We start from the raw sequence: 60948 nt of genomic DNA, 5'->3' as shown, positions 1-60948 counted from the left end.
CACCTATGCTATATATGTATTGTATTGTTATATACCCTGAAATTAAATAGATCAAGTTAGAGTTTGAAATATCCATCCATGTGTTGTCTTCTTTTGCAATGTAGTCGTGTTATTTTTTTGAAATGCCTGCTGGGATATGATGGCATGCTGATTCCTTATCTCTACAAGCTGCCCACTCCCATGCAGATAGTATATACTGTAAGACATCTGGTAAAGCCAGAAGTTGTAAAGTGAACCGAGTGAAAACATTACTGCAGCGGCCATATCTTAATGCACACTGACCCCTAGTGGAAAATCTGCAGAAGTACCGCTGTGCTATGAACATATGTAAAATGTACTGTAAATATAAGCTACATCAGTAGTAGGGGTGGCAGTAGCTCAGTCTGAAGGGAGTTGGGTGCCAGTTCATCTCCTCCTCTTGAGCAAGGCACCGAACTAGGGCTGCAACTAACGATTATTTTCATAGTCGATTAATCCGTTGATTTTTTTTTTTCTCGATTAATCGATTGGTTTGGTCTCTAAAATGTCAGAAAACGGTGAAAAATGTGGATCAGTGTTTCCCAAAAGCCTAAGATGAGGTCCTCCAATGTCTTGCTTTTGTCCACAACTCAAAAGATACTCAGTTTACGGTCACAGAGAAGAGAAGAAACTGAAAAATATTCACATTTAAAGGGGTGATAGAATGATTATATAGGGTATTTCACACTGTTCCTTATGGTCTCCTAATGGGGTATGTAACATTGGTTGGGCTGAAAATGGCCTGGTTGATATTTTATTGGCCCTTATGCATCCCTGTGTTTTGGCCCTATTTGTAACAAGAGCTTTTCTTCCAAATATGGTATGGTCATGAATATTTAGATGAGCTGCGCGCTGATTGGTTGAGCGACTTGCCATACGCCGACATTAGAGACGCCGCTGATTGGTTGAGCGAATCCCCAATACACATACTAGAGAAGCGACAGAATCTAATATTCCAGACACTGCAATGTTTCATTACCAAATTCACTTCTGAGACTTTTTAAGCGAGAAATCAACTATATAAAGCTGAAATATGGGCCGTTTTACAAAAATTGATGGCTAATTGCAAATTTGGTAAGACGTGTCGGACCTTAGGAGCTCCACACAGTCTGACGAAAGCGGCAGCCTGCTGGGCTCCATACCCAGGGCAAAGTCACCCTTTGTGGATACTCGGCACTACGGGCCCGCTCCGCCGCCGGCCCCATAACTATAATATATTTACGGTTTGAATTTCGTTCACCACTTATATAACATCATTCCCCAATGTCTTATAAAGCTAACCGTTGTCCGTTTGGATTTTAAGGCATTTTTACGGACGCTGGTACGCCTCTTTGTAGGACGAGCAGCTGCTTATTGCTATATGTCCCATTCATTACAATGGGGAAATACCGCAGCTAGCTAGCTACACTGTCGCCATAACTAAATTATATTTACAGTTTGAATTTTGTCACGCCACTTATACAACATCATTCCCCAATGTCTTATAAAGCTAACCGTTGTGTCCGATTTGATTTTAAGGCATTTTTACGGACGCGAGGCGTCTTTGTAGGAAAGCAGCTGCTTGCTATATGTCCCATTCATTACAATGGGGAAATACCGCAGCTAGCTAGCTACACTGTCGCCATAACTAAATTATATTTACAGTTTGAATTTCGTCACGCCACTTATATAACATCATTCCCCAATGTCTTATAAAGCTAAACGTTGTGTCCGATTTGATTTTAAGGCATTTTTATGAACGCGGCAGTCTTTTGTGCGTGGAGCAGCTGCTTGCATATGTCCCATTCATTACAATGGGGAAATATCGGAGCGCTTGCTCACTTCGCATAACTAAAGTATATTTACAGTTTGAATTTCGTCACGGCATGAATATTACAGGTTCCTCAAGGTCTTACAAAGCTTAGCTAACACTTGTCCGATTTCGGATTTCAATTGAATGTATTTTTGTGAATGTCAGAGTTAGGAGGAGGCTAGCTAGCTCTCATTGATGGACTCCATCTCACCGCGGCTCTATCAATGAGACTCGCGGACAAGAGGCGTTTATTCCCCCGATTGTTTCTTTAAATAACTCAACACACATACCCATTAGAAGATTAACTGGAACCTGCGGGCTGCGGTAAAAGATTGCGGGAGTAACAAGCTCGCTGACACTGCGGTCAGGGTGGCGATGTAGCAACCCAGGCAGCACCAACACCGGCACTAAACTCCGACACACAGTCGGAGAAAATTTGCAATTAGCCATCCTTTTTCGTAAAGCGGCCCATATTTGAGCTTTATATGGTTGATTTCGCCCACAAAAAGTTTCAGAAGTGAATTTTGTAATGGAATAGCAGAGAATCCGTTGACCTAGCTAGATTCAGAAGACTACCTGATCTCAGGTCAGTTGTGTAGCCTATGTAAATGTTGGCGTGACCGTTCTCTTAATACACCCATGGGCTGACAAAGGTTCCGGTTTTTGGGAGGTTCACGTCAACTTCCAGCTTTGTTGGGATTCGCCCGTTTTCAGCGGCAGTTTCAAAATATGAGATTTTCATAGTAAAGGGGTGTCAGTGGGACTTTGAGCTTCTATGTATGTCCTATTTACCCACCGAACTGTCGTTATTCAACTATGACAGGGTAAAATCGGTTTTGCATTCTATCACCCCTTTAAGAAGCTGGAATCAAAGAATTTTTACTTTGGTCTTTAAAAAAATGACTCAAAACATTGTAATTTCCCTTGCGGGATTAATGAAGTATACATTATTATTATTATTATTATTATTATTATTATTATTATCAGAAGGACTAATGTTATGGGTTAGGGCAGTGTTTCTCAACGGGGGCACTTCAGGGCGTTCAGAAGATATGGGGGCGTTGGAAGCAATATTTGAAAGGGGGCGTTGAGGTGCCCTTGGGGGCGTTGTTTGAAAGCAGTTTGAACCAAAGATTCACAATAACAATACATGTTTACATAAACTACTTGCAAAAACAGTTTTCTGCAACATTAAAACCTGCAAGTTCACGGCACTGCAACTGGACGAGACGGTGGATCATTGTTCGGCGCAGCTCCGTGCTACCTTCAAGGAAACGGGAGTCAGAGCATCGTCTTAAATGAGCTCCGTATTCAGCGTGAAGCTGCGTAATTAGCAATCGCCGCCGGGTGGTGCGACGTCCTGATGTATTCTTTAATCCCCCAATGTAGCACAAGTAGACTTTATATTTTACAGTAACAGTTTTTCGTCAGATCTTTTATAGAACCCAACGTTTCCTACTGTACCTGAAGGCAGCTTAATTTCACGAAGAAAAAGAGAAAAGAGACGAGCGAGAGATTTTTATTTTTTTACGAGCGAGAGATATCGACTGTGCTTTGTTGTTTGGCAAACATTTAGCTGTCCCCAAACTCTCGGGCAATTCAGGGCTTGTGTTTGCTGTTTTAAAACTTTCTGTTGAAGCGATAGAGGAAGAGATGTCGCTGTTTACTGTACGGGACTCCACCTCCTCAAAACGCAGCGCGATGTGGGGTTGCGCTTCTCCAAACGTTTTTTCTGCTATTTACTCGCAAGACAGGCGATAGCAAAACCTAGACTTTCAAACCTAGACTCTTCAAACCTAGACTCTTCAATCCTAGACTCTTCAATCCTAGACTCTTCTAACCTAGACTCTTCTAACTTATACTCTCTTAAGCATCAACAAAGGGCTCTCACTAACTTTCAAAGGTTGTAAACTTATTTCCATTCGGCAGTAGGTGTCGTTCTTTCAAGTCGTTTGTCATCACCAAAATGAAAACCTTGTTTCTGTGTGTGTGTGTGTGTGTGTGTGTGTGTGTGTGCGTGCGTGCGTGCGTGCGTGCGTGTAATCCTGCTTTTACCCCATGATAAGTGCAAGCTTGTTTTCCGTTGGAACAATTTGAATGAAAAATAGATTTGAATGTTAAATTGCTAGCTGTTTCTGATTGGCTACTGTTAGTGTTTGTAATAATAATAATAATAATAATAATACATTTTATTTAAAGCGCCTTTCATGACACCCAAGGTCACTTCACAACCAAATTGGCTGCTGTTATTTAATTTGAATGTCAAATGGTTGCATTTAAAAAAAAAAACTGTAAATATTTCTATTCACATGGCGTTTTTGATACCTGGGAAACTAATACATGTGCCGTTTGTCATTCAATGATTTGATTTATTGATTATTTTTAATAACAATAGTAACGATAATAATAGGCCTATATTAGGGCGTAATCATTAATATCCAGGGCAATTAGCCTACATAATATTTGATGGGGGGCGTTAGGGACCTGGATAATGGATAGGGGGGTGCTGGCACAAAAAAGGTTGAGAACCACTGGGTTAGGGTAAAGAGACAGGATTCCACACGCTGTTCTCCTGTAACTCCAGCAGCAAAATGAAAGTTAAAAGTAAAGTCAAAGAAAATGTGAACAAACACTAAGCACTGTACAGCCACGCAAAACAAAGGTGTATGGGGACTGCCGCATTTATTTTGTTTTTTCCACATACATGAAATCATATGTGCACCGTAGCCCAAAATGCTTGTATTTACAAAAAGAAGAAAAGAAATCGATACACACGAAATAATTATAATACAACAAAAGTGGAAATCCTTCAGTAATCCTTACAACAACAGAGCAAGTACGAACAAAATGATTTTGACCCCTTGTAAAGTTTTTTTGTGCAGATATTCTTTTTGATTCTTACAAGGAGTTAAAAGTGTTTGTATATTACAAAACTCAGATGCACGTCAAATATGCAAGCTGCGGCCCACATTCTCCGGGTGTAGGAGGGTAAAAAAAAAAACAGACAAGCTTTCTGACCGATTCATCAATGAAACCTCGTTTTACACACTACACCATGAAAACCTTCAGTGCATTAATAAATTCAGCTATTAAACACTAATTACAAATGTAACTTAGGCATATCATGTCATCTTTGCTCACTCTTCTGGTGAGCAAACGCATGGATTGGGATTTCAAATTTAAGTCGGGTCATTTAACTCTATCAACAAAGGATGAATCCAAACTCTTGTAGTGTATTGGACTGACGTGCGTTATCGCCGAAAGATTCGAGGCGGATATTTCACAGAGCGTCTCGGAACAAAGATGCTGATGTAGAACTAGTGACGGCATCCTCCTGAAAACGCAGTTAACGGCGCATCTAACTGGAACAACCGATGCGGGGGAACAGAGTCAACCAAATGTTCAAATCCTCGTCTCGGTGAGATATACAGTATCGGAGCAGCAAATTCAGTTTCAGCACCCGCAGTTCTCCTGCAGCTTCTGCAGAGATCGTTTCGAACACGGCAGGCTTGAGAATGGGTCTCCACTGACAGAGAAGTGATGGTATTCAGATACGCTAGAATTCCCTTAGCCAATTTCTGTCAAACAATGACATTTTAAAGTAAATCATTATTAATGAGAACAAAGATTTGACTGAAAAAGAATGATCCTTTTAGTTGCTATTGTTTTGACATTTTAGGAAGAATTAGTAAAAGTAGTTGAAAAAAAAAAGAAGCATCATTTGGATTCAGCCAGGCAATCATTTCTGGAGTAAAGGCCAGATTTTAAAGGGATAGAGATGGGCAGCACTGCTTTAATAAGAGCAATGGATTGAGATTAATTCAGCCTGTGTGTGTGTGTGTGTGTGTGTGTATATATTTATTAGGTATAATACATATCTGACATGTCTGAAATAATTTGAAAACTACACAGTTATAACTGCCCATCTATATAGCTTCTAAATATTGACCTTACACATGCCTAGAGGTGTTTATTTAATGTGGTTAGCCGGAAAACTGAAAGTAAAAAGTTGTGTCTACTACGCCAATATGGCTTTTGGGGATTTGTAACCAACATTAACGGTCACTAACAGTGATTTTATGATGCTAACGCTAGTGTTCTCCTCAAAGTACACTGCCAAGGAATAGGGGGAGTGGGGGCAGTGGTACTCCTGTCGACGACTCCAGACTGCTGAAACTGCTTACTGACACTGAGTTCAATAGCCTGGTACTGCCTCATCAGTGAATTCACTGTTACAGAACAGAACAAGTGTATAACTAATATGTTGAAAACATAAAAAAAAACAAAAAAAACATGCAAAACCTATGTCCCAAATGATATCCATAAAAAGCTCAGAGCTTGTATATTCAGAGAGTGTTAAGAGTCTGATGGTAAACACTGGAGCCAGACTGTCACCAGTGGGACCAGTTCACTGTTGTTGCGCAAAAACATTTTCTCCCACATTCAAGGAACATCTGGATTGTTGTCAGGGACCTGCAACAATGTATGACCATCTGAACAATAGAGACTTTGCTGCTTGACAAATATGGCAATTTGTTAACATTTTGGTTCTGTAGACACCAGAGTTGTTCACCTTAAATCGATTTCAGAGCAAAAGGCGGGGGGGGGGGAGGGGTTGGATATCATTAAAAAAATACTTTTTGCCAATAGCAGCTAGTTTGATGATCAGTCTTTGTGTATAAATTATATTCAAAATCTAAATCAAACTCTCCCTCCAGGCTGGAAGAAATGGTAAAATAAATTATTTTGATGCGTGACATGAATATTCTTGCATATGTAGTGTGTGTGTGTGTGTGTGTGTGTGTGTGTGTGTCTGCTGAGTCTCCGGGCTGAGCCAGTCCTCTATCCCAGCAGCAGGCCAGACAGGGCGTTCAGGTCTCTCATGTATGGGTTGTCGCTGAGGATGCGGTCGATCCGTTGCTTCTGGTCGGGGAAGATGTCGTACAGCTTCCTCTTCAGCTCCGACGTTTCCCCCAGCGACCGCTGGGGAGGGGGCGAGGGCGAGGGGGATGGGGAACGGCGGGGCGGGTGCCACTCGGGTGGACCCGAGTGGGGCCAGTGCGCAGCGGAGTGGGGCATCAGGGAGGTAGGGGGCGGGGGCGCGGGGGTCCGGGGAGCCGAATGGAGGGCCTGGACGTAAACCGGCTGCTGCTGCTGGGAGGACAGCCGGAAGTCTGGGGGTCTCAGAGGGAGGGGAGTGGCTGGAGCCATCCTGAGAGGAAGAAATAGAGTGGGGACAGTGTGAAAAGGTCAGCCATGTACGGCAACATTCGTTCTTTTAAAGACACAGTTCTTCTTTAAATCTAAACTCAAAACTTATTTATTTAGAATGGCTTTTTAATACATATTATACCATGGTTGATTTTGATTGGCTGCAGGGTGAAACGGATTGTTTACCGTTTTAAATGAATGCCCGACATTAAAAGAAAAAGGAAATGTGAATCGGTTATTTCCAACAGTGTGGTGCTTCAGTGCCTCGTCCTCTTAACACCACAGGATGGCGCTAACGCACAAGTTGCACTAACTGTCTTACGCACGTACCTGGTTACGCCTGAGGGTGTGACTAATACCTGGAACAATCATTCCAATCCCATAAGGTTCTTATGCAATGGTTTTATATCTACTGTCCTGTTACACTTTTTAATGGACACCGTGCAGCCAATCAGAATCATGGATTGACCCAGACCATGGGTTTTATTCTTGGTCCTTGATGTAAAGCACTTTGGATACCTGCTGGTTGCTGTAAACCGCTATATAAATAAATGCAGATTGATTGATTGATTGAGCACAAGCGCCAACCATAGCTCAACATTTATTAAGACACCATACGTATTCACTAGGGTTTAATATTTTTCCCGAAAATGAGATGACTCAGATCCCGGGAAATAGACAGCCCATATTCTGGGAATCCCGGGAAATGGCTGTGTTTTTTTGGTTTGTTTTTAGCCCAAGTAATGTATCGATATCATTCAAATATGCGTTCCCAAAATCCCAAACTGACATTTTTTATATTATTTGTAAGTAATTTGTAAGTAATTTATTTGATATAGCACCTTTCCCAGACATAGTCACAAAGTGCTTCACACAAAAGACATTTGATTAAAAAAACAAAAAAAACATTAAAATCCAAAACAGAAAATAAACAAGCAACAATAAATGCAGTTTGAGTGAGGGTTCAAAAAACCCCAAATTTACAAACATGAGACAAAAGCCATTTGGAACAAGTATGTTTTCAAATGCTTTCTAAAAGTGTCAACCGAGATTGCAGAACGTAAGTTAACAGGAAGAGCGTTCCACAAGGTCGGAGCTACCACTTCGAAAGAACGGTCACCTTTAGTCTTTAAACGAGTGCGAGGGACCACCAGTAGTCCCTGGTTAGAGGACCTGAGTGACCTGGTAGTGATGTACGGCTGGAGCAGGTCAGAGATATAAGCAGGCGCCTGACCATGCAATGCTTTATATGTCAGAACTAGAACCTTAAATTGGATCCTGAACTTTATTGGAAGCCAATGTAACATGGATAACACAGGAGTGATGTGTGACATTCTGTTAGACCTGGTCAACAGCCTAGCAGCTGAATTTTGCACTAGTTGCAGATGTTCCTGGGATGACTTGCTAAGACAGGTGAAAATAGAGTTACAGTAATCAAGTCGAGATGAAACAAAACCATGAATGATCATCTCAAGTTCCCCTTGTGATACCATGGTCCTGAGTTTAGCAATGTTTCTCAATTGGAAGAAACAAGAAACATCGGACAGAGACCTGACATGTTGTTCAAGAAACATATTCTGATCAAATATAACACCAAGGTTTCTAAGATTGGACTGTACCACTGAAGAAAGGGACCCCAGAAGATTAATAACTTTGGAGGCTGTAATATCCGGAGCGACAATAAGGACTTCGGTCTTAGCCTCATTAAGCTGCAAGAAATTGTTTGCCAACCAATCCTTAATGGAGGACAAGCAATTAAGCAATGCAGTCACTTTGTTGATTTCCTCCGGCTTAAAAGAGACATACAGCTGGATGTCATCAGCGTAGAAATGATAACTTATATCTCCAAATTGCCTAATTAAGTGGCCTAGGGGAAGCATATACAATGTAAATAAAATTGGACCCAACACAGAGCCCTGTGGCACCCCACAGGATAGAGCCGCGTTTTCAGAGGAATAGGGGCCTAGTGACACTGAATAGGTTCTATCTGTGAGATAGGAGGTGAACCAGTCCAAGGCGCTCGCAGAGATCCCAACCCAGTGTATCATTTTTAGGACTAAAGAACACAGTTTATGTCCATCATCAACACAGTTTGCAATGATCAATTCTGCTGCGTGATCAAGTGCATCATATATTGGAATATATCTGCCAGTTTGTTTTTTTGTTCATTAGCTAACCCTCTAACCTGTTGGGAGATTTCAGAGGGATTCTTGGGAAGAATATGTCCGTCTCTCTTCAGTGCTGATCTGAGGTAGTCGCATTTTGCCATACTATTTAATGTAAATCCATCAAAAGCTGCCATCTCCGCCAGTATTTCACCGAGCGACTTGCTAGCTTTGCGAAAGTAGCTAGCTTTGCGAAAGTAGCTAGCTAGCCTTCTCGGACGTTTTGAAACTTTCGGTGGGTTTTCTTCGGGAAATTTCTCATGCTGAGATTCTAAATGTCTGCGCAATCCGGTTGTCGACCCCCCGGAACACCTTATAAACCGGTCACACAACTTGCACTGAGCTGTTTCATTGCCCACTCTTTCAAAATGCTCCCAAACAAAGCTGGCCGCAGACATCATTAGCGGAGCTAGGTAGCCCAGCTGTGTAGTGCGTACTGCGTAATGAACTTCTTCTTCTTCTTTAATGAATGAATGTATTGAGCCTGTGTAATGATTTAGGGAGCCTGTATTACCGTAGCTACCGTCGCCTGCATCAACGTTTTGTTACTGTATGAGAACAATAGACACAGACGTTTCCCATCATAACCTTTCCCGGGAAACTGGAAATGGTTCTGATCAGATTTCCCGGGAATCCCGTTTCCCGGGATGAAACCCTAGTATACACACACACACACACACACACACACACACACACACACACACACACACACACACACACACACACACACACACACACACACACACACACACACACACACACACCTGTTGTCTTTACGCAGGAAGAGGTCTAGATGAGGTCCGTTTTTCCCCAGAGGGTCATCAGGGATCATGAAGTGGTCCTCCACAAATGTAAACTGAAGCAACCTATTAGTGAAAAGGAAAGAAATATGACTATTTTATAAAGTAAAATGAAAGCTCAGATGGGCCAATCTGGAATCTTGCTCCTTATGAGGTCATAAGGGGAAAGGTTACCTCCCCTTTCTCTGCTTTGCCCGCCCAGAGAATTTGGCCCACCCATGAGAAAGAGAGAGAGAGAGAGAGAGAGAGAGACATCATGGCTTGCAAACAAGCAAAGTGACAGTTGGTCAAGGCCACACCCCCACCCTCCACTTTGCCCCCCCCTCTCTCCTCCTCAATAGCTACAGACACAGAAATGGCACATCCTAAGGAAAGCTCATTGTGGGACTGGCTCTAGTGGCTGTAATTCTGCACCAAGGCTGAATTTCGGTCATTGTACAGTATATAGAGCTGTACTCTCCCTGACCTGGCTTCATTTAGGACATAAAAGTCCCTCAAAGACATTCAATAACCAAATATCAACTGATACAGGAATGATTAACTACCAAATTAAAACCACTGCGCTAAGAGTACTGCATGCAAGCGTTGAACCTACACTGTCCAGTTTTAGTGGCTTTTTTTTTTTTTTTAAACATAGGATTAAAACTTCATGTAAAGCATTTATCTCATCGATGAGTTACTACACATTGTGATTACTGCATTCTACAGTTGCAATTTTAAACATGATCCCTATTTAGAGCAAAATAATGTACTGTACAGTACCATAACCTGTAAATCGCGTTTTGTAAATGTTTTTTTTTTAAAAGCTTTCGGGGTTGCAACAATCACACAAAAACACCATGAGATCCTGGTGGACTGCACGTTTGACAGCGAGGTGTCCCAGTGGTCTGCAGTTGACGCACATTGTCCAAGCTGGCTTCCCTCTTTCAGAGGTTGTTGAACACAGAAACACAAACTAATCAGCCTGAAGTAGTCAGGACTAGTCTAGTCTAACCAGCAATTAACCTGTGTCAGCAGCGTCACCTAGCGCGACACGTTTCGCGCACAGGTTGACCCAGTGGACCTGGTCTCCTGTAGTTCCGCAAATCAACTCCGAGAGAGTTGCTGTAATTGCGCTAGCAATATTACCATTCTCAGATCAAAATGAACCTGCAAACAATTATAGTTGTAATTTGTGATCTTGAAAAGGCAAGATATTTTTGTAGGTTTTTGTTGTATTTTATTTGAACTCAAACAAACATCAATCTTCTTTCGATTAGCATTAGGTGTGTACATCAGAAGTCAAACATTACTTCTGACCCCCCCCTTGAATGTTACTTTGCTCTTGAGGCTCTGTTTGTTCTTCTTTTTTTAAAGAATGTTGTTAAATTGAATAAACTGGCAGTAAATAAACACTACACCCTTAACATCTGTCATCCATAAGGTTGGGCATCGTTTGGATTTTAACAACTCTGATTCCAATTGCCATTCTTCCTTTCGATTCCGGTTCTTATTAGGGCTTTGACTCCGAACTTCGTTATTCCAATATCATTCAAATATTTAAAAAAATTATGATATTCGAACGAATATTAGGCAGCCCTTCGCGGCGACGCACGTCTCTCGGCCGTGGCTCGGTAGTGTTGCATTCCCCCCCCGAATTCTCAAAGAAGGCTGGCTCGCCCAGGGCCAGGCCAGCTCAGCGGCGTCTTTCTCCCGTCGCATGCCACTGTCTCTCCTACGTACACCGCCCCCCCCTTCTCCCCTTTCTACTAATACTGGGGACTTTTTTTTTTTACAGAAAGTCGATTTGCCGACACACACACACACACACATTAACATCAGACCACTTACGTAGGCTACGGTGAAAGCTCCAAACTTGGAAAGTATAGTGTTTGTGTTTAATCCAGGGTCTGACTTGTAATTTAAAAAATAAAAAAAACTTAAGTTTGATAAGGCATTTAATGGTCAATTAATTAATTAATGTTATTAATAAATATTTGAATATATTTGAATATTAATATTAATAAACAAACGAACTTCAAATATGATTTTTGGGCAAAAGTCAAAGCCCTAGTTCTTATCGATTCTCGATTCCGATTCTTTGAGGGGCTGAGTTGAAACGGGTCACATGCTTTCACAAATAAGAGGAATGTTTTATTTTGATTCAAAGGTGGGTTGCAGTTTGACTGGGCTTTTTTCCAACGTAAAATAAAGCCACACTAGAGCGCCGCTTACTGTGCTCCAAGGCTGCAACACAACAAGCGCCTGGCCGCTACGGAAACCCAAACTTGCGCATGTTAAATTTGGAACCCATGATCAGATTTGAGACCAAATCCTCCAAACGATTCCAATAAAGAAATGATTCCAGTGGAATCGTAGTATTTTAAACGATTCCAAGTAGGAATCGGTTCTCGATGCCCAGTCCTAGTCATCCAGCTGGCCTCCATGGTAGGGCTGCTCGATTATGGAAAAAATAATAATCACGATTATTTTGGTCAATATTGAAATCACGATTATTTAACACGATTACTCATTAACATTTGGATATAATGGATAGTGTCCAGGGTATAATCTGTTAGTGTCCTTTATCTCACAGAAAGAGTCTTTGGATCAGAATAAAATCAGTTTTACTACTGTGGGTTCAGCTTTACAGATATCACACATAACGTTACACAGCTAATGAACAGTTCCACAGACATAACACAATGTGCATCTCACATCACATGTTCACTCACTATGACAACTACTACTGGCATTACAAACCAGTGTGCCAAAATATCAACAATGTCGCCGTCAGTGGGCTTATTAGCTAACCTTAGGAAAAATCCAGCACGTAGACGGTACCTTAGAGTAACGTTACGTGAAACAGGTGATTTAACGTCCCTGCTCATTTACATACAGTTTAACAAAACTAAATGATGAGGGAACATTACTATGATTTTTCATGTTGTTTTTGAGCAGTATGCCTATGCACCCCCACTAAGATGGAAAAAGTTTTAAACAGTAAGTGAATACAGCGTGTCGGGGGAATACAACGTCTATAGACAGTAAACTACAGAGGGGGGGCTAAGGCAGAGGGACCGCAGGGTTAGCTAACGTTAGCTGTTCCCAGACAACTGAGTTGGTTTTGCCTTTTTTTGCTCACCAAACGCTGCTGCCATCTTTACTCGCGCTAAGTTTTTTAATTCCAGCGGATGATATGCAGACGACTTGCCTCCCTGACTGGCTTCGGGAGGGGCGGATGTGCGCGTGCGGATGTCATTCAGAACACAAGACAAAATAAGAGTTTGTTCTTGCAAAACAGAACATGGCAAAATAATCGTTTTTTCTCCATTATACTATTTTGGTGATCGTTGGGAGCCAAAATCGAAATTGAAATCGAAATTCAATTAATTGCACAGCCCTACTCCATGGGACTTTCCTCTATCGTGTTGGGTAATGGAACATATACTAAGTGAATGACTGACTGAGCTGTGTATACGTAACACACAATCACCTCTCTTGAATGATCTTGCGCCAGGTGTCCGAGGTATTGACAAAGTCCCTCAGGTTGTCATTGGTTACGATGATCCCGTCTGTTTTTTCTGCTAGGTGGAGCAGGAACCTAACACACACACACAGAGAGAGAGAGAGAGAGAGAGAGAGAGAGAGAGAGAGAGAGAGAGAGAGAGAGAGAGAGAGAGAGAGAGAGAGAGAGAATATGGATTAGACACTGCGGATTTTCCCTGCGTTTAAAAGGTCAGATTAAAGTGATGGTTCGGAGTAATTTCACCCTAGGGTCCTTTGCACCACGACCTTGAGCCAAACAACCCCCCAGAAGCTTTTTTCACCTGGGTCGAACATTGGGAGAGTTAGCGTTATCAGCTGAATAGCTTGTATTTCTTTTCGGTGTTGTAATTTGTAGACGTCCTTAAGCACTCGTCTTACTGCCGGTAGCAGTAGCAGCAGAGAGCAGAAGCCAGCAGGCAAGTGTTATTTAAATAAACTCCTGGTGTACTTACAAACTTTCCAATCCATCGTTTTATGAGTACATAACCTATATTTGTATTACTGTAGAAGTTGGGTATCATTTTGGGTATAATTAGTCGGGTAACTTACGAAATACACAGTTGGATCCATTAGCGCCTGCACTAAGCTATTCAGCTGATAACACTACTAATCTAATAAAAACTAATCTATCTGTGAGAACGGATATATAGTTGCTGGTCAATCTTAAGTTGCTGAGAGATGTGGCTTTCAAAACTCACTTCATCTGGCCTAAACACCAAAACAGAGCAGTTCTTGCAGTATTTGAAATCATTATAGAACACTTTTTTTCTAGACATCTGTTGAAGCGGTCCTCTAGTGAGGCTACATTTACATTGCTACGTTTTGGTTTAAAAAGCCAATATCTTTTGCTACGTTTACACCTCGCATCCACACTGCTCTGGCATTTCAGAACCCCAAAAAACGGAGGCATCTGAAAAAAACGTCTGACCCCGTTTTGGTTTGGAATCTTCGGGGTTGTGTTGCAGTCTCAACGGCCGCAAACGGAGACCTTTGGCTACACTGACGCCAACGTTTCGCTGTCTGACTGGGTCTCGTTCTCAGAGACTAAGCTACTGAACGTTACCACGGCAACCAAGAGCAACGGGCGGAGTATACATGCCGCCTCCTATTTGCCCGGCACACACATTCCCAGTATACGAGAATGTTGATGAGACGTGCGGTTTGGGCGTGTTAGTGTTAACAGAGATTAGTTCTTCTACGGGAGCTAAAAACACTTGAATGAAAATGTAGCCTTAGTGAGCTTACTCATCTCTATTATGAAAATACAGTATGACTGTAGTTGGAGATGGGTGCGGTGAGCTTAAGTGTCTAAAATGTTAGATATTTGCGTAGGAGGAGAAAAGTTGGTAACAGAACTGAAATGCACAGAGATAACAGAGTTCCAACACTGCTCTACAACTCAATCTCTTGTGTCTAAACAACTCTGTCTGAGTGGTTTTCAGTCAAGAAATAAAGAATTCAAGATTGGTAGACTCTCTCCTCAAAGATGTCTGGTAAAGTTTAAGACTTTGTGTGTGTGTGTGTGTGTGTGTGTGTGTACCTGTCGTCGTGTGAGGATATCCTCTGGCCACACACTTCTCTGGAGGGAGTGAAGGAGAGCAGTCTCAGGTCTTCTAGCTGGTTTAAAAAATGTTGTTCTACAATAAAAAAAAAATCAATTGTCTTAATATTACATGATAATAAAATAGAAAAGCAAAGCAAAAAAAAATAAAAAATACGCACACACCTACTCTTCAGGTCCTGCATGCTCAAACATGCACATATATAGATTGTTTGAAAAGTTGATTGAATGGTTTAAAATGGTCTTGTATTTATTACCAGAGGCCTAATTGAAAACAATTAATTATATTGTTACTTTCAACTAGATACAGTAACATGTAAAAAAAACAACCTATTAGGACAGTTTGGCTCTGAAACTGAACATGGTTATAAAAAAAAAAAAGTCAGTAACCTTTTTAAAACCCTTAAAGCTGAAAGTCAGCACTTTAACCTCATTAGAAATACAATGCGAGAGCAAAGAACCAAAATAATGAGAAACCTATCGCTGTTCAATTACTTGACTGCCCTGTATACACGTGCACACACAAGCACCTGTTGTGAGTCGGTCTCTCTTCTGACGCCACTGGGGGACAAATACGGTGATCTCCCTGTGGCCCCGCCTCCAAAAGGTCTCCACAGCCAGCGCTATTCCTCGACAGGAGAAGAACCGATGAAGACCGTGACTGGAGAGATGGGGAGGAAAAGAAGAGGGACATAGTGAGATCAAGGAGCATGTGGAGAAATCAGTGATCTGTTTCAGTTTGCAATGTCTGAACCACGACTGGTCCACGACTGATGAGCAGCGTCTCCAGTGATAGGACTTGGCATGGTAAAAGGTTTATCAGTAAGGAGAAACGAGGCTGCCGGGGTAGGCACTAGGACTGCAACGATACATAGATCTGGATCAATATATCGCTTCAATGATCAAGAATATTTTGACAGGACAGCTAGGTGAGAAATGGGAGAGAGAGGTGGAAGACATGCAGGAAATCGCCACTGGTCGGAATCGAACCCTAGAACTCTGCATCGAGGCAGAAACCTCTCAGTATATGTGCGCCGGCCGTACCCACTGAGCCAACCCGGCAACAAAAAGATGCACTTTTATTTTGAAATTGCCACTTTATATTTATTCTTTTTATTAAAAAAGAAAAAGTGTATTTTTCATTTAAATGTCTGGAAGAGCTCAGTAATAAAATTGTCAAATCATATTTCATAATAATAATAATCATATTCACAATTAGTTTTTTGGTGAGCTGATATAAATGTAACTGACTGTGTTGTAGGGGTATTAATGATATCGTCTCATATTGATCACAGGCCCCTGAATGAAATTGAATCCAAATCATGTCGTGGCATTTTGAGCCGCGGCGGAAGACAACGAGTAATAATGAACCGGAGCAAAAAAACAACAGGGTTCTACCCCTTCAGGGTTTGAACTATGTTTCTACATTTGCACAAACGTGGCACACCGGATCAGTATGGGTACCAATACTGACCCTATCAAGCAGCTTGGGTATCGGCCATGATGTGACTGAGCCACATTAAAAACGGTTTCTTTGTCAATGTTGCTATAGAAATTCAGTGCTTCTGCTATCAGTAGGCCAAGTCAGTTTGTAGTGCCACGGCAATCACTGGCCTTATACTACTCCAAAAATCCAATGAGTTCCACGCAATGAATGAGATATACAGATTTTAAATGTGGGTAAAAAGGAAGTACTGGAATCATATTGGTACTCGTATCGGCTGATAGCATGAGTTGAGTTGGGAAAGAAAAAGTTGGATCAGTCCATCCCTACATAGTACATCACCACAAGTCAACGCGTCAATAGTGCCTCTGCGTATCAGAATAGGACAGTCCCTTCAGAAAAACGCGATTATACGATCGCATAATTCAATGCATAATCAGTCAAAGTCTGCATATTTATACGGGGGCCGCATTTTTTCAAATACGCCGCCCTTTCGCCGCATAAATTGTCAATTTCCGCGCAAAATATGTGGGGGTTGCATGATTTCATAATCCCCGCATTTTCGTTGCAAAAAAGTCACATAATATATCTTAGCAGAAAGTTGAAAAATGTTGCGTTTACTTCACACAAGAGCAGCCATTTTCCCCTGTTGCCATGGGAACGTTATGAAGTGACGTAATTACGCGACATGAACATCATTTTTTTCTCTTTTTCATCAAACCGCAGTTTTTGCAAGTTCCCGCAATTTCAGTGCATAAAATTGCATAAATATCCCGCATATTCCATCGCATTTTTTAAGAAAACGTGCCGCATAATCAAGGATTTTTGCCTGCAACAATCACAAAAAAACTCATTTTTTTCAAAGCATTTTTCTGGAAGGACTGATAAGAAAAAAAAACACATTTGGAAATAAACTACAGAATAAGGCAGGGATGCAAGTACTGAAATCTATTTAATTGTGTCTCATTGATGCGACCAAGTGATAAAAGTTATAGTTAAGTTAAGAATATTTAACATTCTAGCAGGACAGCACTGAACGTTCAACTGGTTTCAATGGTCTCCCTGGCAACAGAAGTGATGACAAACCTGGCAGATATTTTGGTAGTACTTAAAGCGTAACTCTCGCCAAAATGCAACCTAGGGTCTTTTTGTGAATGTACCCGAGTCAAACTTTTGTTTAAAAGCACAATTAGGATGGAAACGCCACTTTTAAGAATTTATTCTGTAAGGTATTTTTGTTTGAGTTTTAGGGGCAATACTATGATCACATCAAAATCATTATTTTAACACTAAGAAGGCTCGACGCAACATGAAACTTTGCTCCAAGTATCACCGGGGGCTCTACACATGAACTCAGCATCGAGAACATTGTGTTCACAGACACTTTTTGACTGGCAAGATGGCAGCGAGCAGAAAAACCAACTGCTAAAGTGAGTTGTTCAAACCTTTCTTTTAGTAAACTCTGTGAACATAAACAATGTTCTCAATGCTGAGTTCATGCGTAGAGCCCCTGGTGATACTTCATGTTGTGTGGAGCCTTCTTAGGGTTTTAAAAATAGTGATTTTGATGCGATCATAGTAATGCCCCTAGCACTCCCATTCAAAAGGCCATTTGACCACACACACACAATCAGCTGACCCAGATTGTTGGTGGTGACGTGCCAAGTCTGTACACGCACGTCAGACAGCTGTAATACAACAAATGGGTCGCTAGGACAGAAAACCACAAAAAAACACAAACGACAACAAACATGAGAAACTCCCTGAGAGCAGCCCGTCTCACCGAGCAGGAAGCTGGCTGCAAGCCACACTCAAAACACTAGAATGATTTATTTTCTGAGTATTTATTCTTTATTTGATGGTCTCACGGTGTGTGTGTGTGTGTGTGCGTGTGTGTTAAAGGAAATTCTGCCTCATTACTACGCTTCAAAGCCATTGATCATCACCTAATACAGTGGCACTCATAAGTTTATGAACCCATTCTAAAGTTGAAGTACCCCGTGCCAATCTCTAGGTATGGTGAAGGGTATGTGATGATGTGGGGCCATTTTAATTCCAAAGACCAAGGGAACTTTATCAGGATGCATAGTATCCTGGATCCATGAAATAACTGGCCTTTAAAAATAGAAATCTGCCTCTATGGGAATTTAACATAGGGGTGTACTTACTTATGCCCCCTGTATTTTAAGGAAGAACATTCATTTATTTACGATACATTATTCATTCACAAAGAAAATTGGTGTCCTTAAAGTTTGGATTTTTCCAAATTTTTTTAATTAAGGCATTAAGATCAATTTCCAAAAGATGATTTTTTTTTTATTCCTCTTTTTAGTCAACTTTAGCATGGGTGTATTCACTTATGAGTCCCACTGTAAATCAATAGAGCAGACATTCAACCTTTTTTATGTTCGACTCGGTGTCAAATTTGAAGTTACAGTTGCGAAGAGTTTTGTAACCATTTAGCAGCAGAAAAACATGGCTGTCACAATACCCTGTGTTCTTCAACAGTTTCACATTTTGACACAACCCGAAACTGAATGAGTGGGACTGACGAGACTCATGATGCCTTATAAATGGAGCTTCTGTTCACTCTTCTTTTTTGCTTGTCACGTGCATTTCTGTCTCTACTGGTAACTTCCCTGTGCACTGGGTTACTATGTTGATCATCAATGTGGCCTCACCATGAGCTGTGGTGAAGCACAGACGCACAGCAACAGTCTGTGTTACACACAAAAAAAATGACTAAAAATATTTAGCAGGTCTCCAGCAAAGTGACGTAGGTCTGGCCATAAAAAAAAAAGTGATAACACTTCACCATCAGTGATACTGATATAAATAGCAGCACATTTGGGATGTATGCAAATTTACTATGTTTTTACTATGTAAAAATTTGTATATTGGGGGGGGAGGGGAGATGAATTGGTGATGGAGCAGTCAGGCTTGGGAGTGCGGTGTGTATGTGTGAATGTATTTTGTGTTTTTGTATTTACCCCTTCGAAAATGAGATGATTCATCTCAAGGGGTTATCCTACTAATAAAATACTTCTATAATGCCATGTCACAAACACAAGGGAGAGAGCACACACACAACACACACACACACACACACACACACACACACACACACACACACACACACACACACACACACACACACACACACACACACACACACACACACACACACACACACACACACACACACACACACACACAACTTTCAGCTTGCAGTCAGAGCTGAAAAAAGGGGAAGTTCCCCCGATTGCTGAAAGAGAAGGTGATGAAGGACTCCACAGCAGGAAGAGATTATGCATGCAGTGCAATCACCTAGGTGTAACCTGACAAGTGAAAACATCTTGGAACTCGTTAGGATAAAACAAATAATGAGGACATCGTTTTGTTCAATCCTGTATGACAGATGTCGAGTCAGAGGTGACCTGTGCTTTTAGGGTTTAGGCATACTTCTGGAAAGGAGTGAGGAAGGACGTAAAGGGAAGAGGGAGGGAGAATCGGAGTGACACAAAACATGGAAGGAAGTGGTTGCAAAAATGAGTTCATCCGGGATGAAGACTGTGACGACACATCATCACAAAGTGAGGGAGAAAAAAATAAATAAAAAGTTGCACTCTACCCTTCCTTTGTTGCACAATAACTGGATAAAACAGAAACTATAGACACAGATTTTTTACGAGAAAAGGCCTTTCTTCCCCAAAACACCCCCGTAGTGTTCCCCCACTAATAAATCGTGTTGTTACAACTGCTTTCGCTCTGCCGGGTTCTCTCACACACACACATACACACACACATACACACACACACACACACAAAGGTGATCAGTAACAACACCGTGTGTATGCGTGGGCTACGTTTTGGTGCACCTACACAATAAGAGTTGAAGCTGCGACCCACGCATTGAACATAGGTAGTTCATTTAGATTGAGAGTATGACTGAGAGTGTGTGTGTGTGTATGTGTGAATGTGTGACATTAACTGATAAATGATGGCGATGTTGATGGGAAGGGTGATGGTGATGAGTAAAAGGAAAAAAACATTGTGCCTATACCACAGGTGTGGTATTAGAATTATCATCACCCTTATACCAGTAAGAGATGCTGCATCAGAGTAGGAAGATATAGATATATGTGCTCCGATATTTACTCATGCACTTTTAGCACCTTTTACCAGGTATTTTATCTTTATAATGTTCAGAGGAACGGAGGGGTGATTCACATAAAAACATCTCTTTAAAAAATGTAATCATCCCAGACACAATGAGGCCACTGGTAATAGTTATAGCCTTGTGATTAACCTGTCCTCGGGTCAAGTCTGACCCCTTTTCAAAAGTTATCTATATCAGAAATGTGGATTTCTTTCAACAAAATTGCCCAAAAATAACATGGATGGTTCAACACAGCGCTCACCGCAATTAAAATGTTTAAAAAAAAAAAAACCCGTCAAAGAATATTGACATAAAAGTGACAAACGCGCCAAAAACAATGAAAAAAGCGACTAAAGGCATTGAAAGCCCAGAAGACAGCAGAATAAAGCTTTGAAAAAAGCGTCAAACAAGGCACTAACAAAGTTTTAAAAAAGCAACAAAAACTTTAAAAGGTCCAGTGTATAACGCGTTTAGTTTTTCATTATCAAATCGGTGTTAGCCGTTCACAAACTTATCCTTTTTCATGAATATTTACCACCACCATCAATTCCAAGTATTCCTTTTGGCTTGAAATTTTACACTTGCGTTCGCACGAACTGGGGTAGACGCTCCATATTCATGCTCCATCTTGAAATATGTTAGCCAGTAAGGGACATACAGGACATACTGCTCCGCCTTTCACGTTTTCACTTTCACATGATAAACTCACAGGTGCTGCTAATGCTGCTAACTGGTATCGTAGCTTCCCGGCCCCCGGCAAATTTGAAGAAGGAAACATGGAGGACCGCACGTATTCAAAATCCAAATTTCAGAAAAAGAAAAAGGATATTTAAAAGAGCAAAGAGACCGGCTTTTTGAAGCGTGAAGGCTACCGTAGCTGTAATACGTACTTTGAACTGCGTGGTTCGAGATATTTGATTGCGATATATGATCTCAACGCTAGATGGGAGAAATTCCTACACATTAGACCTTTAATAATAATTGAAAAATGAATAAATAAAAAAACGTCAAATTTTGAAAAAAGCATCGAAATATGTGTCAAAAAAAAAGTGTGCCGCCCACCTAGGTGGAGCGCTACCCCTGACATTGCGCACCGTTGGGAATTGCTGCGCTCAAAGTTAAAATTATTTTTTGACCTCATTGCAGCGCAACTCCAGAAGCGATCATGACGTGTACGTGCACTGCGCCTCTCTGCGCCCTATCTCGCAGTTTTTAGTCTCAAATACCAGAAGCGAAACCAATATCCTCGGAGCTGAACTGATATTATGTGCACTGCAGACACTCAAACAAAAACAAAAAAATCCCCTGACCAAAACCCACAATGCTGTCAGACTGACACACGGCCAAGAAGTGTGATAGGTGCCCAAGCAATAGACGAGAGAGATTTTAACAGATCAAACTCCAGGACGACAGAGCACTTTGCTCTCTCTGAGCTTTCGAGTCTCTCAAATCATAGAGACATTATTTGCGTTAGCTGGGAAATAAAAAAAAAACCCTGTAGGCTTGGTTCTTAGTTGTTGAATCTGAAGGACTGCTTTGGTTGAAGCCTTATTTCTGCATCTTGGAATCCACAGCAAAAGGTTCCGATTTTTCTGCCACAGGAAAGTTTATCATTGGTGTGCAACTTCCATGACACGCACATTTAATACATTTGATTAAATCATTTCTTAACAATGTTTTGTGTGGATAGTCCTGTCTGATGTAAAAAAGGCCAGATTTTTTTAAACTTAAATTTCCATTGAGGACTAACCCTGCTTTATCAGTGTTTCCTCTATGTTGATTTTGTAGTGGCGGCCCACCATGGCAAACTTTCTGCCACCACGGTATCAGAAATAGAGATGTACAAAAAAATGTAGTCGCGGTTGCCTTTTAAATTATCCTGTGGCTGCCGCTCACACTGCAATTTAACAACAAATAGAACTATTCAGAGATTATTGGGCCCGTCCAGTTTAACTCCACATACTGTGTCGATGTAGTTTATTGTCAAAACGCTCGGACAGACCTGCCCCCACTGCTAAAAAAAAATCCTAAAGGACACACTGTTTATGTTAGTGCATTATTTCTGGGCAAAGACAGCTTGTATCGAGGCGACTTTTAGCTCACCCAGTAGAGTGCGCACCCCATGTAGGGCCGAGTCCTTGGCCGCGGGTTCGAATCCGAACCACGGCCCTTTGCTGTTTCATCCCCCCTCTCTCTCCCCTTTCCTGTCGTCAAGCTGTGCTGTCAATAAAGGCCATGAAAGCAGTTTTCCTTGGATTAGAGTGGCACCTAAATCATGGTTGCAGCTGTCGCCGTGGTACTGCTCAGCGCCCTGCTACACCCTGCTACGGTCTGCAGTGCCCTGCTACACCATACTACACCCTGCTACGGTCTGCAGTGCCCTGCTACACCATACTACACCCTGCTACGGTCTGCAGTGCCCTGCTACACCATACTACACCCTGCTACGGTCTGCAGTGCCCTGCAACACCCTGCTACACTGCTATGTCCTACTATGTCCTGCTACACCCTGCTACGGTCTGCAGCGCCCTGCTACACTGCTATGCCCTACTATGTCCTGCTATGCCCTGCAGTGCCCTGCTACGCCATGAACTACAACAACTACTATTTCTAGTCATAGTTCCATTATCTTTATTGTGACTATTACTGCCACTGTTCATCACACCCCCAACCGGCACCGTCAGACACCGCCTACCAAGAGCCTGGGTCTGTCCGAGGTTGCTCCCTAAAAGGAAGTTTTCCTTACCACCCGAGGTTTCTGCCTAAAAAGGGTTTTTTCCTCGCCAAATGCTTGCTCTTGGGGGAATTACTGGAATTGTTGGGTCTTTGTAAATTATAGAGTGTGGTCTAGACCTACTCTATCTGTAAAGTGTCTTGAGATAACTCTTGTTCTGCTTTGATACTATAAATAAAATTGAAGACAGCTTATATTTGTTTATCTGTGTGTGTTTGTCTGTGTGTGTTGTGTGTGTGTGTGTGTGTGTGTGTGTGTGTGTGTGTGTGTGTGGTGCAGACTCACGCCATCGCCACGTTGCTGCCATCTATGATGATGTGTCTGAGCTCCTGACGTCCCGGCTCGTTTGGCAGCTTCAGAGTGTAGGGAGTCCTCAGCGACTGATGGAAACGAGCAAAGCCAGTCACCGGGGGCACTGGGGGGTCGTTTGCAGGGGGAGCCCTGGCTCCGACGCCATGAAACCCCGTGTGGCCGATGGTCTGATAGGGAGAGGCTGAGGGCCGGGCGATAGGCTGAGCTGACTGAGGAGGAAAAAAAAATAATAATAATAAATGGACAGAAAGACAAGGAAGTGATTCATGACATGAATCAGGAAAACAACCATCTCTCCAAGTCTCCGCCTTGAGTCCGCACGTTTAAGACCTTTTTCCCAGCTCTGTGATGCAATATCTGTGTTGGGAAGATCTTTGTGATATGGTAAAAAAAAAAAAAAAGCATCTTAATATTTAAAAAAATAAAATAAAATCAGAAAATATACATGAATGAACATGTAGTTTTCATTTTAGTGCCCCACATGTATGTATAGTTTAAGTATCAAGGTTGGGCAACCAAATAAAAACATATGGAACAGAATAAAAAATATATTGATATATTTATGACAGGTCAGGTTTATTTATGACAAGTCGAGGGAAATCCATTGATTAATACTGGGATTCCTTTGAGGCATTTTGTGCCGTCCACTAGCTCAGCTCTTTGTCTAATTTTGTTTCATTATTCATCGGATTCATCCGAAAGTAAAACTTTTTTTAAGCATCTAGTCAACAACCAGAAATGATTCAGCAGTAGGAATCAAAGCTGAAACTGACTAACTGAAGTAATTATCTGACTAATGCTTTGTTAAATTCCCTGACTTTTCCTGGACAAAAAAAGAAAAAAAAAGATGAAATTCCAGTCCAGCAGGCTCCTTGGAAACTACCACCTTAAAAAGGAGAATTACGGTCGATTTCATCACGTAGCTCTGTTGTTTGTAAATTTGGAGTGCTGTCTGTAGCGAGAAAAACAAAAACAATCGGTGTTTCCTACACCGTGTCATCCTCCTGCTACAGTTAGCACCCAGGAGGCTGAAACCGGGCAACGTGCTTTTAGCCTCTTAACATGTTCAAAACGTCATTACAAGTGCCTACCCATGTGAAGTGATTCCTCCCGAGTGAACACAGTGAATCTGACTGCAGTAGATGTGAAAGAAATCCATAAAAGTTGTGCTAATTCAGTTCTGTGTAGTTCCGGTGTTGAGACGGCAAGACGAGTGCTTTGGGACCGTCTACAAACTACAACACCGAAAAGAGATACAAAAATATTTTCAAAAATAGGCATATGCTTAAGTGCTGTAGTACAACTAGCAGGAGACAAGTTACAATTGAGGTAAGTTTGGAGACACTACCTTATTTAATCATTAAATTAATAAATATTTTTGTTGTATCTCTTTTCGGTGTTGTAGTTTGTAGACGGTCCCTAAGTCTTGCTGTCTCAACACCGGAACTAAACAGAGCTGAATTAGCGAAACTTTTATGAATTTCTTTCACACATTTCTTTTCGGTTTTCTCGCTACTGACAGCACTCCAAATTTACAAACAACAGAGCTACGTGTTGAAATCGACCGGAATTCTCCTTTAACACTTCTCCATCATGCAAAAAAACAATATATTATAGATCCCCTCCAGACATATTTTAGGAAATATAAACTGTCACTCTGAATAATATTGCGTTTGATGCGTTAAAAAAAAAAGTTAATTATCTTTTTTATAAAATTCTCAAAACTACATCTACTCCCCTCTCATTTAAAAATCCAAAATCAATGAATATGCAAATATCTTTTTCATTTTTAAGTTTTTTTCACAAGATATCCCCTACTTCTTTCTTCAGCACATTAATGTGAAAACAGTCTTCCAGTGTCAAGCTTGGCACATGTCATCATTCTGCACAATTAATGTCAAACATCCAAGACAAGTAACAAAAGACAGAACCCATTGCTGAGTGGATGGGGGGACTTTAAGGTAATACCTACACTGGGGGTCGAAGCTAAGGACGTGGTGGTGGCGGTCAGCCATTGAGGCGTGCTGCGCAGCGCTGTCACAGTCTCTACCTTCACTGATCCTCCCAGAGTCTGAGTCCCACCCCGCGACAAGTAGTCCCGCTGTCCCCCTCCCCGCGCCAGGTAGTCCGTTCTGGATCCTGACTGGGTGTCCAGGTGTGGCACCGTCATCATCCGGGACGTCCTACTGTCCGCCGTTTTCGTCATGGGGATGACGTCATCGTCATCGTCAATGGTAATAACCTCGTAGCTTCCTGCTCCCCCATGAGCACTGGCGCTCCTCTTGATAGTGATGGCCTGAAATGAGATTTGATATGATTTCTTGATTTCTTGGCCCAATGTTAATATAAAAGTAAATTCCATTTAAATATCTCTCATTAAGCAAGTGTTGAAACAAATTAGTCAACGTCATCAATTGACAATTATATTTTTCATGGCATACATTTCTTAGCAGATATCATCGATATGATGACTTCATGATTATGTTGTCAAGCCATCAGTGTGAAGTTAGATACATTTGAAGGCAGCTTGATGAGCTGAAATCAGGTGACAGTATCTGGCGTGATAACAAAAACAACACTGAGTCATAAGATATGAAGCACGCTATTGGAACGGATTTGAGATGAAAAGATAAGATGAAAATGGGGGGCGAAGGCGGTTTTAAAGAAAACTTAAATGTGTCACGGGAGTTAAGATATGAGATGTAAAAGTGATGCGGGGCGATAGATTAAATGTGGATTTCAGTGGTGAGATGAAGTAAAAAGAAAGTAAAAGCACCTCATGTTATATTAGCTGCAACGTATCACGCAAAGAAGCAACTTAGTCTACATCTGTATTGCTCTGTGATTTCAAACCTTCAAACTTAAGCCAGGAAGATAAAAAAAAAAAAAATGGCGATTTGGTCTTTCCCTCATCGCATGGTCCAAGGGGTTAGAAAAGAGATCTTAAACAGGGGGTCCGTGACCCCTAGGGGGTCCTCAAAGTTAGTGCAGAAGGGCCACCAAATTTTGTTGAAAAAAAACAACCTTTTTTCAAAAACTAATATTATGTCTGAAAATAAACATTAATGAATCCAACATAAATAGCAAAGATAAATTTGTTTAAAAAAAAAAAAAAAAAAACTTACACAAAGAAGCTTACTATAGGTAAGTAAGCCACTATGGTAACCATACAGTTAAGCTTAAGGATTCACTGGGCCTTCCACATGTATGTTTAACGTTAAACCATGATGCATTAATAATAATATTTATTTTTATCCATTCAGCCCAGTTTCATATGCAACTTAATTGTATACAATATATGCAGTAGGGGGTCCCGACTCTGTCTCTCTTTCAGCTAAGGGGTCCCTGGCCTAAAAGACGTTGAAGACGCCTGGGTTAGAATAAATTTGGGTGTTTTATCAAATGAAAAATAGTGTTGAAGTGAGAGGGGGGTGTACCGTACCTGCTGCGTGCTGGTCTCGCTGCCGCTGCACTGCCTCCGGTGCCCCAGGCCGTTGCTACTGCCTCCATGCTGATTGGGCTTAATGTTCTCTTTGGACCTGGCCGGGTCTACCAGCGCTCGGCTCAGCTCGCGCTCCTTCTCTCGGAATCGAGAGACCACAGACGAGGAGGAGGACGAGGACGAGGGAGCGTCTGGGGAGCGCACAGAGTTCAATTGTCTCTCTTTCCCCCCTCCTGTTGACCCCTCTTCACAACGCTTGGTTTCCTCAACGATTTTCTCCAGAACGAGGAAGGTGTCTTCCGTCTGTCCCGTCTCCTTGACGACACGCTCCACCACTTCCTGCTGGTAACCCATGGTTCTAAAGAAAATCGATTTCAACAATGATTTGGCAGTAAGAGAGGTGTGGCAGAGTTAAAGGATAGGTTCCCCTTTTTTTTTTTAAAGCTGTCTTAAAACAATACTCACATGCCCACACTATACTGTATGTACAAGCGTTATTGGTGGATGTTAATGTTCCACTTGTACATACTGGTTTTGAAGAAATATCTTCCTAACACAATTCCAATGTATGGGTGTTTTTTACACCTATAGTTCATTTGCTACGGTCCACATCAGTTGAGGAGCCATTTCCCCCTTGGTTCAGCTCCGTTTCACGGAGAGAAAAATCCAAGCGTCCCAAAACGCGTCATTACAAACCACGCAAGAACGCTGACTCCGTTTATTGGTCACACATTGGTCTGGGGCAGGAGCGGGAAAGTAAATACATATTTCTTCCATGGTCAAACCAGCTCATTTTATTTAAAATAATCGCGACGTTATTTTCGCGAGCGACGTTGCTACATCTGCTCTGCTCACCGAGACATCGCTCTGCTCTGCTGGCGTCTTTGTCTCAGACTTCAGCGGCGGCTGGTTTGACCACGGAAATGCGAGTGACAGCGAGCTTGATCGCAGTCTATTTCTGTACTGTACGAGAAACGCTGCAAGCTGCTTCGGTTTGATGCCCTGCTGCATTGCAGACTGCAAAGCACACCCGACTACAGGAGACATTAGCTCAGACTCGCAGACTATACATAAAGTAGTCGGGGAGGTTCGAGGTCGGATCACTTTCTCACCCCAAACAAACTGCTCGAGAGTTCGATTAAAAGCGTACCGACACGTGGCCGTGTTAGCTCAGTTGGTAGAGCAGGCGCACATTTATAGGAGGTGTAATACCTTGACGCAGAAGGTCCAGGGTTCGTGTCCAGCCGGAGATGATTTCTTGCATGTCATCCCCATCTCTCTCCCCTTTCATATCTAGCTGTTCTTTCCATTAAAAGGTTGAAAAGCCCCCCCAAAAAAGGTCTCGGTACACTTGTTTCGTCCACTTTTGGTGCGCAGCCGAGTGCGATTGCCGCATTCACACCTGCCCAAGTGAACCGCATCAAGGGGGAAAACAAACTCTAGTGCCATTCAACCCAACTAAATGAAGCAGGTGTGAAAGCCCCCCCTTTCACAGTTTCATAGTCCTTATTTTGTGCAAAACCATGCTCTAATTTTCAACAAATGCCAACATGGAGGTTTAAAAAGCCTGAGTTAGACCAACCAGGTGAGTATTTTCCAAAGTTATAGTCTTGTTAGTATTTCACTATCCCACCACTGCTGCTCAGCAAAGAAACACAAGGAAACGTCACACTACAAAAACAACATAGGAAGAGGGCAACTTGATATGAACTCAGTCTCTTAAAGGCTCATATTAGCTTCAGCTGAACATTAGAATGCGTTTTTGTACAGAAAGAGAACTGTGGCTTTTGACCCCCCCCCTGTTTAGTCTTTATATGTACATATGTGGTTTAAAGTGCTCATATTATGTTCATTTTCAGGTTCATAATTGTATTTAGAGGTTGTACCAGAATAGGTTTACGTGGTTTAATTTTCAGAAAACAACATATATTTATTGTACTGCACATTGCTGCAGCTCCTCTTTTCACCCTGTGTGTTGAGCTCTCCATTTTAGGTACAGAGTGAGACATCTCACTTCTGTGCCATCTTCGTTGGGAGTCACACATGCGCAGTAAGTACTGCTAGCTAGTCAGTTGCAGAGTATGAGGGCGTGCCACGCTAGCAGCATTATAACATGCGTTACAAAGGGACGCATGTTTGTCTCTGAAGTAAAGGCTGGACTACAACAGAGCTGTTTGGAGCAGTTTGTGAACAGTGTTTTCTGTTGGAGATGGTAAGGCCCTTTGGGGTGGACTTTTTCACTTTGTAAACCTATAACTTGCACAAAAAAGATATATAACACAATAAAGGAAAGGGGAAAAGCCAAAAAGCATAATATGAGCACTTTAAGCATTGTTTTAATACTGACTCATCCTACACAAGAAAAAAATATGAACAATAAGTTATCTAAAACCTTGTACAGCCTGATACAAAGAAGAAAATATGAAATTGAAATACCAAGTCAAACTCCCCAGGTCCACCAACTACATATATGGTTAGCAAGTAATTCCCCTAATAGCCCTTATGTAGTGATTCATTCCTTTGAAAACATTTTAAACTATTATGACCTTTACCTGAAGAAATTGACCAAGCAGCGGAGGTTGGTTTCGGGGCTTACCGCCTCCCCGTCATCTGAGAGTTCACTGGAGTCAAACATGATCGCACCGCCTACTGTGTTCGCTTTGCCTGAGGAGGAGGAGGAGAGGGATGACGAGGCGGAGGGGGTTTTGGATCTACAGCTGCTACTGCCCCCCCGGCCTTCTCTGTCCCTCTGTCGCTCCCTCTCTCTCGCTCTCTCCGGCGACTCGTCCCTCCGCTCCAGAGAGTACTGTCTCTTTGTGTCGCGAGTCTCGCTCTCGGACGAGCGCCGCTTGTGCGAGGGCCGCGTGCCGTTGAGCAGGACGGCCTCCGGTCCGAAGCCGATCGCTCCGCCTGCTTTACCACCGCCGCCAATCGCTGCTGCCGCCGCTGCCCCTTTCTCCTCGAAGCTGGTGCCCAGGATGCGGTTGGAGAGTTCAGTCACAGGGGTGCTGCTCTGTGAGCGGTCCTGGTCCACCTCTGCCATGCCGAGATGCAGCGTCTGGTTGAGCTGAACCTGGCAGAGGAAACACAACATCACATCAGCGCGGTTAAGAAAGTACAGTAAGTAAGTAAGTAGTTTATTTAAGTCAAACTAAAGTGAAATACAATAAATAAAAGACTACAATACAGCAAAAGGTTCCCTCAAACACTCGCCATGGTCATGACTAGGGCTGAAACGCAGTTAGATACAGTGTGTCATGTTTGATCATAAGCTACTCAGTGAGCTTGACGACTTTGACAATATCATCGTCGGTGTTATCTCTGAACTTTCCTAAAGTCAATCTTGAAGATCTGCTGTAGGAGAGCATCAGCTGCCAGTTAATTCGGACGACTTCCTTCTGGAAAATCAGCAAGTGCCTCCAAAAAATCCGATCCAGCAGCATCAGCTTCTTACGGTCTGATCCAGATGTAATTTTCCAACCTTTCCACCTCCAGACATTGTTTGTTGGGATGCATTTGTTGCCGTCTGTTGTGAGAGTTGCTGTGCACATAAACGGCACGTTTGAATGTCTGTCTTAAAATGACCTGCAACCCCCACCCTATTTCCTGACACAACACATGTGGCCACATTTTTACATGCAGCAATGGTCCAGACAGGAATAGAACACTTCACCTTTTAAAACCTAAAAGCTCAAAGGCTAGTGAGAAACCATACACGGCATTAGGGCTGCACGATATGAGGAAAATATCTAATTGCAATAATTTTGACTGATATTGCGATAGGATTCACGATATTGGAGGGAATGATTGTTTTTGTATCATTATTCTCAGTTTCATTGAAAATTATTAACACTGAAAGAAATTAAAATGATCATAGTGTGATTTTTGCTAGGATCTGTACCAAACAAAGATGTTTTCTGTAGTCTGTAGGATAGGATTTGTAGGCCGGGACGTCTCTGCAGCACCACAATACTTCATTCAGAATGGTTTGACACATACATTATTTTGGTCATTAACTAATATTGCGCTATCCCCCCTGCGATTTGGATGCACTAGTCCATATTGCGATTTCGATACAACTGCGATTAAGTGTGCAGCCCTACACAGTATGAGGTCATAATCCCAACAACACAGTAGATACATTTGACTGTCTTTCTAACTTTGCCGCGGTTATCCAAAGGGAATTCAAGTTTTAGCTCCACAAAGTGGTTATGCTGTAGTAATGAATTACATTAAAAAGGATATACACTGACCAGGTAGGATGTGTTTGTGGTAGTGGGGCTATGAGCCAGTCCCAGTAACTCTTCCTTCAGGGCACTGGGCAGCAAAAGAAGCTCCATAGTGTACTTATCATCCCTTTCCTCCACAAAGGACTTGAACGCTCGTTTCACTGCCGGCTCTCTGTCGCTCGGTAGACTTCGCTTTTCCTGGATAAATCAACACACACACACACACACACACACACACACACACACACACACACACACACACACACACACACACACACACACACACACACACACACACACACACACACACACACACACACACACACACACACACACACACACACACACACACACACACACAGATTTTCAATAGGATTAGGACGATTGCTGTAAAGCCTACTTCAACTACAAGATTTACTGACAAAATACATATTGCATTGCAGGTGCTATTCTTCCTGAGGTCCTTACAACTCACTTAAAAATGTGGCAATGCAATAATCATCCATCTACGAGACTTACCTTATGTATAGTATAATAATGTGTGAGATCACATATCATATATTACATATCGTCTTCCTCCTCCCTTACTCTCTCTTTGTTTCTTTCTTTCTCAACACTCAAACTGTTGTGTGATGGACAATCATTTTAATATAAAACGTGTAAAAAATAAATGTGTTGCTGCTTTTTCTCTAATGCACTTCGCACTTTAAGTATATGTATTATGGTATGTGGCATTGTGCGTATTTATTATATATTTTTTTGTACTTGTCAGAACTACTCATCGTGCTTTTAAATTGCCCCCAAGGGACAAATAAAGTTATTTGAACTGAATTGAATGGGTAACCCTACCTGGAATAGTGCTACAAATTGCTGAACTCTGCTCTGGGCCATCACTACGGGTTCGGCCCGGCCCAACAACCGCAGGCGGCCCGGCTCAGGCACCACAACTTCAGCACTTGTGTCCCGTATGAGCCTGTCCAGGAAGAGGCCCCGGGCACCAGCAAAGATACAGTGCATGTCCACTGGGTACCTCTCTTCTTTCTGCAGCTCTGGGTCACAGAGTCCTCGGACATATTCCTGCAAGGAATATGACAAGGCGAAGAAAAAAACTGTTATGGGACTATAATTACTATATAGGACGGTGCTTTTGCAGCTTGACAAAAAGAAAAAAAGCACACATTATCTAATATAAACAATCTGGTAAAACCTACAGAAGCCAAACAGGGATCTACGGTACAAAAATATTAGTGACATGCTGCCTAAAGTGTATCTGTAATTTCTGCAAATTTCAGAATGAAGCACAACAAGCAAAATTAAATATTTACATTTCGTTTAAGCGGGCTGGTGCCAAATTGCTTGTATGTGCTCCCCTTTACCACTGTGGAAAAAAACACTGATCTATTTCCCACTAACTGTCCTAGTACATGTAACTGATTAGTTAACTTGTTGTCTGTTAACACACACACACACACACACACACACACACACACACACACACACACACACACACACACACACACACACACACACACACACACACACACACACACACACACACACACACACACACACACACCTTGCCGTAGAGCTAACACGTGCTGAAACTAAACACTTGTCACTGATTCAGGGAATCTCCTGGCTATGGGAAATGTTCGGATGAATCAGCTGCAGGTGGGTGCGGTAACTTCCTCATAGATACTGTGTCACATTTCTTTAGCGTTAATGTGTAAAATTTTTTTACTGAGAATGTAAAATGACTCAACAGTGACGCAGTGGGACAGAAAGAAAGAAAGGACGTCAGACTTGAAAGAGTATTGAAATATTTGGGTGTGGCTTTGAAAATCAAACAACCAATACAATTCGTTGGTAGGCAAGGCCCTCTGCAATCACCAAATGGACTGACATAGTGTAGCTGCTGGTACTATAACTAGAAATACAATTCAAATAAAAATCTGGTTTTTAGATTGGTTTACATTTTTGTTTTCATTTAGTAAATCTACTTAGTTTTCTGACTTTTAAGCATACGGTATGATTATGTATGCAATGGTTAAATAACCTTTAAGCATACCAAACAACTGTCACCATTTATTCCAAATGATATTAAACAGAAGTACACATAGCCAGGCAGTCACATCTGCCCATTACACATGAAGTGCTAGAGCAATAAAAAAAAAAAAAAAACTGCATTCTGGGTTGATATTTGTCTTTTGGCAGTTAGGGACTGTTAAAATGTACACAACACCGATCAAACAGGAGGTAAGTCGCTCTAGCAATCACATTGGTCACACATGGTCAGAAACTTTATGGCTATAGAGGAGAACGGAGTGGCTGTATTTTTTTGCTTTATTTGGAGTTATGCAAGACTAGCACTGCTATCTCCACAGCGCTGGAGTATGGTTTGGCTACACCACCAAGCTATTCTGGGATAGGGGGAAAAAAACAATCTGGCTTGTTTGTATTTCTTTAAACCAATCACAAACGCCCTGGGCAGCGCTTAGCCCCCGATGGCAGAAATAGCGAGAGGGGAGGGAGACGCGTCGGATGTCAGGCTTTATCCCGGCAATGCACATCCGTTGAGCCAGACTAGAGTTATGTTTTAAAAGTGATGTGACTGATTGGACAGAAAACTAATCTGAAAACAAACTTTTCCTTTCAGTAATGTCATGTTTACCACAGGGGCCTCTGAGTCTGAGACCTAAAAGCTACTTGCATCAGTCTCCGCCAATTTAGTCAAAGCCAAAATACACTACGAAGCAAAATATGACATTCAGATATAAGAAGCAAATACTTGGCTGCCAGACATCGAATTTTTTTCTCTCAATTAAACTAAATACAGTCAGTCAAAAACAGTCAAAAGCAGCTTCAGAACTGTGGTGGATTGTTGAAAGAGAAAATAAATCAGGAATATTTATTTTCAATCATGTGCTGCATTTTTCTCATGGTTAAAAGTTAAATGCAAACTTGTGAAACTACATTACGAGAAAAGTTGTTATGGGAATAACGGCAGTGATTTCCCAACCTAGAGGAAGCGCCAACATAGTATGGTTACGCAGGGGGCCATTTATGACTCCTTCGTCATCCTTATCATAAGCTGAACAGCGTGACAGTAAAATTACCGTTTCCACATCACATTTTCGGGTTGACTGGCAGAGCTTGGAACAGCTGGTTATAGGGGGAGCAACTTACACACTAAGAGAGACTCATGACACAAGATGCAGAAGTGTGACAGATGCTGTTGTATGGGAAATCACACCGGAATAAATAAATTCTACAGATGCTAACAGCTATTTTGCATACGTGTAGTGTATAATGTCTAAATGCATCACAGAACCAGGTGCCTTTTAAATTGATTGCTTGTGTTTTGAGTGGACTTTTGTGTCAGATGATGTGATTTAGTCATACTGAGCATGATTCTATTAAGAGTGCTGCCACATTGTCCTATAAGTTTAATGTCAAATGTGATGGTTCTTGAAACAAAGTAGACAAGGAAGCCCCAAAGAGCCTTTGAAGCGACTTGAGATGGCTCTCGGGAAAATACAAAACCATAAAGCAATATTGAATAGCCTACATGACAGAAAACTATCGTAATCACCAGTTCATGTATCTTTTTTTTTTTTTAGATAACTTTTTGGGGCATTTTCGGTCTGAAGACAGACAGACTTCAGACTTTTTTTTTTAAAAGGAAGGGTTGTGTAACTAATACTTGTACAATACATCGTCCTTCATAACAATAAGAGAAATTCTACTATAAATGAGTAGAAAAGTCATACAATATGTTGTAATATATCTGTGCACATAACCCTAACCGTATTTTTTTCATATCTATGATAGAGAGAAACCTAACCCCAAAAAATTTAAATACAGCAATATATAGTGATTTGTTGATACATAATGATTCCTACTCAGACTAAATGTAATGAGATACCACTCTTATTTTGATTGTACTGTATTGCGATTTAGCCTCCAATTTGTTAATACATTTTAAGTGTGTTTTGTTTCAAATAATTGCATAAACTATAAAATACAAACTGCACGAGTCTGAGCTTTTTTAACACAAACAACCGCAACATGTAAATATGCCTTGATATTTAAATGTACAGTACAACCACATGAACTAACAATAATCTGGAAATGTAAATGATCTGTCTATGTCTATAGGGGATATCTGTGTGTGAGTGTGTTTATGATCATTTGGTGACTTCTTTGTTAACTGTTGGCCAGTGACAACTCTCAGGCAGACAACACAATGACAGAATCAAATGTCATGACATTTTTTGACTATACCACAATGTCAATAGTGTGGTGATATATTGGGAACGTTATGACTGCTGTTGTTTTCATAGGACATCTGATCTAAATTATGGTGGGTGATATTATGTCTATGAAAACGCCGTTTGTAGTGCGGATGTGGTGGCTAAGAAGGAAGAGATTTTCATTGTTTAACTGTATATCTAGGCCGCAACAACTTCGACAAAGTTAACTTTGCGTCACAGACTTTATAGACCAGGAACACACAAATAAAACTGAAAATATGTAGGCCATATCTAAGTCAATACTTTTACTTCTCCTAGCTACGTTATAAACGTAAAGTAATAGTATGCTGCGGAGACGTGTGATACATTAAAACAGCAGAGACAGGTGCCTGATACAGCTGTTCTTCAGCCACAAACAGGCAGACAAGGAGTGGTAGTGCCAACGGGGTGGTTAGTTGGTCTAATCTTTGATAAAAACAACTCCGTCACTCTTGACTGTTGGCGTATCGATAGCAAATGCAAGTGAAACAGCACAGAACCTCACCTTTGCCTTTGACACGTCGTCTCGGTTTCCCCTGAGCTGCAGCCATATCTGCCGTGATGTTTTGCTACCGTGCGGCTGTCCCGTGTGGTCCAACAGACCGATAATGGTGAACGTGACTTTAAAAACCTGCTCCACTCGAGGCTTGGCACACTTCAGGTCATCTTCTTTATCCTCTAGCACTGTAAACTCGTCCACGGTAGGGGTCTCTGGCTGCTGCTTCCCGGCTGACGCAGGGAGCCTATTGGTCGGCTGCTCCGGGCACGCTAGCTCGGTGACTCGTCTCATTCCGAGGAGGGGCCGCGTTGTTGACATTCCGCTTCTCGGTCCTACCGTCGCTCCAGACAGCAACGTCTCAATATTCAAACCTTTCGGCGCTTTTAGGCTCCTTTGGCGTTTTCATGGTCTCTTTTGGTGTTTACTCCAGAGCAACGAGGCGACGTTTACAGTGTCAAACGACATGAACACAGAGGTAGAGCTAGCAATAACTCGGAAGCCCCGAGTGACGTATCCGGAAAGTCCCAGTGATTACGTCATCAAAACACGACAGTTAAGCGTGCTTATGGGCTTATGGCTTATGGCCATGTTGTTAAGAGAGACTTATTTTGTTTTGAAGGCACTGAGATGGACAAAGATGTTGTCTATTTTGTTCAATTAATCTTGTTATTGGGGAAATTCCACATTCACAAGAAGAAATGGGCGGACTCCAAACCAAACTTTGATCACTTTTTTCAAGAACTGCACCAATACACACTATAAGAGACATTCAGAATTATAAGGCAAATAAGACTGGAATTGTGTTTGATACATTTCTCATGTACCGCTAATACATTTGACTTAATATACCTATTTAAAACATTTTTTTTTACCTTTTTATTTATTTTCTACATATATTTTTTCTGTATGCACCTCTGGTATTGACTTTTTGTATATGTACATACTGGCGTTGTACCTATGTTCTTTACTAATAATAAAAAAAACTAGAACTGCAAAAAAATAAGAGAGGCTTATCTGCGGCAGTGGAAGAATTTCTCAGCAGTGGCGGTGTGCACCTAAAAGTTGTTTTCAATCCGCCATTAAACAGGAGAAGAAGTAGTACTCGAGCAGGTGGACCTCATTGTAAAGGAGAGAAGAGAAGTACATATCCATAGCGTTGTTTTTATTATTTATTTACTACTGCTGCACTGATTGCCACCAACGGAATTTCGTTGTGTTCATACAATGACAATAAAGTATCTTGAATGTTGAATAATTGGGGAGAGTGGAACTGAGAGAAAGAATTTAAAGAGGGTGGGAAAAAGAAGTCAGGGGTAGACAATACTTTGCTATACAATCTGAAGTTAGGAACATATGTTTCTGTAGCCTACATCTCTGGCCCATAAGGACTCCGTTCAATTGCGTAGATTGAGGTTGGGGCACTGTGGGTTAAATTACTCTTTACCAACTTGAGTTGTGTAAACTGAAATAGACAGAAGTCCTTTAAGAGTTGAAAAGCCCCCTATTATGCTTTTTTAGATTTTTCCCATCTTTTAGTGTGTTACATAGTTTTTTGTGTATGTATGTATGTATAATATATGTATAGTAAAAACACATTTCACTCCAAATGGAGCATTCTCTCCCAAAGACAGCACTTTTTTCTAAACTGCCTAAAAACGCCTCGCCCACATTCCTGTTATAATTCCTCAATTAGTGATGTCACTGATTGAGAACGCCAGCCCAGTTTGTCATATGTGCTGCCCATATGGGCTGCCTGAGTGGCTTGTTTAAATTTGGTTGACCAATCACAACAGAGTGGGCCAGCTGACCAAACAGAGCAGACTGGGCTTTTCAGGAAGGCGGGCCAACAGCTCAGACAGAGGAGGCTCGTTTGAGGTGAGCCGCCCAATGGATGCCGGTTAGATCTGTGTCCGACTTGACCCCGACTTGCTCCAACGTCATGCACACGTGGGCAACGATAACCTCACGAGATCAAGGAGGCCGCAGGTTTTAGAACCAGGCGCAGCGGTTGCTTTCCACCGACTGCAAGACCCAGGGCATGATAGGGAACGCCTGCCTCTCAGCTGATCTAACAGCTGATTGGTTCAGAATTGACCCAACATGATGACGTTTTATATACATATATTTTAATTGTTTTTGAATTGGAGGGATTTTAATTACGTGTCTGATTTAAAGGCTTATTCTGTACAGAACACGTGTGTAGCTGATGGTGACGTTTAGAAGTCCAACGTGACATCATGACTTCGCGTAAACATACACGCCACTTTCTAAAGCGAAGTGGCGTGTTATCTGTACGCATTTTGAGCTATCTGCGTGTATGTCTACGCTGCGTGTATGTCTACGCTGCGTGTATGTCTACGCTGCGTGTATGTCTACCGTATACAGCACGCTGCATTTTGAGCTATCCGCGTGTATTTCTACGCCATATTGAGAATGAGGACATACGTCATGGTAGCTTGCTGTCACGTGACGATTTGGGAGGTGTCTGAGCCCGCCCGCCCACCATTTTGGGATCCTACGCTATCGGTTGCCCGGGGCAACAGTGTAAGAGCGACACAGAGACGGAGCAGGAAAGACGGCTCGAGGAATTAGCATCACGGCGAACGGGTTGGGTTTAGGGAAAGAAGAACAGGACGGTTGGGTTTAGGAAAACAATAACGGGACGTGGGATAACAACGGTTAAAAGAAGAAAGTGACGGTTGGATTTAGGAAACGTGGCACGCGGGAGGAGGAGGGTTGCACTGCCTGAAAAGACAGCTGATAGCAAGGAGAGAAGACATTTAAAGCAGGATGTCATGCTATGACTGGAACATGAATTTTGTGGCCACTTCTGGTCTGAATAGTTTTAGGAAGAGATAGTGGTGATTGAAGTTATTTAGAAGTCTTCCTGAAAGAATTTGCGCTGAGCTTCATAACTGGGGGAGCCGTGTCCAAACCCTCTAATTCTAAGGAGAGTTTACCTCCTAAAAGTTGAAGTAAGCAGAGTTTTTAAATGACAAATGAGCTCTATTGTAAACAAGTGTTGCTGCGTTCCTTATCGCATACCCTTTCGGTAACACTTTACTTGACAGTACCGACATAACCATGACATGACACTGTCATAACTATGACATGACACTGTCATGAATGTGTCATAAACCTTATAAACAAGTCATAAACGTTTATGACTTCTGTCATTAAGTGTCATTCGGTTTTTGTCATGACAAGTTGACATTGTTTGGCTTGTCTTGATTATGACAACTTGACATTAATCAAAGTGATATTACCAGAAGTTGTCTTGGTCATGACAACTTGACATTACATTAGTTTGGGATGTCTTTGTAATGACAACTAGACAAAGACAAAATTCACCTTTTTTTTTTTTTTTTTTTTACCTACTTTTTTTTAAATTTTTTTTTAAAAAAAAAATAAAAAAAACAATTTTCAAAAAAAAAAACAAATAAAAAAAAAAAAACAAAAAACAAAAAAAACAAAAAAAAAAACTAAAAACTTTTTATTAATAAATAAACACCCCACAAACCCTCCCCCCACTCTCCATCCTCCCTCCCCCCTCCTTCTTTTCTCTCCTTTCTTTTTTTCTTTTTATATCACTTTTAAAATACATTACTTTTATTTTACAAAATTACTTTTATTATTATAACTGTATGCAAAACAGTGTCTTTTCACTGAAAGGTGACAATTTTGCACCCCTGAAATGAATAATTTATTATTTTCTTTTGTATATTGTGTGTGTAATATGTATGTTGATGTTGTCTAATGTCAAGTCTCCATTTGATCATGTGATGAGACAATACAAATGGCAAACCCTAACCGTAAATGCTGAAATTTATCATAATGATAGAACACAAATATATATATATATATATATAAATTACAATATACAGTATATATATATATATATATATATATATATATATATATATACTGTATATTGTAATTTATCAGTACATTATGTTTGCTTCTCTGACTGCCGACAACTCAACTAATTAATTTCGGTCACTTGTAGCTTTTGTCTGTTTGTGGTCTTGACATTTAAATGGTGGTCAAACACTATGCACTTTGTAATAAAGTGTTTTCAGTTCAGTTGGCATTAAAATGAAATGTTTTCTCATTAGGTTTGGTGCAAAATCTGTCAAAACTGACATCTGCAAGCCAAACGCCTAATGCCAGCCGACACACACACACACACACACACACACACACACACACACACACACACACACACACACACACACACACACACACACACACACACACACACACACACTGATGTCATCTAAAGCAGTAGCAAAGGAACATTAATTTTGTTAATGCAGTATATGTATGCATGCATATGTTTCACGTCAAACTCTGGACACATACTGAAATCTTAATGTACAATGTTCATACGTGCGGTGAATGAAATCAGTATTTATTCACACATTTTATGATGGTAACTTCTTGTAACATGTTTCACAGTTACAAAGCAAACAAGCAGCAACCACATTTTCAATATTTAGAAGATTGAAACAGAAACAGAAGCCAAGTGATGACATTTTATATGGAATTATTTTTTGAACTGTACAGCTGCCAGAAATGGTTATTAATTCTGTACCAATTTAAAGATGCTACTACAGTAATTTTGCTGCTCTAAAACCTAAGACACCATTTTTCATATAAACCTCGTCCTGTGTTCTCCCATCTCCCCTTCTGGGATCATTCTCTGTTTGTTTTGACAAGCAAGAATGATAAATGTGGCCTTTGTTATCAGACAGTATGTACTCTGAAGAAGTAAGCAAAAGTGAAGTTGAAATTAAGCACTTTGGATGATGGAACTGGAAGAAGATGTTATGATAGTAGAAGTCTCGCCTTGCCAGACCTTCCTCCCCAGCGTTGTGGAGGAGGGTCTGGCTAGTCCACTAGTGATGCACCGAATCCAGATTTTTGGGGTTCGGACGAATACCGAATCCACTGGTTAAGATTCTGCCAAAACCGAATATCGACTCCGACCTACTCCCATCCTCAGTCCATTAACACAGTAAACACATTCATGAAGTAAACAAATGGTTAACACAAGTTTTTAGCTGTGACTGTCCTTCCTTTGCCGTACCTGAAGTTGCTGCATTTTGGCTGCTGTCTGTAGATTCCTTTGTGTACAACTCGTATTCATACGCAAATGTTTTAACAGCTGCGGTGTAATGTATTGTTTAGGATCCTCGCCACCACGAGACAAATCGGCATTGCCAATTGAACATGTAGCTCGACTTGAATGGCCTTCTTTTGACTGAAAGTACTGCCAAACAACAGTACATTGAACGGTCCACCTACGTAAACACCTTCTCGTAATCAATGGCGGCGTCATTACGTCGACCAGCGTTGCACGCGTAGTGCAAGCGTAGGGTTCGGTGGAAAAAATTCTAAGGTTCGGCAGAAACTGAACCCCGTCAAAAAGCCCAATATTCGGCCGAATCTGAAGCCGAATCCTGGATTCAGTGCATCCCTATAGTCCACATAGCATTCCAGGATGGGAGAAAAACGTGCTCTGGTTTATTGGCATTTCTTTAAACCAATCACAATCGTCTTGAGCAACGGTACTTCTGCAAAATAGCCTCGGGAAGGAACTTTTTTTTCGTTAAATAATTGTTTTAGTCGTGCAACAGAAAACTCAGATTGAACAGATAGTCTAGCTAGCTGTCTGGATTTACCCTGCAGAGATCTGGGGAGCAGTTAACCATAGTCCTCATAAATCCACCGGACAGCGGGATTTCCGTCATCACCTGAACAATCCCAGAAGTGGAACGTCATGGATATAGACTAAGATAGTAATAATGTAAAAAACAGCTTTGTATTGTAAAGAAATCAGCCATTCATGGAAACTATACCTACCAAACCTGGATTTACTCATCCATCAAAAATAAACACCTCACTCAACCTACCATGCGTCAAATCTTCTAGTGAATTGAGGATGTGTGTTTAATTGCTTATGAATTTTATGAATTGAAAAATGTGATATTTCTCATTTTTTAAAGCTGTTTCTTAGCCTAACTTTAAAAGAAAGGGTAGTAGGGTGAGGGAAACTATGCATTTGCCACGCTAGTAAGTGCCATCCCACATGTTTATTTTTAATTTAAATTAAAAAAAACGAAATCCTTTTTTTTTTGTAAAACCACATTTTCCACTAAATACAGTCAGAGCCCAGAAGCTCGTCATCACTCTGCTGAGACTGCACCTACACTTACAGTAGGCCGACTCCCACCTTTTTCCACCCTTACCATCACTCTTTAAACATTTGGGCCATGGGAACATTTGACCCTGTTGGCTTGACATTTTTTTCATTTAAAAATCTAACTGCATTATGTATGCACTTTTGAAAAGATCATCACACTCATGAAATAATGGCAAGGTACAAGAAGTTCAAAGACGATTGAAAAACACTGAGAATGGAAGGCTCTGCGCATGCACTTCCAATGCTAGTATTTTATAATAAAGTCAAACTTTCAGTCATTAGACCTTCATCAGGGCCAATATTTATGTTATTAAAAATAGTCAACTTGCTGCTTTGATATATCCGTTCTGCTCCTGTTGCCATGCCATTATTTGTTGCCACTTCCTAAGTTCTAAACATTTCTTAAACATTTATTTATAAAGGACAACACACATTAAAGGGTAACTACCGTTTTTTTCAACCTGGACCCTATTTTTCTATGTTTTTGTGTCTAAGTGACTGATGGGATCAACAATCTTTGATGTTGCTCCAGTATTAAGCGAGATCGCTGCAGTCGGCAGCGGTGAAACAAGCTACAATTTAAGTTAATAGGGCAATTGTCCAGCTTGTACCTTCAAAAAAGTGCTCGTTTTGCAGCTGACAGGCTCAGATTAATATTAAGTGTAAGGATTTAATTTTAAAGTGTCTGACAACATTATGGAAAGGATCCCTTCAGAGATAGACCTTTAAAACCTCTTTGAGACCTTCTGTTTAACCAGAAATAGCACAGAAGTCGCTAGTGCTAAACCCACCAGACTCCATTTAAAAAAGCAATCCTTTTAGCGTTGATAGAGCCAACATATTTTCACATGTAAATCTGTAAACTATGTGTTTATTTCAACCAAAACTAGAGTTGTGATGATTGAAAAAGTGGAAAGACAAACCAAGACGGCTTTTCATAGTTTTATTTTGTTTCTGTCGAATTTTAATGAAGTGTATTTTACGATGCTAAAATGACAAAATGCAATTTCACGGACGTTTTTATGTTTAAAAAAGGATCTTACTCTTCAACAGAAATGTCAACCTCCTTAGAAATCCTTTCCATAACGTTGTCAGACACTTAGAATATTAATCTGAGCCAGTTGGTGGCAAAAACGAGCACTTTTGTAAAGGTAAATACAAGCTGCACAATTGCAAACTTACATTGTAGCTTATTTCACCGCTGCCGACTGCAGCGATCTTGCTTAATACTGGACCAATGTCAAAGATGGTTGTTCCCATCATTCACTTAACACATAAACATAGGAAAATAGGTTGAAAAAATAAAAAATAAATGTGTCAGCTTTAGCCAGCTGGCTAATTTTCAACTGTAGTCCAATTGGCCAGATGTTTTGAGACCAGATCAGAGGGACTGTACAGACATTATTGGGGGGGTTGGGCAGAGCGGGTTCAAAAAAGTAGGAGGATTGTGTATTAAGTCTGAATGGAGGATAGTTGGATTTCTGAGGGTGAGCAGGGGAAGGTCTTTTATTATTATTTATTTAATTTGTCTCTTGCTAAATTTGTTGCAAAAGAGATCCAAAATAATATTCAAAAAATAGATCTATAATCAATATATATCAACATCGACACGATAAGTGTCTGTGCCCGCGGCTCATTCATTCTGTGACAGTATGAATAACCTTTCATTTACTAGTTAAAAAATAGAGAGTGGCAGCAATAAACAGGACATGCTGTTTTCTCTCATATGTTATGTTTGCCATACATTTAAATCAAAATAATACATTTGGCAATTTCACGTCCTCTTATTGACCCATTGGGCCTATCATTTCATTAAGCAGACAATGCTTAAGTTGCTTTCTTAGATTCCTTATGCTTTGCTTCTTTCTCCCATTTGTCTGTCCCCCACCCCAATAATTTGCCTACAGTCCCTAACCCATTAGTTAATTTTTTTTCATGTGAATAATAAACCACCATGCTACATATACTACAATATTATTAATTTGAAAATATTTGATTGAGCTTTTTACCTCAGACAAATCATACAAATTGACTTGTCACTGTTTAAATATTTATAAAACCCACAGACAGACGTAAAGTTAGACCAAGAGCATTTATGAAAAAGAATTGAATTGAAGAAATATGGAGATACAATGTTTTTGCCCGACAGTGACGATATACTGCTGATGTTTCCGGTTATCTGATGACAGAGTGTAATTACTGTCAGTGATATTCAGAACTGGTATATTACAGCCTATTATTTAGCTGACATATTGAAGAACATTTTCCATCTGTGTGTAACAATTTCTACAGGAAGCTGTGACATGCATAACTGCTGCTCAGGGCCTGGAGGCAACAGCAGCAACGTGACAGTAAATTGTGGCTAAAGCTTGTAATCTTGTGGTTAGTTGAATATATCCTTAAACAATTTCTTAACAAACATGTCCCAATAGATAAAGATCAATGGCTTCCTTTTTAAGGTCAAACACATGATGCATCGTGAATCAGTTAAAAATCGAGATAAGACACGTATTGCAATGCAAATTTAAAGCGTAATCTACTTTTGATTTCACTTGTTTGACTTCAGACGGCACCACGTGTTCTTAGTTGATTTGAAGATATTTTTTCTACAAAGTATTTATTTAGTTTTTTGATGGGGGGATATGTTTCAACAATCTAACAATTTTTTTCTCCATTTCTGTTATTTAAGATAAAATACAATTTGAGTTGCACTTTTGATAAGAGGGACACATATGTTGTTTTGCACAGTTTATAAAAAAAATGAAAGGAATGTTTTTCAGTCATTTGTCTGCGGCTCACTCTGTTAAATAAAATGAGAAAATCAATCGTGAATTGTGGCCAATTGTGAGTTGAGTGTATCGTTACATCCCTACTGTACAGGGGCACCACAAGGCTGGGTGAGCTCCCCCATCCTCTTCACACTGTACACATATTATTGCAGAAGCAGGCCGCCAAATAATTACATCATCAAAATTTCAGAAGATACAGGACCTTTATATTGGGCCTGCTGCACGGTGACAACTGCTCCTTAATGTGTCACAAGGAGATTGCCACCTTTAAGGTCTGGTGTGACAACCAACATGTCATTTCTAATGTTAAAGGACAATTCCGGCACAAAATGAACCTGGGGGTTAATAACACATGTGTACCGAGTTTGACCGTTCTCTGTGATTTGTTATCATGCTAATCGAATGTGACCAGTTTTATCGCAAAGCGCTAATTAGCTTATAACGCTAGTCGTCAGGGCACGGGTAAAGTAAAAAGAAATTCCTATACCACTAACAAGGCTCAAAATAGCACCACACTTCCACAGTAGCATAATGGCGGGCGCCATCTTGGAACAGTCACGACCAGCCGAACGACGAACGGTACTGTCGTTATAAACTATCTCTAATAAACTGTCTGTACACTTACAAAGTTCTCAATGCTTCGGTTTACATGTAGGGACCCTCATTATGCTACCGTGGAACTGGGGTGCTATTTTGAGCCTTGTTAGTGGTATAGAAATAGCGATTTCTTTTCACTTTACCAGTGCCCTGACGACTAGCGTTCTTTAATTAGCGGTTTCTATGCTAACTTAGTCCGTCGTCGCGATGAAAACAAATCCCAGAAACACGTCGGTTAACATATGTGTTAATAACCACCTTCATTTTGCGCCTGATTTGTCCTTTAATAAAACCAAAGAAATTATATTTTTACCCCAGGGAGGTGGGAGTCCATGGCCCTGTATTCATTGGTGACAGTAAAAAGGACCAGTGTGCTTCTATAAGTATTTATAGTACAGTGCAGTAGTTGAATGAAACTACATCGTACTGTGTGGATGTGCTGAATAGAATAGAATAGAGTTTTTCTTGAGTATTTGTGTGCAAGGCTGGCTCAGAGACTTCACTTTTCTCTGCAGAATCTACAATGCCATGCTGGAAAGCATCATTAGATAAGGTATGGCATCATGGTATGGCACTCTTGCAGTCCAGTTAAAAATTGAGAATTGACAACATTGTGGAAACAGCAATCAAAGTGATAAAAAAACAGAAACACACCCGTCCCTTCACGCTATCGATGAGAGAACGTGTCGTCAGACATGCCCACAGATTTCTGAAAAAGACCCCTCACACCTTTTGTATTACAAATAGGAACTATTACTTTTAGGTAGATGTTACACGGCCAGAAAATATGAAAAAACAACAACCACTTTAAGCTTTCCTATCTCCCAACATCTATAACACTAATCAACATGAGAAAAAGTTTTGTAGTTCATAAGCAAGGAGACAGTTACATTTAGTGTTATGCATTATGGTTTTAATCATTTCTTTCCTCATTTTTGTAATGCTTATGTATTCATATCTTTTATCTCACAAGGCATCTTTGTTGTATGTCATTTATTACTGTGTATTCTTGTACTACTATACTGTCTTGTTGGCTATATATTGTTGTCAGTGCATTGCAGCTGTGTGTAGCATTATTGCCCCAGCCAAAATTCCACTATACAGTAAAACAATAAATTATAGCTCATATCTTATCTATTTTTTTTTTTACTTTAGCTCCTATAACATCCAATGGACAGAGTCATTCCTTCACAGAAAAATAAGGTTTAAAACTTTTTCAACTCATTACTTAAAAAAAAAGTCTCTTCATGGGAATCAGGCCAATAAAAAAGAAATGGCCTTTGAATAAATAAAAGATACATTTAGATGAAGAACCATATCAAATTCATGTTTTTCACATGAGTGATGCTTTTAGATCTCACGATACCAAGAATGCCAGAAGAAATCTGGGTACATTTAAAGTAGAGAGCAGCTGACAGCCTCACAATGAATAATGTGTGATTAATGCAGAAATACTAACACATTAGACGTTAAAAGGATCTAAATATAATGACATTTTCAACACATACTTCCTCATACATACATAGTATTCTAGTTTGAAATACACAGGCCAATGGCCCATTGTTGCTACAATCCCTACTTTCCAACCTTTCATCATCATCAGCCACTAGATGGTACTGTAAGCTTCAGAATGGTATACTTAGCTCTCTTCAGTCCGTGCTCCCTGATGACAGAGAGTAATATCGACTTAAAGATGTTTCAAATCAATATTTTTCATTATTTGAGGTCCAGACCCACACAGCAAAGGCATATTGTCTTTATTAAAGTTCAATGTGCTGTATTATGTGAAGAGAGAGAGAGAAAGAAGGAGACAGAGGTGACAGCAATATTCACTGTTCACTGTAGCGTACTGCTTAGTTTTACTGTCACTTTAGCAGTGTTGATGTGTTGTGTTGTGCTGTCAGTCTACAGAGCTTTTTTGCAGGCTTTCTGCCAGTGGATTTGTGTAGAATACATTATACTTATCAGCCACTTTTTCTGAACAGGTAGACAAAAGAATGGCAGGAAAGTCGGTGTATTAACTCATCATTTAAAATTCAAGCCTATTGGAAAACACATCAAACATTTGACAACTAAATAAATGTCAAATGTAGGTTAAGTTGTTGTCAGTGCAAATATTAAAAGTCTAAATATAGAAAAAGGACTGCCAGTGAAAAATCACCCATTCCCTCCCTATTTCACCAGGGGGCTCCATACTGCAGTTACAGATGTACAGTATGTTTGTGTGCTTGTGTGTGTGTGTGTGTGTGTGTGTGTGTGTGTGTGTGTGAACAGCTGTGACTGCCACCTGTGAGGTGAAAGAGAGGCTGACCTGCGACACATGCTCCTCTTTGGTTCCACTTGACTGTGTGTGTGTGTGTGTGTGTGTGTGTGTGTGTGTGTGTGTGATAGATGTGGAGAGTGAGAGAGAGAGAGAGTCGGGGACAGACAGGCTACAGTATATTGGGGATCACTTAGTTAAATTGGCCTCACTACACGAAATGAAAACCCAGCAGAATCGACGCCAGTTGAATTTTGCAGCGATAGTTTGAACATTCAAAGGAAGATTCAAGCGAACGCCTGTAAGGCAAAAGTAAGTCTTAGATCTTTATTAATAATTACTTAAATTCTGGCTGCACTTGAAAATGAATCAAAAAGCAAATAAAACCTAATAGTAGAACATTAAAGAGAGCCCAGAGGAAGCTGACATTATTCATTTGTATATGAATCAACCTGTAAGCAAAACACTTAGCCCCTCGCGTCTTCCAGCCGTTTGTTTTTCAGCAGCCACTTTCCCAGTATTCTTTTGCTGATATTTTATGAGTTTTACAGGCATATTAAATAGATCATTTATGATCAATGCGGTAACACATATCTTCTGGCTGTACTTGTTTTAAGTTTTGTACGCAGCATGCTTTCTTCCTTGTCCTTGTTGCTGCTCAGATTATGTGAGAGCTCCCTCAAAGAGCAGAGGATTTCCTTCCAAAAACTATGTAGCCACAAAGTCAGTAACACATTAAATGCATAATTGAATATCAATTTCATGCCAAGAAATATAGTAATTATCAAGCATTCGCAATTTCACTCTTCCGAGATGCAAACTGGTCTGGCGAATATAGGCTTGGTGCATAAAGATACAATAAAAGAGCTGCGAGTGAAACACGTTGGCAAAGAAGCGCATTAGATCCTGCAGTGGAATGCGATTCAGGAACTGGTGTGTCTAAAATTTAGAAAAATGTGATGAGTGTGGAGGTTGGGGTGTTCAATCAATCAATCAATCAATCAATCAATCAACCCCCCCCCCCCACACAAACACACACACAAATACACACACATTATGATATGCCCCTCCCCTAAATGCAGATTCTAATATACAGAACAGTATACCCACTACAATACATTAGACTACAACACTGCGCGGGTCCCAACACGAATGTCGCGAAGAGCGGGCAGTTTTGACTTGACAGTTTTGGGAGCAGGCAGTCCAAAAATAGACAGATCAACATTACTATTTTATAAAAGGATTATGACGGAATGATTATACAGTGGCCCTTCACTTACGACATGTGGAATACACATGCACTCTTAATTGATTCTTCCAAACGCCTACCTTTTACAATGATAGTTAAGGACAGGGAGAATCAGAAATGTCACAAGAAAGAAAAAAAGAGAAACAGAGACAGGGAGACAGAGGGACAGAATGGAACAAGCAGAAGATTCACATGTGAAGAGAAAGAAAAGGGAAAGAGAGGGAAAAGCTAAATGTGTTATGCAGGACTGCTGCCTGTGGTGTCTGGGCCTCATGGTGGGAGAATCGAAGGTAACACTAACAAAAAGAAAACACCACACATGCTCGCACACAAATACTCAACCGCACCCGCTCACTTAACAAATTTATTTATGTACAGCTCAGCTACAGCCTCCCACCCCCTCCAAACACACATGAACACACTGACTTATTCCTTCTCCCTCTTTCTCTTGCAGGTCATGGGAGATCGCAAAGAGATAAATATTGCTGGCAATAAAAGGCCTGCATCATGAATAATAAAACAGCCGTAATCTGGCCCAAAGATTTATACATCTACAGGCTCTGATGGCGGCACACACACACACACACACACACACACACACACACACACACACACACACACACACACGGACACACAGACACACGGACACACACACACAAACACATGCACACACGGACACAAAGCAACGTGTGCACACTGTTAAATTGAGATGAATGGTGATGCAGAATGTGGGACTGGTGTTGAACACACACCCAAACAGTCACTTACCCATTTACACACACACACACACACACACACACACACACACACACACACACACACACACACACACACACACACACACACACACACACACACACACACACACACACACACACACACACACACACACACATACACACACACACACACATACACATCCTATAAAAGAAAACAAGAAAGAAGAAAGAAAGAAAATATGGACAAATGGAAAAACACACACTCACACTGGTTTATACGGTGGCCGGGAAGTGCAATGCAACATTACAAAGAATGAAACACTTTTACAAAGCTCAAGACAAATTTACATTTTGGAAAACAAATTTACATTTTAGAAAACAAATTAACATTTTGGAAAACAAAATAACATTTTAGAAAACAAATTAACATTTTGGAAAACAAAATAACATTTTAGAAAACAAATTTACATTTTAGAAAACAAATTTACATTTTAGAAAACAAATTTACATTTCGGAAAACAAAATTACATTTTAGAAAACAAATTTACATTTTAGAAAACAAATTTACATTTTAGAAAACAAATTTACATTTTGGAAAACAAAATAACATTTTGGAAAACAAAATAACATTTTAGAAAACAAATTTACATTTTAGAAAACAAATTAACAAGATGCAAAACACTTTTACAAGTCCCGAAACAAATTTACAAATGACAGATTCTTCACGGAAGGGAATGTACCACATACCGGGAGTGATGAGGTGTTGCGGGTGTTGCTGGTGAGCGCAATCAATTTGTGTTGTTGAGTACATAGGCGTGAATGAAGTTTATGGTGACTTTGCGTGTGGTCGGTGTTTGGAGTTTTTATATGACGCGGACCGACAGAAACATTGGAAAAACGGGAGACGTATAGACCGCGCGGCCGGATCGAAGCTACAGCGGGGGCAGCTGAGTCCGTCTGCAGCTGCAGGACCTGGAGCTCACTGCCCATTCCTGGGGCCAAAACGACACCACGCAGCTGGAGACCGGAGGCCGTAGTGCTGGGGGCCGGCGAGGCGGAAGGGGCGGCGGGAGAATAAGATCCAGGACTGAAGCGGGGCGGACTGTCACAGCCTGCTGAAGTTTAAATCACAGGTTTCCTAAAGGGAGTCTGGCGGGACTCGGACTGTGGATGACGAAACATGACTTTAAGTCTCGTTAAATGAATAACTACATGCAGAAATAAATGAATCATTAGTGGGGGAGTGAGCCTGGACATTTCAGTCTGTTTAAACTTCACTTTGAAGCAGAACCTCTTAGTTCAGAAGGGTGAAGTTTCCGTTTGTACTCATATCTGTGAACTGATTATAATAAATATTCTTTGTATTAACACCTTAATTAGTCTTTTTGTCTTTTTGTTTAAAAAAACTACAACATCGCATGAGATTTTGACGATTTATAGTGATTTTATTTCCGTTAGACCTTTGCCTACATTGACGCTGATGCATTAAAGACGGCCCATAGACAGTATATAAGGGAGTGCCTCCCCTGTTCCAAGATGGCGGCTCTATTGACGCATTCGATCCATAACTGCCGTAGTCAAGGCGCCATGTATACAACACCTCATCACTTCCGGTATGTGGTACATTCCCTTTCCGTGAAGAATCTGTCATTTGTAAATTTGTTTCAGGACTGGTAAAAGTGTTTTGCATCTTGTTAATTTGTTTTCTAAAATGTAAATTTGTTTTCTAAAATGTAAATTTGTTTTCCAAAATGTTATTTTGTTTTCCAAAATGTAAATTTGTTTTCTAAAATGTAAATTTGTTTTCCAAAATGTAAATTTGTTTTCCAAAATGTAAATTTGTTTTCTAAAATGTAAATTTGTTTTCCAAAATGTTAATTTGTTTTCTAAAATGTAAATTTGTTTTCCAAAATGTAAATTTGTCTCAAGCTTTGTAAAAGTGTTTCATTCTTTGTAATGTTGCATTGCACTTCCCGGCCACCGTAGGTTTAGCAGTGAGTGAGAAGACAGAAAGAAGACAGAGGAACATTTACAGACCTTTGTTTGAGTCAGAAACAGTATGCTGCTATTATGGAGACCAAAGAAAGAATAAATTATGCCTACCAGTGCAAATTTTCTCCCGCAGGTCTGTATAACCGCTGATGAGGCAGGATGAGGGGTCACCAAAGCTGTCCAAGGAATGAGTTACCTGTCACATGCAGGATGCATGGACTGTAAACTGACGTGAAGTGCAACAACGGATCTTTTTTTCTGGAATGATTGAGAAAAGCTTACTTTCGATGGAAGCTACAATCACTCGCTGAATTTCTGGACTAATTCCAAACAGGAAGACGCACTGTAATTAGAGAGGCACACTGAGTTACACTAGGACTTTGGTAAAACTGAGTTGTGGATTGATGCAAAAGGATCTACAGCTCAATATCAGGAAGATGTCTCTAATATGTTGTCCATTCAGTAAGGTGTTGCTACTGTATCTGAATTATAGTCAACATTTTGTCTAGCACTAAAATTTAAGTGAAATGTAATGTGAGCTATTAGCACAGATTAGCCACCTTTTATAGTTTTTTTTCCAATTGCTAAAACACAATTTTGCAAACTAGGCTGGCTTTATCAAAATACTTAATACAATTCACAAAACCACACACCCAAACTGCAAAATATCTCATATATCCTGCACAATGAAGCACTGCAACCAAAACTACATATAGCATTATCAAAATCAAACTTTTGCACCAAATGGCACACACTTCATTCATTTTACCAGATTTTTGTCTAACCAACTACACACTGTTGGGCATAATGAAAAGCACTCTCATCTTTAGTATGCTTTGCCATAATACTAAAAGAGTTCAAATTGTAGAAAATTCTTCAGATTGTTCACATGCACAGAAATATTTGCAGATACACACACATGCTGTTGAAACATTTTTATTTTTCACCAGACAAGTCAGTGCAACATATGCACAGCAGATATATTTAAATTGGACTGAACAGAAATATGCTCACAAAAAACAGTAAACTGAAAAAGAAAATTACAGAAAAAATGTGCAGAAAAAAATATATAGAAAAAAGAGGCATCATAGTGCTTACTTCCTGATTGAAGTGGTAACAATTAACCATTGAGGTGTTTGGCCAGGTGGCGCATATATTGGCCAATTAACTCATGTAGTGTCATTTTGAATGGCGGTGTTTTGAAATGGCAAACATGTGACTTTATGTCAGATTGTTGTGTCTTATGTAGAGAACCGTGTTCAGTGCATTTAAAAAGTGCAACTTTGAATTGCAAAATGTGTGTAAAGCAGAAAATGTGTTTAGACTTTTGGAGACTTGAGAAGAGGTTTTGCTCTTTGTGTGTCAGTTTAAATAATTTTAGTCATTTTAGTGTGTTAGCAATTGGAAAAAACTGTAACTACCGCGCCAAATGCGGTTGAGCTTGTGCGCGCAAAGGCCAGTTGCATATCCATTGTCACTTCGGTCTTTGATCACGCCTCGGGGGTCTATGTTGGGACCAGTTTTCATGTACTTATGCCCCACTGATTGGCCATGGGCCAAGCAGGGCTAACCATAATCTTGCATTGCGGGACCTATCTCCACAGCGCTGTGGAGCAAGGTCTGACTCCTCCACACATACATTCTGGGATAGGAGAAACAAACGCTCTGGGTTGTTTTGCATTTCTTTAAACCAATCACAATCGTCTTGGGCGGCGCTAAGCTCTGGACGCAGCGACGGTGGCTCTGCAAAATAGTCCCGGGAAGGAACTTGTTTTGGTGGAACATTTGTAGCCTGCAAAAAAATTTAAAATAAACGCCACATATAATCAGAGGTGGGTAGAGTAGCCAGAAATTGTACTCAAGTAAAAGTACTGTTACTTCAGAATAATATTACTCAAGTAAAAGTAAAAAGTAGTCATCCAAATAATTACTTGAGTAAGAGTAAAAAAGTACTTGGTGAAAAAACTACTCAAGTACTGAGTAACTGTTGAGTAATGTCTGGTTTATTTTTTTTTTTAACACAAACATTCAATCAGACAGACAAAAATACAAAATAATCATCTTTACGCAAATTATAGCCTAGTTCATCCAATCAATAAAATATATTTAAATTAATGAATTAATTAATTACAAAATAGCTTAAATTAAAATAATCCAGGTAAATTCAAATACTTAAAAAAAATCAATAAAATAATAATACATAAAAAATAAATAAGCACAAGTAACACAAATTTCCAAACCTTTATACTTTTTTTTACCAGGCTCTACATGCAGAACTAGAACTAATGGAGCTGCTGTTTGGCACTTTTACTAAAATAAACAAGCTTTCATTATGAGGCCAGAGGCCTGGACTACGAAGCAAGATTTGGTTTTCTGTATCACGAAGGTGGATCACTTGTTACCGGGTTCAATCGCCATGGTAACTCATGCTGGACGCCTAACCTGGTCGGGAGCAGGTTAAGTTGGAGATCAGAGATCAACCGGTGTAAAAGCACCGCCTACTGACCAATCAATACTCGATTGATAACGGCGATCACCGTTCTTAGAAGATCAGGCGGAGCTCGGTGAGAGAGAGAGAGAGAGAGAGAGAGAGAGAGAGAGAGAGAGAGAGGGGCGCTCATACAAAAAACATTTAGAGACCGACAACCCCGTTAACATTCCCTGATGGGTATATTTATGAACAGTGTTGGGAAGGATACTTTCAAAACGTATTTCGTTACAGAATACAGAATACATGCCCACAAATGTAATTTGTAACGTATTCCGTTACGTTGCTCAATCTGAGTAACGTATTCTGAATACTTGGATTACTTCAGGATTACTTCCACATTGAATTGCGTTTTATAAGTGTAGGAATGCAGCTATCACATCCAGCTTACTAAACAGGCCTATAATGGTGTGTTGTTTTTATTCCAACTAGCTGAATGTGTACCTGAACAAGCAGATAGATTATTGTATTGGTAGTCCCGAACTGCATACTACAAAAATCTAACCGCAGTCTTGCTACCACGAGCTAATTTTAGCTAACGTTAGCTAGCATGTCAAACGGGGCTAGTCAGTCTTTAAACGGCTCTGGAGCTAGTAAATCAGCACGTAGGAGAATGTAAAGTCGCACGTCAATGTTAAAATAGTAAGGTGACCAGTAAAACTACAGCAGACGACTACCCTTGGCTAATTAAAAAAATAGCTTACTTTAAGATGCTTCTTCAGGTTGGAGGTGGAGTAATTTGGACACTGAAAGGAGGTTGGTTGCTGGCAAGCAGAGGCTGCACTGCAGAGTTATATTTCATTCTCCCTGTTCGTTCTTTAATGTGAAATGCTGTTTGAATTTCCAAGATAGAAACTTATTCCTGTCCTGGCTCTGTCGTGCCGGTTCCGACTCCATTGTGACTGATCACGCAAATAGCTATTTTTTTCGATTTCATATCGGGGCTTCTGGAAAATGCATAGAGTTGCCTTAATTTAGTCAGAGTGAATAAACTCGTGAAACAGAGAAGTATCGTCATGTAATCCATTGATTTCAACAATGTAACTGTATTCTAAATACCAACGATTTAAATTGTAACTGTAACGGAATACAGTTACTCATAATTTGTATTCTGAATACGTAACGCCGTTACATGTATTCCGTTACTCCCCAACACTGTTTATGAAATATATAGATTTTAATGGGAGGGAATTACATATCGGCTATTTGTCATCTTCTTGAGCCGTATGTTGCCAATGCGCACAGCAGTTTGAATTATGTTTTTTATATTTTTTATTTGCTCTCATGAACGCTTCCATTGCCACTGAAATAATAGGCTAAAGCAACGGCAGTTTATGGAAAGCACAAGTGTAATTATGGTCAGATGTTGTGCCTGACTGATGGGGAAGTGATGATAAGCGTTGTGATGTAGGCTAGCCTACGCTTCTACAGCGTCGCCTATTTATTTATTTTTGCCAGCTGTCCTGTTTTAGGAAGCAGCGACTGTATTGCGTTTTGTCTGTAAAACCGTGTCTGTGTTCTTCATATTTATGTAGAATTATAGTTTGTTCTTCTTATGTAAAATATGTGGCTCTTTTATGTGAACACGCGCCGCTAGATTGTGAAACCCTGATGGTTGATTGAACTAGTTGTTAACCACCGTTATATATGTCAGTGGTCGTGACACAGCTTGCGGGGCCGCGGTTGTTAGGTAAGGTGAAGCCGGCTAACTGAAGAGAAATCCAGGACATGTTGATCTGGCCTGTGGGGTGTTCCTCCTCATTTGTGTCTGCATTGCCGATGGTTGATTCTGACATTGTCATTTCTATGACATTTCTGTAAAGCTAACCCGTACGGTCACGTGACGAGACTGCACAACTACGTTTGATTGGTGAAACAGCCACGTGGTAGAGCCTTTAGCGGAAGTCTCTCTCTCTCTGTCAAAATAAAACATTAAAATGAGGCAAACGCCGGGGGGATAAAAACAATGACGCGTAGAATACCAAAGAGGTAAAAAGAAAAGTAACGAGCTCGTTATAGCCTAATGTAGCGGGGTAAGAGTACAGTTTCTTCTTCACAAATCTACTCAAGTAAAAGTAAAAAGTATAGTGATTTAAAACTACTCCTGGAAGTATAATTTTTTCAAAAACTTACTCAAGTAAATGTAACGGAGTAAATGTAACTCGTTACTACCCACCTCTGCATATAATATTAATTGAAGTTAACTGTTCACACAACACACTGCATTGTTAAAGGAGAAATCCGGCACAAAATGAACCTAGGGGTTAATAACACATTTGTATCGAGTCAACCATTCTCTGGGATATGTTTTCATGCTAATCAAATGTGACCAGTTTTAGCGCAAACCACTAATTAGCTTATAAAGCTAGTTGTTGGGGCACTGGTAAAGTAAAAAGAAATAGCTATTTCTACACCACTAACAAGGCTCAAAATAGCACCACACTTCAACGGTAGCATAATGAGGGTCCCTAAAAATATATATACTGGAATTACCCAATACATGTATCCACCAATATAGAACTTAAACTACTCCTTGCTTTGTAAAACTGCAGGACCATAATACCACTTCAATGTGCTCGAAAGCCAGATTTACATCTTCCTGCATATGTGAATTTCTTTCACAGATTTGTGTAAAGAGATCAAAACTGCGTAATCTAATTATAATTCATTTTTGACGGGTGCAACAGCTATATTTTCTGTGCCTGTTCAATTTATATCTGATAATTCGAAGATTGATCTAATCAATAATAGCATTCCCAAAATATGTATACTATTACAAGTGACATTGAGCATAGTGAATACTTATAGTTTTGATACTTTAAGTATATTTTAAGAACGTTTTGCTGGTGTACTGTACTATTACTTAAGTGTTTTCTTTTTTAATGCTACATTGTGGTATTATTACTTTGACCTAATTCAATCATTTAAGTAAGCCTACATCCTCTACCACTAATACATAATGTAGTGTAATTCATGGAATCATAAGGAGGAAAATACACGTTTGCATAATCTAAATAGCATAGGGCTGTCGTAACTTGAATGATAGCTTTTTAGTTGATATGAAGCATCCATGTTTGTTAGATGTCAGACATTTAGCACCAATTCAGTGGAGCTTTCAGAGGCATAGGAAATCCCCCTAATCACCACTTGAATGTTGAGATTATTGTTATTTACAAGCATCTGTTATTGAGGTGTCTTCCGTATGACTGAAAGTAAGTAGAGGCCTGTTATGTTTTTGACACTTTTCACAGAGACTCAGGTGTTCCTGATTCCCCTCCACCATTAAGTAGATGTATGCTGTATAATCTATGTTGCATTATACTGCTTTATGTGTTTACTTGTACAGAGTGAAATCTATCACTGGATGCACCGCTCTGCCAGCACTCACCGCTGTGTAGTCTTACATCATCATAGATCTAATATTTCTCTCGCTATTGGTAGAGGTGGGGTGAAAAACACACACACACACACACACACACACACACACAAAATAAAACACAAGACAAATCACCACAACATTCAACAAGCCTCAGTTAATAAGACATGGCCGGTAGTAAAATGTAGATTGTCAGTGTTAAATACAAAGTACTCACAGGGACAATGGATGCTACATCAACTCATGTTTCAATTAGCAGTGAATAATGAGTTCCTGGATCTTTCAACCTCCTGTTGGTGAATACTAGAATCTTGATGATATCTTACACCGGTGGCCTGATTTGGATGGAATAATGAGCATTTAAATGTAGCCTCAATTGAAATGTAAAAGGATCTGTAATTAAAAATGAATGAAATTGTATTTTTGACATCATTTGTTTGTCATGTTACTCGCTGCAGACAAACGCAAAAAGGACAGGAGAGGTTTTGACATATGGCTGGTTCACATTTGTAATGTATTGTTCATTAATATAGCAATGGTTTATACCACACTGTATTGTAAATATAAGGAGATATAAGGATATATTTTTTTGGGGGGGAATAAAGCTTGTTTAATCAGGCATCTGTAACAGATAAATGACTGACAGTATAATAATCATATACAATATTTCTAATTTACACTGATAGGGAATATGAAGTATGGATTTATTTATTACATGTATATATATTATTTACATATATTCATGAATTATATTTAAATAGAAATAAATATTCATTTATGATTTATATTATTGATTTATAGATGCATTTGTTTTTCATTTTTCATGACAACTGAGCAAATTCCCTCTCATTTAAACTGAACTGAGCCTTGAAGCTCAGCATATCGTCTCATGTTTTGGACACATTAAAAAACAGTTTTAAACTGGCTCGTGAATAGTTCCATATGTCTATAAAGAGATAATAAATGGAACCTTACAAACTCTATAATTATGAGTGCAATCATGTTTCATCATATATAATTCATCATACAGTTATGTTATTCAGTGTTATTAATCATTCATTAATTGTTAATACATTAATAAACACTTTAAAAATATCTGTCAAGGATTTAGTGGATATCTAGCTGTGAGGATGCAGATTGCAACTAACAGTGTTGGGAAAGTTCACTTTCTACATGAACTAGTTCAAAGTTCAGTTCACAAATTTTAAAATGAACTAGTTTAGTTCATAGTTCATACTTCAAAATTTTAAACTACCTTCACAGTTCCAAAAATGAACTAGTTCATAGTTCTTTTTTTTCCATATGTTGCCGCGAGCTATTATATTTAAAAATTGTTGCCACAGCTCATATAGAACCACAGACATTAATTATTTTATCAGTTTTAACACTGAAACTATGCGTCAGATTTCATCTTCATATCCAATCGGTTCAATGTGCCGTTCACAGACACCAGAATGAACGGGTTCACAGTAACGTTCATCAGGCAGTAATACGGTATGTTCAGTTCACGTTCACCCAAACTATCGTTCAATGAAGGCGTTCAGGCACAACACTGGCAACTAACGGGATACCCCTCCCCTCAGCCCTCTCTTTGCCAGCGTGTTGTAGAAGCTACGGTGACCTTGAGTTAAAGTAAAAATGCAAAATGCCTCTAGAGTCAGTGTGTGGTTTGTCTGTTCTGGGCCACCGTAGAAACATTGATGTAACATGGCAGGCTTCGTGGAAGAGGAAACGCTCCCTATTGAGATATGATGGGGGCTCTTTTTAAGCTAACGATACACAAGTGTTAGTTTCAGGTGATTACACACTAATGAAAACATAATCATGCATACTATATTCCACATTTACCAATATATTCCCCTAAATCCTACACACTGCTCCTTTAAGTCTGTGTGTTATAAACCATTTATTAAGTGTTCAGCAGGAAACCGATGGAGTGCCTACTCCGGGTAGGGAATGAGTCCTTACCCCAAAGTAAAGGAGTTCAAGTACCTTGGGGTCTTGTTCGCGAGTGAGGGGACAATGGAGCGGGAGATTGGCCGGAGAATCAGCGCAGTGGGGGGGGGGGGCGGTATTACATTCACTTTATCGCACCATTGTGACGACAAGAGAGCTGAGCCAGAAGGCAAAGCTCTCGACGTACTGGTACATTTTCGTTCCTACCCTCACCTATGGTCATGAAGGCTGGGTCGTGACTGAAAGAACGAGATCCAGGCTACAAGCAGCCAAAATGGGTTTCCTCAGGAGGGTGGCTGGCGTCTCCCTTAGAGATAGGGTGAGGAGCTCAGTCATCTGTGAGGAGCTCAGAGTAGAGCCGCTGCTCCTTTGCGTCGAAAGGAGGTGGTTTGGGCATCTGGTAAGGATGCCCCCTAGGCCTTAGGCACCGATTTATGTTTTTCCTCCGTGGGTGCTCACGGGCTCACGGCCCTTTAAAAAAACAAAAGTAGTAAAAAAAAAAGTGCATTTCAGAACCTTAGGAAATGGACAGCGGCCGACACGAACACACACACACCTAACTCGATAATAAAGCCGTAAAGTAGGCTATCTTTCAACTCAGGACAGCGCCACCTCTCACAAATACAGATAGGATTGGAGATGAAAAGTTTAACTGACACGTAAGTGCAATGATTGGTGGATAGGATATGGAGCAGGGGACTGACAGCGATAACCAATCGCACTATGACAGACGCTCCACTTAGCACCAACTGCAATGTTTAATTTTAAATGAATGAAGCTCACTGACAGTCTGGCACACGAGGGTGCTCAGTATTTTCCTTGGGTGCTCGAGCTCCGGAGCACCCGCGGTTTCGGCACCTACGCCCTGGGCGCCTCCCTACAGAGGTGTTCCAGACCCGTGCAGCTGGGTGGAGGCCTCGGGGAAGACCCAGGACTAGGTGGAGAGATTATATCTTCACCCTGGCCTGGGCCTATTTACCTTTCAAATATCTTTTCCTGTCGTAGGAACAAACACTGTTTCGTGTTGAAGAAATGAAGTTCTTGATGCTTTAATTTTCAATGAAACCAACAGAAATTCCATTAAGCCAGGACAGCTGCTCTACTTCTACTTGTGCTAACCTTGCCAATATC

General features: G+C 40.5%; 1 protein-coding gene across 1 annotated transcript; it reads right to left on the bottom strand.

Annotated features, from left to right (window-relative positions):
- Positions 1 to 6562: 6562 nt before the first annotated feature.
- On the bottom strand, positions 6563 to 36706 carry n4bp1 (nedd4 binding protein 1). Its single transcript, XM_039808979.1, has 12 exons — positions 36193 to 36706; positions 32245 to 32472; positions 31420 to 31593; positions 29719 to 30239; positions 27167 to 27524; positions 25697 to 26020; positions 23698 to 23933; positions 15606 to 15736; positions 15055 to 15151; positions 13462 to 13569; positions 9951 to 10052; positions 6563 to 7022 (listed from the first exon to the last, which is right to left on the bottom strand). The coding sequence occupies exons 1-12, from the start codon at positions 36502 to 36504 to the stop codon at positions 6653 to 6655; spliced, it is 2961 nt and encodes a 986-aa protein (XP_039664913.1). The 5' UTR covers positions 36505 to 36706; the 3' UTR covers positions 6563 to 6652.
- Positions 36707 to 60948: the final 24242 nt, after the last annotated feature.

This window comes from Perca fluviatilis, chromosome 8 (assembly GCF_010015445.1).
Source record: "Perca fluviatilis chromosome 8, GENO_Pfluv_1.0, whole genome shotgun sequence".
NCBI lineage: Eukaryota > Metazoa > Chordata > Actinopteri > Perciformes > Percidae > Perca > Perca fluviatilis.
The sequence above is the reverse complement of the archived record's forward strand: the minus strand, read 5'-3'. Positions and strand labels throughout refer to the sequence as shown.

Bases quoted from the DNA above. Each gene is read 5' to 3' on its own strand.
- n4bp1 (XM_039808979.1), bottom strand. From the start codon at position 36,504: ATGTCAACAACGCGGCCCCTCCTCGGAATGAGACGAGTCACCGAGCTA. The intron at 26,021-27,166 runs GTACGGTACACC...ATCTCATTTCAG, and splicing joins GCGAGACCAGCACGCAGCAG to GCCATCACTATCAAGAGGAG. The intron at 15,737-23,697 runs GTGAGTCTGCAC...CCATCTCTCCAG, and splicing joins GGCAGCAACGTGGCGATGGC to TCACGGTCTTCATCGGTTCT.